The sequence below is a fragment of the Topomyia yanbarensis genome, chromosome 2 (genome assembly GCF_030247195.1).
Source record: "Topomyia yanbarensis strain Yona2022 chromosome 2, ASM3024719v1, whole genome shotgun sequence".
In the NCBI taxonomy this organism is placed as follows: domain Eukaryota; kingdom Metazoa; phylum Arthropoda; class Insecta; order Diptera; family Culicidae; genus Topomyia; species Topomyia yanbarensis.
The window spans coordinates 317,350,538-317,422,626 of NC_080671.1; the positions used below are offsets into that span (position 1 = coordinate 317,350,538).

The 72,089-nt window shown below is 37.7% G+C and overlaps 1 pseudogene; it reads right to left on the reverse strand.

Moving 5' to 3' along the window:
- Positions 1-25,384: 25,384 nt before the first annotated feature.
- On the reverse strand, positions 25,385-26,312 carry LOC131680547 (uncharacterized; annotated as a pseudogene).
- Positions 26,313-72,089: the final 45,777 nt, after the last annotated feature.

Here is a 72,089-nt window from a genome sequence, read left to right on the forward strand (position 1 = left end):
CTCGCAAGGAACGAAAAAGGTGAGCACAAAAGTCAGCCTGGAGTGGAGTGTTAGAGAGTGAATCAAGGTGTGACAGAGAGAGCACCCAAGTAAGCTTCATACATGACGTATGAACGCGTGAGCGAGAGTGAATGAGTACATCAAGTACAGCCATCCCCCCAGAAGTAATACCGAGAGGTAGTCCCTGAGGGGAACGATGACGGAGCCCAATGGAGTCGGTATTAATGGCTGCGTCAACATTCGAGCCCGACACACCCCAAGTACACCCCTTGTGGTAGCTTGGCATCTACTAATAGCACGTGTACTGGGCTAGTACGTAAATGTATTCTCCATTGTAAAAAAAATGCGGAAGCTGAAACCTCTCCCACTCTTTCTCCCCCACTATACAATTTCCAATTCCCAATTCCCTACTCTCAACGCACACCATAAAAGTTCATATGTGTCGCTTCAAGGTCCTCCAAAAATAATAGCTGGAGGAAGCACTGGTGCATAACCGAAACAAGCAGCTCTTGGTTTGAGAAAGCTGATGTCCGGAAAGGGGTTCGCAGCACTTCCAGAAACATATAGCTAGCTTCAAATTTTTTTCCAAAATTGTGGACCGTATTTTCACAGCTTTGAATGTTTCTCACCCCCTTAAAAGCATCTTGATGTCTTAAAAAATCCCCCTTAAAAGCGTCTCATCTTTAAATGGCCCCTCTTAAACTCTAAACCTTGAAGTCTAGAATCTGCACTCGGGATTCTGGATTATGAATTCTTCACTCACATCGGTGGATAATGGACTCTTGACGCTGGCCTCGAATTTCTGTACTATGCGCTGTGGACCCTGAACCATGGACTCTGGTATCTGGGGTCTTGATCCTTCACTCTGGAATCTGAACTCTAGACCCTGGACTCTGAATTTTAGGCTCTGCACTCGGGTCTCTGGATTCTGGACTGTGGGCTCTCTCCTCGGGATTCTGGGCTCTGTGCTCTGTGCTCAGAACTCTGGGCTCTGTACTCTGGGCTCTGAACTTGGGACGCTGGGCTCAGTATCATTGGTTGAGAACTCTGGTCTCTGGACTCTAAACTCTGGTCTCAGGATTCTCGTCTCTGGACTCTGAGCTCTGGATTATGGACTTTTAACTCTGGAAGCTGCACTCTTCACGCTGGGTTCTGGACTCTCGCCTCGAGATTCTGTGTTATGGACTCTGGATTCTGGGCTCTGTGCTCTGGAGTCTGAACTCTTGCCTCAGTATTTTGGGTTAAGTACTTCGGGCTCTGGATTCTGGTCCCAGAGCTCTGGGCTCTGGCCACAGCAATTTGGGTTGAGGACTCTGGGCTCTGGATCCAGGATTCCCGACTCTGTTCTCTGCACTCTGCATTCTTAACTCTGAATTCTGCATTCTAGACACCGAACTCTGGATTCTGGACTCTAGACTCGCCTCAGTATTTTGGTTTAAGTGCTCGCGACTCTGGATTCTGGTCTCTCTTCTCGGGACTCTAGACTCTATGCTATGGAATCTGGAGTCTGGGTTCTCTCCCCAGGAGACTGGGTTCTGGTCTCTGGGCTATGGACCCTGAATAAAAATGCACTGAAAAAAAGCAGTTTGGATAAGAAAAAGTTTTTCAAAAAACTTTTTCCTTGAAAGTGCCCTAAAAACTAAAATTTTTGACGGTAGGTATGAACATAATTACCTATCTGGGAACAAAATTTCATCCAAATGAAAGATGAGTTTTTTTGTAAATCGACTTTAAATTTTTAAAATCGATTTTTTCAGTGTTTGAGTCGAAAAAGAATTTTTTCAATATTTTTATTCAAGAATTTGACTAATTTTATGAAAATCACTCCTACAACATTTTTTGTAAGATTTGTCATTTTAAAGAAAAATTGGTAAAAAATAGTTTGACCCTTTTCAAAAGACAGTCTTATTCATTTTTGGAAAAAAAAATAGTATGCAAAGTATGTGATAAAGTCTTCATGTACAGAAAGTTTCAATAAAATCTGAGAGGGTGCTGCCAACTCTGAATACGATTTAGTAAGAAATTCGTCCATCGTTTTCTGTTTGTCGCTACGCTTCGGTCTGTTTCGAACTTTGCATGCTTGCAGTCCAAAATACGTAATTGGTTTTCCTTAGAATAAATGAAAACTTGAACCGAAATGTTTGTGAAACGCTTGAATTAGTTTAATACCATCCTTACCTTGCTGTGGTGCGTTGTCATTATTAACAATATCATTATTAACTTTAAGCTATTATCAACTTTCAATTCAAATTTCTGCCATTTTGAAAACGCTCTACGAATATTCGAGTGAACCTTTTTACGAACACAAGTTAGTATAGATTTATATCCATCGTCAGTGCGGGACCCCCAAAATCACGGGGCCCCTGGCCCAGCCCCGGTGTGACCATGCATAAAGGCGGTACTGATCTATCTGATCTAAAATTATAAAATGTTTAAAAACAACCCATCGGTAAGCGCCAGTCGGTATTTAAACCAGACCCCAGCAGAAGTGTGAATATCCCAAACTTGTAACCGGCTGAGATGAATTAACAAAGATTATTTCAATATAAAAACCACACCCCGGGCGACCTAAAAAAGCAAAACACAATGCATTAAATTACCAGCGGAAGTGCGGAAACAGACAAAAAAAGCTTGAAAGCAAAAGTTCATCCAATACACGACCCCCCAGCGGCGGTAGGGTGGTAAAAGTAGCTTCCACTGTTCGACAAAACCGCATAAGACAATGGAGATACCGGGAAGGATGCCACAAAACAATATTGTAAAAAGATTAAGGAAAACTTTTGTGGAAAATACAACGGATTCGATGTGTTCTTCGTTTATTTCCTACTTTTTGCCACGAGTGGCACCGGAAGAGATGCAAAATGTATGAAAACATCTCGGAAAGGATTGATGCATTGCTGCTTTGTTTGGAAAGTGCAGCCCGTAGGGTTGCATCCAGGGTGAATACATATTCCAAATGCGGATCAGAGAGCTAGGTAAAGACGCAAATAAGTGGAAAGTTTTTTTTAATTGAAATTTGTAAATCTTGCTCCTCTAAACCCTGAGGCTGTTCGAATAGTAATTTTGAAAATATTGTCATATCCATATCGCCCCATCAACCTGTGACTTTTCTTCTGTGGAACGGTAGAAAGCAATTCAAGTCGTAAAAATAACGACTAGAAACTCGTTGCTCTATTTTCGCTTCTACGGAAGAATCGTTCATAATCCGCTCCAGACAAAAAGGGGAAATTGCAGCGGAAATGTGTTGCCAGAGGGATAATGGCGTAGAAATAGATGGATTCGATATGCAGCAGAAACTCAACGCGGAGTAAAAGTTTAACGAATCGCTTTTTTTCTGCTTGCCGGAAAAGATTCCGTTTATAGTCCTTACAGAGTGCCGCATAGACACCAGGAGGATTGTAGTTCGCATTTGTCTGCGTGGATGGGAAATGCATCTCTTATAGTGTAGTATTTTCGGAATTTGAATGGATGCTACTGTTTGATTTTTTTTATAATTTATCCACCGATTTAGTTGTTACCTTATCTAATGGGGTACACTGCATACGTTAACTTCATCTACTTTCGTTCTTTCGTAGCGCACCCAACCAGTTTTATTTGTACCGATAGCCTCTTGACGAATTCTTTTAGCAGAGTCCTACCACACAGATGCTCCATTCTATCACAAGCTTGTGTCATGGCGTAAAGGGTTTGCACATCCAGAACGTAATCAACTAACTTGTCCATTGCCTTCGATGTTATGGGCGATATCGTTTTAATCTTCTCCTGCAATTACTCGATGATCGTTTTCGGCCGAATAAATCGCAACTTCAGCGCACAAATCGCTTTTCCGACGGTTCAGATCGCATCAGAAAACTACGAACTGCATTATACATCTTTCAAGCAATTTCTCTAACGAATTATGTGCTCGGCTACTTTTGCTCACCTCACGGCTACTGAATTACCCACACACAGCCCAAGAAAAAATCCAAATTTTGATTAGTTTTATTCAAGTTTTGTGGCATTTTTATCGAAGTATAACTTGGTAAATTTGGCTTTATCATTGCATATGATAAGGACGTATAGTTTTATATGATTCTTAGTCTTTCGTAAAACCATGAATTTTCAGAAAACAGGGAAAGCAGTAATAATGAGATTTTTGTGATTGTCATTATGTTTGAGGTGTATTTATTCCTTGACTAGGGCAATTTTACACATGACGATTTTGGATAAAGGATTTGACTCGGAAAGGATATAATAATTAGAAACCTGATAGTGCAAGGAAGTGTAGATTCAATCGCGAAAAAGTGAAAATAATTCGGCTTTATTGATAATTATGGGTCATTCCATGCGAAGTGATCAAGGCACGTGTAATCGACCTCCACGGATTTGAACAAAATTTGGAGGAATTGTTCATCTAGAGCCAATATATAAAAACCCAATTTTTTGTGTCAATTGAACCACCTAGGGTTCGTCGCGGTGTGGATGTGGGCGGTAAATGGATAGTTCGCACCGCAACCGCAAAAAAATAATAAAACCGCACCGCTTACCGCAACCGCATTGCATTTACCGCACCGCACCGCGCGGTAATGCGGTAAATGCGGTAAAAATTATGCATTATAAAAATTGTGTTGAAAAATTAATCATTTGTTTTGTGTAGCCATATTAAGTAAAATGTTATTCGTATTTACACGAAAATTACCTTTGACGGACTCCTCAGAATGTAACATTTATGAAAATATTCAACTTTACAAGTTTTATTAAGAGTGGTAAGGGTTTTGGCGTGATAAAAAAACACTTTTTCTCGATTTTTTTGAAACTTTGCGTGAAGCAAACTGATCAAAACTTTTGTACATTATAGTGTATCATTTCAATAACATGCTGTAATTTTTCCATGCAAAAATCTGGTATCTGGAAAAATATGCATTGCGGTGTTACCTTCCATTCAAAAACTACTTAACCGATTTCTTTCAAACTTTGTATACAGATTCTATGTAAAAATACCTAACCCCCACGTTAAAGTTTCGAGATAAATTTTCATTTAAGGCAAAAACTGTCCAAACCATGCAAAATTTGGCATCTGGGATAACTTTGACATGTGTCAGCAAACCTTGAGGCAGACTTTGAGAAACACAACAAAAATCGCAATGCCCTACACTAACTTCGAAAGCTTTACTTTCAAAAAGTTACAAAATACCACTAACTGAAAAAAATTATTCGTTAATTTGGTAGAAAATATTCCCAGTTGGACGAACGATGGACGCACGCGAAAAAAAATTCCTCCAAATTCGTTTGGTTTGATGATGATAATTACATTCTTTGGATTGTTTTTAAGTCGTAGTATCATTAGTTCATTTCTAAGTTCTCCAAATTAATCAAAATTCACTGTCGAGAAAATGCCATTGAAAAGGATTCATAATTCCACGGTTACCAAGAGGAATCAGGAGAAATGATGAATTTTGTAATTGTATTTGACAGAAAAATTCAATTGTTTTTCAATGATTGGATTTTGCGTTTTATGTATTTGAAAAGGTTCGTTTGTAAATTTTTTCTTTGAAGTATAAAACAAATAGTTTTCAAAATATGTCGTAAAAATAATGGTGCCAAATTATATTGGACACAGCTTATAGATTTTATTTCTTAGTAACAGTATGTTTTATCATATTTGAATGACCAAAATGTAAAAAATCAAGTAGCGATAGGTCGAATACAGATTATATTCGGATTTCTTTTCAAATCATTGTCAAGTCTATTGAAATTAGAACAATTAAATGTTTATCATGTTTCTCTATTGTAGGGTAATACATAAAAATTGAACGTTCTGAGAGAGAGAGAGATGTTCCTAATAATGAGATTGCTAAGCATTCGTTCAGAAAATAAATCTAGTTGCGTCCTTCTCAAATGGTAAAAGTCATAGTTTTAATTCACTTTTTAATGCAGACTGCATACTTTATCAATTATTTTTTGAAGCGCGGTTGCGGTAATACCGTGCGGTAAATGCTCATTTCCCGCACCGCATCCGCGGGAAAAGTTTTTGCGGTGCGGGGGCGGTAAATACCGCGCGGTTGCGGTAATTACCGCAACCGCGACGAACCCTAGAACCACCCCTCGGATCATGGGAGCACCCCTCATTTTGGAAAATTGCCAAAACCCTTGATTTTCTTTTGATCATATCTCCGGTTCTATTTACTCTAGAATCAAACCACAAGATGGATTTTGAAGAAAATTGTTCAAGGGGTCTATAACAAATATAATTTTTTGCCGACAGTGTTGCCAACTATGCAATTTTTTCAGCTATATATTAAAAGTTATTTTTTTTTAATTGGCCGGAAATACAAGTCGAACAAATGGCTTTTGATTGTTTTGAAATTTTTACAGCATATACGAAATTGATTTCTCCAGCAACGTATGTAGGATTTTAATTTCTTATTGCTTAATTTTTTTTAAAATTACAATTTGTTTCGATTTTAATGGTATTTTTGGCGTTTTTTTTACTTAATAGTGCACCATTTCGCGGAAAAGCAAAAAATCGAGAAAAAAAATCCTACGTATGTCGCTTGCTACTGTCATAAGGAATCAGAAAAACTATTTTTTTGGACGGATTCTTTGGCTCCAAGTTGCATGGTAGGGGCACCAGACGTCGCTCGCGAATTCGGACTGTCTGCGCAACAGTGAACAGTATAACGCTTTGAAACATAAAGGATCCCGGAATTATTTGGATATTTTGAACCTGAAACCTAGTAGACGATTTGCTTTGTCAATGATCACTGAGAAGTGATGGGTGTACGTTAGCCTTTCATCTAGGATGACGCCCAAATCTTTTACAGGGTCAACGCGTTACAATATTGTAGTTGAAAGTAAATATGTTCCTCGTTCGATAAAAGCTGATAACAAAGCATTTAGAAACACTAAGAACTATCATATTTCTTTTACACCAACTGTAAGTTATCAACGAGATACTGTAGCTCACGCCAATCGGCTTCTTTCCGTCTAACTAGCAATATTTTGAAGTCGTCGGCGAAGAACAGTTTTCCTTCACGCATTAAGATAAAAACCACATCATTCACTACAGAATGGTTGGAAAAGGATTGAGATACATTGTCACCAATTTGGACAACAAGGTATGATCGAAGCCAACGGCAGAATCGGGCAGTACATCCAAGTATATCAAGCTTCGTTAACAGTATCTGATGGTTAATAGTGTCAAACGCAGCCTTAAGATCTGTGTGCATCGTGTCCACCTTCAATTGTTTGGACATTTGTTCTATGCAGAAGGACGTGAAAGAGACCAGGATCTACCGGGGGAAAAACCATGCTGACAAGTGCTAATGTAGTGTCGGTAAGCTGAGCGCCTCGTTGAATAGCGATTCGAAAGCCTTCAACTCGACTTGCAATGGAGTTCTTCGTTTCTAGAGTGTAGTAGTGTATCCAGGTTTCGTCCACAGTGACATATCGATGAAGGAATTCGGTTGGATTGCGATAAAAGAGCGTCAACATAACCACTACACGATTGACCTTGTTCTCCTCTGAGAGCAAACGCGGCATCCATCTTGCCAAAAAAAAAAATTTCACGGGCAATTATTCAAGCAAAATTGAAGCGACAGTACCTTGTGATATGCCTGCGTCCCCAACTAATTCCCGCAATTTGATTCGCCGATCGCTCGAAATCAGATCGTGGATTTCATCGACTGGGCGTCCTGAACGATTGTCATCTTTTGTGGATGAACACCACGTTCAAACTCATTCACCTAATGGTAAATTGTCACAAACACAGGTGCAGATGTGTCATGAACTGCATCCAACTCGGCTTTGATTTTTTTCCGGGCTTAAGCCTTTCAAATGAAGATGTTTATTGACTGCCCTGAACTCGGTTTTTCTATTGTTCTGAACAAACAAATGTTGTTGACTTTAATCGACAATATAAATTGACTAACGCTATGGATCGAGCTGAAATTTTGACAGCTTTCCTATTAAAAAGAGATATTTACAAAAAAAATCTTTACCAACACTACGAGCGCCACCTCTCGGATTTTCTAAGGACTTATTGAACGACCCTCGTAGTACACTCCAGTCGATCAACAGCAGGGAGCGGCTCAATGTAGCTTAGGGCATTGCAAAATTTTTTTTTTGGATTCTCATAATAAATCAATCATGCCATGTCGTCGCTGTTGTGCTATCTTATGACAAGCACCATTTAGCACATTTCGAGAAAAACGATTTTTAAAGTTTCTCGCTATATCCCAGTAACCAAGCAGATTGTCAAAATTCTGTAAACGCCACTTTGTAAAGACTTTCACATTAACATTAATAAATAAATCTAATCAATCGTGAATGTTATACTGGTTATAGCATCATTAAAGTGGTTCTTATTCGAAAAAGTTGTTGATCATGCACAATTCCATAAATGTCTCAATAACTAACAATATGGAAAAAATTTGAAAGATGGAGAGAAATCCTTTTTATTTGACACCTAAAATGCCTACACTGGTCAAGTTAAGGTTGAGATATTGATCAATTTAAAAAATGTGAAAAGGTTTAATGGTTTGAAAGCATTTACTAAAAATGCTACATCTCAGCCTCCCGACCGAATTTTCACTATATTTATTCACGAGAAGTTTTGTAATGCATAGAACTTTCCAACATATGCCCTTGGTTTAATGAAAAAAATATATTTATTTGTGTTGATTTTATGCAAAATTGACTAAAAAATATTGTTTTCGCATTGTTTAATCATTGATCGTTTTGTCCTATCAATGATATAAGCACTTTTTATGAAAAATTTTTAAATGGAATTTATTCTCGAAGGTCCACAGAAAAATAAAAATATATTTAAAAAATAAACGGACTCTGAAAAAATTACGAAACCCGCTTATATACGACAATTTGACTCAAAATGGCTATTTTTCATAAATCGTATTTACGGAACCTCTAGATGATTTTTCAGAAACTTGATTTGTTCTACAAAAGTGCTAAAAATATTCTCATATTTCATTATAGGGTTAAACACCATGACTTTTCGAACATCGATTTTTTTGGGACAGCCTAATATAGTATGTTTCATAAATCATGATATTTAGATTTGGACTGGAAAAAAATTTGTTTTGGATCCCTCGATGGATTATTTTCCGATTAGTTTTAAATCAAAGGTAAAAGTTTCTTTCATCCAATAATGAACAATTTAGCAATGCTTATTTATTGTCATAATATTGCTCTATTATACACACCGTGTCTTATTCACGAATTGCACTGAAGACTTCTGTGTCTGTGCATCTTTAACTCCATTATGGAAAAATGAAGTATTTCACACAGCTATCGAATATTCAATTTTTATTCATCAAAACCCTTCCCCGAACGACTTGGAGTATGAGGAAGTGCCGGAATACCATAAAACTGACTTCGAAGAAGTCAAACGTAGACTATGTAGAATATAATGGCAAACTGTATTGAGTATAGAAGGAAATGTCAACGAAGCAGTGACTAAATTCTATTTAATTGTAACGAATTTAATCTCTGGAACAGTACCTGTAAAAAGAAGAAGAAGAACTCATGGCGGTCAACAGCCTGTGTGGTTCAACCAACATCTGAAAAACCTAAAAAAATAGAAAACAAAAGGCACATAAAATTTACAAGAAAGAAAATAGCATAGAAAATCGACAAATAATTTTGTCGATTTTCTATGCTATTTTCTTTCTTGTAAATTTGAAAATGACATTTGATCGGTGTTAAGTCACACCGGACTAAGTGACAAAATATTGATATCGAGAAAAACGAGTTTAAAGTTTCAATCGCAGCATCCTTTACATTATGATTGGAAATTTATTTTTGCCATAATTCTTGTTTATTGTTACATATTTTAAAATTGGCAAAAGTAGAATGTAGCTGACGATATTCTTTATCCAGAGCTATCATTATCTCATTTTTTTATGTTTTGCGACTTAGTCCGGTCTGACTTAACACCGACCATTTGTTCCCAACTCGACATAGCCATTAACACTGCACATGAAGAATATAATCATAAAATCGAGAATGAAATCAAGACTTGTCCAAAAAAATTCTTCAATTACGTGAAAACGAAATTAAAAAGTAGCAACTTTCCATCCCAAATGCATTTTGACGGACATGTAGGAAATAACAGTACAGCAATTTGCAATTTATTTGGAAAATTCTTTCAAGAAGTGTATACTTCACATTCCGAAACAGACCACGACCGCGACTACTTTTCATTTATACCTGAATTTTCAAATGACATTTCCGTCCATCTGAATTCTCTATCTGAACACGAAATTACCACAGCACAAAAAAACCTAGACGCATCAAAAGGACCTGGACCTGAAGGAATTGCCCCAATATTCTTTAAAAAATCTAGTAGAAGAACTTACTCTACCAGTACACCGTTTTTTCAACATGTCACTGAAAGATGGAACATTCCCAGAAATATGGAAATCATCCTTTTTAGTGCCAATTTTTAAATCAGGCACTAAATCAGACATTCGAAACCATCGAGGGATTGCCATTATCTCATGCATTCCTAAATTATTTGAAAAACTAGTAAATGACAAAATATTCCAGCAAATCAAAAATCAAATAACAAGCAAACAGCATGGCTTTTATAAAGGCCGCTCAACAACATCAAACCTTTTAGAATTTGCAACATTTACTATAAATGCAATGGACAATGGCAACCATGTGGAAACTCTCTACACAGACTTTAGTAAAGCATTCGACCGTATTGACATACCTTTATTACTCTTCAAACTGCAAAAATATGGCATGGAAAATAAACTCTTGAAATGGCTCGAATCATATTTAACGAAACGCGAACAAACAGTTCGCTTTCAGAATATACTTTCTGAACCAATTGGTGTCACCTCTGGCGTACCCCAGGGTTCCCACTTATGCCCTCTTCTTTTTATATTGTACGTAAATGACATTACCTTTATACTTAACTTAAATATCTAAAAGTGCTTATATATGCAGACAACATGAAACTTTTCATGGAAATAAGAAATGTCAAAGACGCTGAAGTATTCCAAAACGAAATTATTCCAAGAACAATCTTTTAGGGCAAACTATGCTAAAAATAGCCCCATCAATAGAATGATGCGTCATTATAATGAAAATTGTGCAATAATCGACCTTTTTCCTGTGCAGAAAACAAATTAAATTTGAACTTAATCGTAGAAATAATGTATAGTATATAAGCAAATATTGTAATACCATTCTATGTAGTCTACATATGCTTGACGCCTCTACTAAGGTTATTTTCTTTAAAAAGGCGTATAAATTGTAATTTTCTGATGGCTACTTCAAAAGTTATGATATTTAATAGTACCAATTTCAAAAATTTCAAGCGAAGTTGGCGGGAGTCTAGTATTGTCCAAATGATGTGAAATTTGGCATCTGAGCTGACTTTGACATTTGTCACAATATGAGAGGGGGGCCTTTGAGAATCCAAAAAAAAAAAAAATTCAGTGCCCTAATGTAGCTAGATCAGTTTTGCGAAAATTACGACGATCCGAAACTAAAGCTTCTTCGTATTGCAGGGTGTTGCTGGTAGAAATTGTTATTTCTAAAGCGGGATGATAACTCGTCGCTGTTGTGCTATCTTATGACAAGCGCCATTTAGCACATTTCGAGAAAAACGATTTTTTAAGTTTGAGATTGAATGTCTTGAAACTTATAAATGGTATAAATAATCCAAAGAAGACAATTGATGCTTCTAGCTATTCTGCATTAATCTCTCAAATATTACGAAGATCGGTTGACTATGTTACGAGTTTTTACTATGAATGTAAACAAAAGTCACACTCACACGTGTCATAGGCGTGTATTGATGACAAAATTTGTATGACGTGTCATAATCGTGCATGGAAAATTTTCCATAGAAAAAAATCATCAATTTTTAACTTTTATTCATATCTTTGCGTTTATATAGTCTATAAACAATCGGTGAAATGCATTTTGAAGGAAATGAGTCAGGGAATCTAGAAAAAATTGTTATTTTTGGTTACAGTGTTGCCAAATATCTTTTATTGCCAGTTTAAAACAAAAACTGTGTTTTTCTAACAACTCGTGTAATTTTCCTTTGAAAATGTTTATGCTATTGTGTTCCTCAGACATTTTCACACATAAAAATATCTAAAACTTCATACTATGTTGCGTTTCGGCTTCGCCTCATCAGAAACCGACACTAACGTATTGTCGGAATAGATTAGCGCCGGCTTGACGCAAATCCCTTAAAACTAAAACACACTATGTGTTTCAAACAAACGACTGATCAAACGTGATGTCCCGTTCGAGCATAGATCTAAAACTTCGATATAACTTGTGCAAATCCCTAGATACAGTGGTTTGAAGCAAAAAACTCAAAATTTCTCATCATGTTTCTCACTATATCTAAGTAACCAAGTAGAATTTCAAAATTCTGAAAACGCCACTTTGTAGAGATTTTTCAAACAAGTAATATGGCATATCTAACTCAGTTTACTCCAAAATGGCGTTTGTCATAAGATAGCACAACAGCGACGAACTATCGAAAGGAACGATCACACTAGGAGCTTCACGCACAGAACACTCAAGCACAATCCCATTCACGAAGACGAGGTCCAGAAAACGAGATTGGTGGTTGAGGATCGTGCTTACTTGATTTAGTCCGTGGAAAGCCATCCCTTCCAGTAGTAAACAGCTGGCAGGATTAGTTGTCGAGGATGACGGGCTAGAGTAAGCGTACCCATGCCCAGAAGCTACCCACATAAGTCCTGGTTGGTTGAAATCATCAAGTACTATCATCGCATCGTTTGCCTGAGAAGAAATGCATTCTATAGAGTCTAGAGCTGCATAATGTTGCAGTCAAGATGTTTTCTAGAGGAATGTAAACGTAAACTTCGACGTGGTAATCTTCATTCAAACAGCTTCGATGCATGATGAACTATCCTGGAATTATGTATGGGGCCGTACACTGCCGTGATCTGCATAACAGTCCCATTTCCTATGGGTTTCCTAAGCAGGTGGGACTGTTATGCATATCACGGCAGTACACTAATTACGTAAGGCTTTCTTATAGCTTTTCAACCTCCCCCTCCCCCTCAGATAAGAGTTCGTAAGATTTTGGTGAACTCCCCCTCCCCCTACATAAGATCTTATCATGATTATAGTAATTAAAAAATCGAATTGTTAATTCATCAAATACTTATTATTATAGCGAAAACGATATGCATAGAATTATTACAAGAAAACTCATGACAAAATTTAACTGTAATCATCTGCAGAACTTTAATTGCATGCCAATCTCGCCCAGTAGAAAGAATAACTGTTGTCAGATATTCATTAACTCCAATTTGGTCCACATGATCTGCTTTGCTATATTCCACTTTTTTGTTGGAGACGAACCACTGCGACCAGTATTTTGATCTATGTGCTATATTCTTCTTCCTTTGAATATATTTTCTTGAGATGTAGAATTTAAAAGAGTTTATAACCTCTTCTAGCATGAATTTATTCTGAGTTCCAGCTGTGACGCTTATCGTACGCATAGCTCCGAGTTAACCATCTTCGAATTTTCTGGAATTAAAATACAGTTCACACTCTGGAAATATTCGACATTCAAGATCTTTGACAATCGCATGTTTGAACATTTTCCAGATACCTTGCGGGTTTAAATCGAACGTTTGAAAAGGACAAAGTCGGTCTAACAACACGAAGGGTATCAACACTTCTTAACTTGTAAGGTATATAGTGACTCCAGTTCCCGAACAGAACAATGTACAACCAAGAGCCAAAAAATTACTCATATTGTTTGATATACAAGGATTATATGGTACAAATGAAAATAGTTCCCTTTTCTTATTAAAAAGAATATTTTCCCTGTGGATTTAATTTTTTAAACTTGTTTTATGATATTACGTAAGAAAAAAACCCTCCCTCCCCCTCAGATAAGAATTTGTAAGATATTTTAAAACTCCCCCTCCCCCCATATGCACTCCTCCGCCGCGACCGTGAATGCTGTTGCTATCGCATCGATCCCCACGATAAACCGTGTAACCATCCCCGAAGAACTACACAGATGTAATACGATCATCAAGCTAAGTTTCTGTCAGAACGTAAATATCGTAGTCGTCGTCAGCTGCAGCCAAGTACACTTCCTCGACTTTCGTCTTTAGCCCTTTGACGTTTTGTGCTAGTACAACCGTCAACGCCAGACAGGTGTCCCGGCATATTATCCGAACGTAATGTACTCGATGGTAAGCTAGAAACCAAAAGGTTTTCAGGAAGCGGATCGTCATATACAGCAAAATACTCGCCTAAGAAGGGAGTTCGAAAGACCCCCTCACGACCTCCGAACGCAGGGCAGGGACGAGTAAGCTGGTCGCTGAAGCCCCTGCATAAGCCATCTTTTTCCAACCTCCATAAAACTAAAAGATAATAAGACCAGGTGTTTGCGTTTCGATTTCGTCTCAAGGTTCGATTTCAGTATGTCTCATCAGCAAACAGAATCTCTTCACTTACGGGACATCGTATATTTGAAGTCGTTTAGAGTGTTCACAAGTAGAGTTTCCAATTTTGGTCATAGCATCAGCCCGCTGCATTGGTCAAGTGCCGTAGTTCTGAAGAGACGAAGTCGAAACGCAAACATCCAATTTTCTCCTTATGGAGTAATATAACACCAAGATATAGTTTTATATTCTTGTTGACGTTGAATTTATCTCGAGAAAGCTACCATAAAACCTTACCTTTTTGTGTTACATACCTTTTTGTGAGAAAAATGTCACGGAAGTTTGAATTTACGTAAAGGCATAAAGCAATGATTTCGTTACATATAACTTATAGTATTTTGGTAGTACATTTTTCAGTGAAAATAAATAAGCCTAAGTTTATTAAAATATATATAATTGGAGGAGTTATGGTTTTTCCCCGAAAATCTTTTTTATTTAAGTGGTGATCATGATTGACCAAACCTAAAAAAAAATGGGAAAATATTCTCAAGGAGTTGTACTTTCAGATGAAGTAGCAAAAAAAATGATTTTTTTGAAAAATAAGGTAAGACCGTATAGCAATAACGAAGAGAAAACCCTTACCGTTAAACGGGGTATCTTTTATCACCGGGGTAAGTTTGATCAAATGAGACTTTTTTAGTAAGATTCCCTTTAACAAAAGCATCGAAACTAAATACAAACCATATTTTAAACAAAATGTATTAATACAATACAATACAAACAGCTATCTTAAGGGAGTTATTACAATAGTAGCAATTGAATAAAAGGAGATATTTAAATACAAAATACGTGTCGAATATTTTTGATTGGGGAACCGATAAAAAATGCATATTGAGAAAATACAGGTGACAATGCATGGAATACCCCATATACATTTAAAAGATGTAGAAAATGCTTTTCTTACCGATACTAGATCTTTTTTCAAGTTTTTTAGTGCATGGTTTACACAGTCTGCCTTCTCTAATTCCTCTCCGTACAATCATTTATTTTACAGCTCGTCGAAAACTAATGAATCCATGCCATTTATTATCGTTCTGAACATCAAAACTTTCTCAAATATTTTATTTATTCCTTCGGTAACGATAGCGGCTTCAATGGATCCTGCTGATCTTATAACACGTATGCTATTGTGTGTTGCCATCTCGTTCATGTATTTTGCATTGAATATAATGTGTATTCTTTGAATCGCCGTTCAAAATCTTACCACTTGATTGTCCAATCATTATAGCTAGGTATAAAACAGAACCAATTATATCAATAACATGTCTGTTATACTCTTTGCGGTATCTGCATCCCAACGGGATTTGTATGTGTTTGAATAGGATCGTATGGGCCATCCGCCGTCCAACATCAAGTTTGATTATGGCAACCCATTGCGATCATATTCTGTACACATGGCCTTCTCCTTCGCTATTGCCATGCTGATAATCGCTGCTTTTTTACGACTTCCTCCATTTCTTCTATGGCTTTGTTGTATGTAGTATGGCTGATGAAAGATACGTCCAGGTAAGCCAGGAACTCTTGTGCGTGAGCATAGGTCTGCCCTGATAGCACACTCCCCCAGACGGTAAATCGTGACATCATAGATCTATTCTAATCAGAGATAGATCTGACAGTTGACATTTTGCTGAATGTTGCGTGGTTAGTCGCAAAGCCCAGCTCAACAAGTAGTTCAAATCGACGATTCGATTACCCTCGATGAACACGGCTTACAGAAACGAGGCTTGTTACTCCATGAATTGACAGTTTTTGGTGACGCCAGCGAAATCGTTGAGATAAACAAACGGATTACTCGAAAATTGATAATTAACAATATTTAAGCTCTTACGGTGGAAAAAAAATAATGTTTAGTGGAATTTGGCTGCAGTCATAGAAAACATATCTAACCGTTATTTTCTGCTCCCAGCAAACGCTTTGGACATTGGGATAGCTTCCTTGTGATCTACCAGGTGCCGATCATCCGTTAGCAGCAAAGAATATATGAATTCAATCTAATTGTTTTAGCCGACGATTTCTATGACGCCCGCTCGTCAAATGTTTACACTCTAACGAGCTAGCCATTCTCGATGACAAAACACTCTGGATCGTGCACACTAGCCAACACGTACGTACCAATGGCTGGATCAGGCTTACTGCATTACGAGGGATTGCTTTTGATTCATTTCATGGTAAGTAAGATCTTGTGCGGCCTATTGTTTTTTCATGAATGAAGCAAACATTGGTCATGGAAAAATAACTTCTATGATCACCAGCTTTAGATGACGTTTTTTTTCCTGAAGCATGAAAATCATCTAAATCAGTTTGTGCCTTTACTTTTCTCAAAGTGGTATCTCATTTTTGATGATCTTTTTGTTTCTATTCAATATTTAACCTTCGTTATATTGTAGTATTCTCAATATTCAGTATAAAAATTCGTTTATTTCCAAACTGACAATCAAAATAAATTTATGTGTTCAACGAAATGATGTAATTTGCTACTGTCTGCCACTTTGTAGAATATATCTGGACGATTGAAATTCTTTGTAAAGATAAAATGTCACAAAACTAATTTTACGGTACTTCTGTTTTAAATTTTCAGCAAAGTTACTTCTAATTATCCGCTATACGAGGTTAAAAAAAAATGTTCATTAAGAAAAATGTCTCCTACTCTCTCAAGAAAAATTAAGATACCAGTGATCATCGAAAGTCAGAAAATACTTTTAACCATCTTTTCTCATATGCATTGCAATCATGCCATGCCTTTCTCATATGCAATGCAATCACTCTGAAAATCGTCAACCTATTTTTTTTGACTTATGTTTTCTGTTTGTAAACAGAGGCGTAGTTTAGAATAAGCGGAGAGGGGATGCCCCGCAACGTTACACACCATCCTTCCCTTAACCCCCTCCCCTATCAAGCCACTCCTCTCTACCAAGCCGCCTTCCCTCAAAGCCCCTCAACAGATCCCCCTCAAACTATCACCTCATACACCCTCTTCAGACCCACCCATCTCTCATCCCAATCACCTTCATTTAGTAGGCATACTAAGATAGGCTGAACCACCCGTTCAGATGTAGGTTATTCATCTCCTTCATACACACCCCTCCCGCATGATAAAATAAGTTAGCCGAAATACAACATTGAGCTAATGCTAATTAAGCCAATTAAATATTATACGGACCCTCTTCCTGAATCCGCCGCTGGTTTCAAGTGTTTCAGCGTCAACACATAGCATCTCAAGTTCGTGGCTATACAATGGATCGACATGTTTGTGCAAATCATACTGAATATGTAATATACATTTCCACCATTATATTGAACATAGCCAGCCATGGAATCGTAAGTTGGGCAAAGCAGAAAGGCACAATTGAACCACAAGGTGGATTAAAACAGGTTTTTACTGTTTGGAACCATCGTGCGTAGCTTATAACTCTATATCGACACCAAAACTAGTCAGAGTGTTCATGAAAATGATGCATTATTGGTATCTGAAACATTCTAAAGTAAAACTATGTGCTAAAAATGCATTGTATGAAGAAAGTGTCGAATAACTGATATCGCAAAATGGGGGAACATTGTTCACTTTTTCAAAAAGTTTTCGAATAACTATTTTCAATTCAAGTAGATGTAACTGTATGCATTTTTAAAACAAGTATTGGTGCCGATAGATGGAAAATGTTGAAATTGTTGGGTATTTCATTTCGTTTTACTATAAAAATAAAATTACTTAGTTGTAAATTTTCATTCGTTGTTTTTGAGGTAGAGGAATTGTGGATAAAACCGACACTCCAAAACTTTCCCTAGAAATCAAATTTTTATTCATTTCATAATGACACTTTATTATTAGGACAATTATGTAGAGCAAATGAAGACAAATTGGATGTTAGATTTTGTTGGTAAATTTTAAGGATTTAACCGAACAAAAGCTTTTCAAATCACCACATTTTCAGTGCCTACTATTATCGGCCTTTCCTATGATCAAAAGGGTGCATTGAAGACGAGTTTGAGAAATTCAATATTTTTAATTGCTTTTTAAAAAGATGTGCACTGTTGGGGTAAAACCGACACCCTTTGATTTGGGTAAAACCGACACACTGTTAAGATGGTTGTGTTTACTTGCGATTCATTACAAAAGGCTGGAGATCTTTGAGATACTTCAATTACACACCGTAGTAATAGCTGAAATACACAGAAATACTTTTATTGTGTTTATTTCTTATAAGTCTCTTTAAAAATCAAAAATTGGAATATTTGCTTATCAGATTCTATTGAAGCTTTTGCTATTTCTGCAAAAAGCTCATAAAACCAAATTTCTAGTGTTCTCTTGGTTTGTGATAGATGAACTTTATCACAGTGAGACAATTATCTTTTGTATACCCCGATAGATCGTTGATGATAAGAGTCCCGAAAAATCAAAGTCTGAGCCAGGCAGTTTTACTGCGAAGTGTGTGTCACTTATAAGTGAATGAATCCTATTAGCAGAATGTAGAACCCTTGCAAATTTTCTCCTACGAAATAAAATGACACTGAAGGTTGCAATGATGTGCGTCAGGATTATTTGGAAATACCCATATCAAGAAATAACCCTATAGCATAAAATACTCTTGTTTATAACACGCTTTCGAACTCTCTTCCCCTCACTAAATGATGAAGCTACAAAAAGCACATGTTTGAATAACACATATTCACACTTTATTACTCACGTATATATCACATTTTTAATAAAAAGGAAAGAAAATAAGTTAAAGGGGGTTTCGATATTACCCCTACGGTGTCGGTTTTACCCGCAGTGCCTACAAAAGGTCACTATGTTTTCCAAGTTTTTTAACCAATAATTTTTAATGAAATTAGTTTTTTGAAGCGTTGACAAATTAAGACTTTTTAAGAATTTTCTGAAGAAGAATTCTACGCAGAAATTATAATTTTATTGGTTTTGTGGCAACCCAGAAAAAGTGTTAAGCTTAAGGTGTCGGTTTTAACATAATTCCCCTAAATTTTGATCAGTAAAATATGTGTATCGCAGGCATTGCATTTATCGCTCATATGAGTAAATGCGCCCGGATAGTTTGCTACACTGTATCGAAATGAAAGATAACGCTCGAAATGTTGTGTAAATTGCATATCCGTAGGCAATTTCATGGCCCGATATTGTGGCGTGTCATAACAAAACAAAATTGGCTGGAAGACTTTTATCTAATTTTTTCAAAAAAAAAAAAAATACAAAAAACAAAAATCTCGGATTTTTAAAATAAATTATTGGACAAAAATATTGGTTTCTAAAAAAGTGATCAGTTCAGATGAAGCTGATTGATTTCATTAATATACAAGGAATTGTTGGAACAGATTGAAACGATGCATAAGAGTTGTATCATTTTCAATTTGAATGTGTGTTATAAAAGGTACATTAATTGCCAAAATATTCATTGCCGATAGAAGCTGAATATGTTTAGAATATAGTTTGTATTTTGATTCAATGGTTTTGTTAGAGTCTTATCGTACGTTACTGAAAATAGTCTCATTTGATCAAACGTACCCCGGCATTCAAAGATACCCCGTTTTACGGTACTAAGGTAACCCTACTAAAAGCCAACAAGTGAATGAAGTCTCGTAAAATAACAGTAGATTATAATCTTTTGGATAGGTGGATGAATATGTTGGATTTCTACCGTCAGGGGGTGCAAGTGAGCTATAATTTTTTTGACCTGCAAAATTTCAGAATTTTAAGCAGATCTGTGTTCTTGGTAATGTTGTTCGGGAGATCACAATTTTTGACGTTGCATGCTAAAATAGTTCGGGATTCTTCCACCAGGCGGGGCTTATCATTTGTTTATCCTACTTCATATACACCCAAAACAATTTCCCAATGCAAAAAAGGCATTACATCCTTTCGTGCATATTCCGAATTAGAATCATGCTTTCTTCGCATTGTAGACCAAGCATAGTTACTGCATTATACCAACACAGCTTGATTCATGATGAAATAAATTGATTGAGAATACACGCTACCATATTATCTGCCCGCATGTAAAAGTATTAGTTGGTTTTGCTTGCTGAGTTTCCAAAAAAGGTGGTGTATTCTATACATCAATACCTCTGTGGTGTTTGTAAGAACTTCTGTCTTCATACACAGTTACGCTTTTTTGTCTGCGAACAGCTCAATTCCAACCACACTAAACGCGTGAACAGTTTACGTTTACGAGAGTGTGTGATATACGCGTTATTTTCCCATAGCGAATGGCTTTTGCCGTAAAATCATCGCTCTCTCATTCTATGCTTCAGAGAAGAGTGGAAGAAAATGATTTGTGCTCAGATTGATTTGCGATGATCGTTGACCAGGGCGATGATGTGCGCTCAAGAGGATGACATGGCGTCATATTGGCGTAGTCGACATAAAAAACTTTGTAACAAAATTATCGAAATTTGGCTAAATACAAACGAGAAGCACTTTAGTTTCGATCAAATCAGCGAAAGTGTGCAAAGTTCATCCGGCTTGTTTTATGAGGTTATGTCGGTTGATGTAAAACCTAATTGTCAAGCTCTGTATGTAGAGATAGGGATGCCAGTTACCTGTGTGCGCTGAATTCGCATGTTCGGGAAATAATACAAACTGAAATGATTAATTGCCACTGCTGCTCAAAAAGGCAAAACCATATCATCACTGCCCTTATAGTTTATGATACTTTCAACTTAAATACTTTTACTGCGAAATGCTGATATGATATCACCTGAAAGTACTGTTGATATGGGAATGCCATAAATGATTGGCGGACGGCTTCTATCAGACAAATGTTGAAATTTGTTAGCCTAATGTTCCCATATAGGTTACTTTCTCCTGCGCATAGTGCGCTTAAATAATCATTAATCATTATTAACATTTATGAACCTATCTAGTGGCTAGAACTCGCATATCGCTGGTAAATTTAGGGTCGAGAGAACGCCGAAAGCTCAATATAAAATCAACACATGATCATCACCACACCCCATCAATTTGATGATGCTATAAACTGTTCTCTCCAATATGCAGCATGGCGAAATGGAAACAGGCCCTTGAGCGTGTATTACTATTTTCAGAGCGCACATGTATCCGAGTGGAGATGTCCTTTACATGTGTATTAGTGAGGAGTCATTTCAATACTAATACTCCGATATCGTTAAATTCACTAATACATTCCCAACTGTGGGTTTGTGTAAGTTTCTGTGGTGTAATCGCCATTTAATGCATTTTTGTCCCGGACCAATATCGCTTTCTACGCATTATACCAGTTACAATGCAAAATTCTCATTAGAATCATGCTTATTCGCATGTAATTCATACGGCTCGCGTTTTAGGTGTAAGGTTCCTGATTTTTTAGCATCAGATTTAGATATTTAGATATTTTAGTCTTTGACAAGGTTGTTCAAAAGATCTAAATTTACTAAGAGGTACAACCAGAGTTGTTAAAAGTATTTTTCGCTTGCAAAAAACAGACGAAAATGACAACAAATTGCTTCGATTTTCAACGACGTATACCAATACTAAATTGAAATTGATCTTTCTTCTACCGACCAGGAGTGCTACAACAATTTCTCGCGAGCTTAATTTTTCATTTCCCCATTCATTCATTTTCGCTTTGAGACCGAATCGGGTATCTCAGTATGTACTCAAATATACACTATTTTGCCCATTCAAGTTTTCTTCTTCTTAAAGTGGAAAGATGTGACGAGACGGCGCCGGTGGTTGAGTGGTGAGCGTGACCGCCATTCATTCCAATTTGCCTGGGTTCAATTCCAGCCGAGGTCGTTGAGATTTTTCTGAGGTGAAAAAATCTGTAAAGCCCGTTGGTCCGCGGTCAATGAGTTTGGTGGATCTATATCTTGTCCAGATAGTGATGTCATCTCTCTGGCGTCGGTACAGAAGAAGTGATCCAACTTCTATACTCTTACTAACAAAAATATCCTCCTCCTGTGATACTTGTGGAGTGCGCAGTAATATATACGGCCTCTAGCAAAAGCAAGTATAGAACTAACCATTCTTTCCCTTTCTTTCCGCGATCCTACGTATGGGCCTGGCTGGCGCCGGTATTGATCAATAATTTAGGATTGCAGGGAGTTGCACATTGAAAGATGTTTCGCTACTCCCAAGCATAATTATCTACTGCTTCTCTGTGCAACTTCAGCTAGTCCAGATCGATAACGGAGTAGCAGCAGCCAGGGGTGGTCGCACAAGCTCAAGCTCTTAAAGTGGAAAGATGTGATGATTTTGCGGTACTCACCTACCACTCACTTCGCTCCCTCTGATGTCTATCAGTTTTGACAGTTTGTTTTTTCCTCTTCCACAATTAAGTTTTGCGCATATTTTTTATGGTTTTGTCATTTGCAAGTGTCCGCATACGCATTTAAAACTGCTGCGCCCGTACCCGAAACGATTACCGTATTATTTCATCCAGGAATTCCTCCATACCTGCAAACGTATTTTCGCTCATTAAGTGTGAATCTAGGATCGAACCGGCTCTTCCAATCACGATAAAAGGCCTTCGTGATGTTTTTTCCGGTTACCGCAGAACTGTTAGGAACAACGTTGACAACAATTTTAGGCAAATTCGATATGTATATTTTGAAATGTAAGTGTACCATTGGCGCTGCTAACATAGTTAATTGTAGGAAAGCAGTCATTACGAAAGAATCGAGAAAGACGCAGTTGAATGAAAAGATAAGAGCGATTATGGAATTGGCACAGAGCTCTAGAAACACTCCTAACAATTAGTCTTCACGATAAATCTATGCTGGTGCATTTGACAAACCGTAATATCTTATGCAAGACTCGAGAAGTTGGAGTTTCAATTTCCAACCAACGGACTTGTTGGTAATAGATAAAGTTGTACTTCAAGCAGTTCCAGGTGGACTTGTTTAGTCTAAAGATTTGCAGGCCCAGCAGCTGCACCATCCAGGTGCAGCTGAGTACGAACACCACAGTGACTATGAATATACAATCCGAGCATAAACAATAAGGTGTCATACGCACTTTTAACAATAGATTTCCAACCAATTATTTTCCATCATAGGCACATGACGAAAGAGAATAGAAATCTTGCTAGTTTCGGATATGTAATTTAGTCACTGCATGCACTGCCGTGATACGCATAACAGTCACACCCGCATAGGAAACCCATAGCAAATGGGACTGTTATGCTGATCACGGCAGTGCAGGATCGTATAATTTCGAAGATTAACCTATATTACACTGTCAAGGAAACGAGGATGAGGAGAATGATAAGGATTCGGCGGCGGATATGATCTTTAACAAAAGAACGAAAAAAACAATCCGAATCAAAATAGCAGTAGGGTGGGTGCTCCTATAGTTGAGGTGTACCAATAGTTGCAGTAGTGGATTATACGCCTAACTAAGGTACCAACCATCAACAAATATTTTTTTTTATCGATTCATCGCACTAAAATTATGCGACAATAAAACTGTTATCCTTGAAATTTGCTCAAATAACTATTGAAAAAAATGATTTTCTTAGAATTTTGAGCTCCCTTGCACCTATAGTTGATGTAGTGTACCTATAGTTGCAAGTCCCATAAGAAAGCAATGGGATTTGCAACAATAGGAACCGAAATTAGCGATTGCACCACTATTGGTACATGTGTTCCTATAGTGGTACAAGCGGTTTTGAATACATAAATTGGTTATTAAGCCATCTTTATATTTTTCCTATGAAGTAGGGACTGAATGCTTTCGTTTAATGTATTAACATTGCCCATAGGTCTATTAATCGATTTTTAATCAAAAATTTTCCTTAAGCATGCGACTATTGGTACATCCACCCTAATACATTGAGACATTCATCAAAACGTACACGCCGCACCAACTGCTTACTAAACGTCGCTCTAAGGTTGCCAGCAAGTTTTTTGTGTAACTAGTACATGTAATTGTATTTGCTATTTTCATTAGTAATAAGCCTCCCATTTTGGTTTAAATACAAAGATAACTTTTTATAACAGTATACGATTGATAAGTATAGCTCATTAAACCTATTTTATCAATTCTGTAATCTAAAAAGAATTTTTTGATTTTACTGAACGTGATGAATTTGGCACCACTTGCATCTGGTGTGCTCAACCTTCACAAAACGATACATAACGCAGGGCTGATTTTTGGAAGAACTTGTTTACTCATTCAGCCCTTTGTTATGCAAATTTGTAACATTATGACAGATTGGCTATGCGCGGTGTTTCATGAAGCGCGGCCGTTCCTTTCGATCAGGAAAGGCCGCGTGGAATTTTGGGGAAATGCGCTAATATTTAACTCTTAAATGCGCAATGTTGTTTTAAAACAACATTGCGAAAACCATCTCAAAATTATCATAGTAACGTATTAAAGCTGTGAGATAATTTTCAGAAAATTTGAAAAAAATTGGTTTGCGCCTTTGGGTTAACGTTCATGCAAATACTTATACGCTACTGAGCTAGCTATTGTGTATCAGAGAGTGTCAAGTGTAAATTATTACGTGTAACCTTAATAACGTAATTGAGATTCTATTTTTGTTATATTGCCGTTATACGCATATCTGTCTCATGTGCATAGAGAATCCCATAGTACATGGAACAGCTATGCCTATAGCGGTCGGTAGTATTTGAAAATGAAAATCCTTATATGCACGTGCTGTATAATATCTAGTTATAACGATGCACGCAATCAGATTAGGAGAAAATAATCGCAAAAAGGCTACTATTTCCTTTTTCAAACGCAACAATACTTTCAAGCTGAGTCTCATGTTTCTGGCAAATTCCATGTGTGTGGATGATCAATAAGATTTAATAAATCAACATAGTTTATACTTTTATAAAATGTTTTTATTTGGATTCGTCGATTCTGCTGAGTGCAGTAAATGTGTGATGAAATTAGATCCATATGTTCTGAAAACTTGTCGAGCAGTTGACTAGTCAAACCGATTCTAATGAAGATTGGATACAATTGTGTTCCAGTTATACAATGTCGGAATAGTTTGCTCGAACAAGTCCTTGTTTAATTTAATCATAAGTATATTAGCTAGTGTGTCATCTCCTAGGCTAGTGCGAAGATTGGTGAGAATTAGTCCCAATGCGCTGAATGCTCATTCGACACTCACTTGGTTAGACGGTATAGCACAACCATTGCTATCGAATATAATTCTGGGTGTGAATCCTTCCGGTCGATCCCGTGTTGCCAAACATTATAACCATGATTTTTGCGTGGTTGGATTTCTAACGCTTTTATCTGCTGAATAAACGAGTCTGTATCTGAAGTACCATGCGTTACCGTGCCCCCAAACATTACTGTTAGGAAAAAACGAAGTCATCGGTATCGGAACCAATTATCTTGTCTACTGCATCATTCTTTTGAGTGATCGGTATAGATAACTTATTCGTTGCCGGTTGCTAATTAAATAGTTCTGAAAGCAATTAATAAATTGAATTACATTGTGTTACGTAATATGGTCGGTGTTAAGTCAGGCCGGACTAAGTGACAAAATATTGATATCGATTGATGCGATTGAAACTTTAAACGAGTTTAAAGTTTCAATCGCAGCATCCTTTATATTATGATGGGGAATTTATTTTTGCCATAATTCTTGTTTATTGCTACATATTTTAAATCTGGCAAAAGTCGAATGTAGCTGACGATATTCTTTATCCAGAGCAATCATCATCTCATTTTTTGATGTTTTGCGACTTAGTCCGGTCTGACTTAACATCGACCATATGAAGTCAAAAAACGAAATAATAAAATACATATAATCAAATAATACATACCTGAATTTGTTGTTTTTCTTCTGGATTGAACAATGTTGAGTTCAAATAATTGAAACGGGGATCTATGTATAAGGAAATTTTAAACGCCATAGATGTTCGTAAATTGGATAACCTAGCTGTTAAAGCTTCGGTTAACATCGGAGTTAACGGATTTCTGCTCAATATTCCAACTTCGTTTATAGTCATCAGCCATTCGATATATAAATCAGGAAGTGATACATGTACTGCCTGCATTTTTTGGTACAAGCATATAGTAGTTTAAAAGCTTCAGCATAGTTGAAATTGATGAATTCCCAACTTGTTGATAGATCTGAAAGGGACAGTATGTGTTTAAAATCAATACATCTTGGTTAAACTTCCCACGGTGATAAGATGAATACCTAATTCCGGAAATTGATCAACAATTTGCTTAAAAAATTGTTCTTGTTTGTGGAGCTCTCCATCATAATGAAAATCCCGCACCATCATCTGGAGGGTAGGTGGCATTGGGGAAATCGAAGTAAGTTTTGAATTTAATTTTCGCTATCTCTGTAACACGTTTTACCGATTCGTCGGCTTTGTTCACAACGTCGAGAATTGTCAACTGCAATGTATGTACTGCACATCGCACAAAGTTCAGGTGCTCTTGAAGCTGAAATTCGTTTGTCAATCCTTCTGTGAGCGAGATTTGTTCCGAATAACTTATAACTTACTTTTGTTTATTTTGTGTAATGTGTTTACCGTTAATACTCAACCACTCATTTAATGTAGTTGGCGTGTATTGGAAAGTTTGTGGCCACGATATAAATAAAGCAAATTGTATTATCCCTAACGGTACTGTTTCGATAGTAATGGACACTGTTTCAACTCTCCTCTGTTTCAAATCTTCTCGGTTTCCCCTACCAATTTCAAAAATTTCAAGCGAGTTAACGGGAGTCTAGAATAGTCCAAATGATGTGAAATTTGGTATCTGAACTTACTTTGACATTTGTTACAATATGAGACGGAGGGCCTCTGATAATTAATTTTTTTTTTTTTTTGCAATTCTCTAGCACTCATAGATTGAAAATGTTCAAATTATTGGGTATTTTATTTTGTTTTACTGTAAAATTACTTTGTTTTACATGTTCATTCGTTGTTTTCGGGGCAACTTTGATCAGCAAAATATTTGTATCTAAATGAGGGAAAACGCACGAAATGTTGTGTAAATTGCATATCCGTAGGTAATTTCTTGACCGGAAATTGTGTCGTCTCGTAAGAAAACAAAATTGCCTAGAAGACTACAGCCAACTTTTATCGAACTTTTTCAGGAAAATAGTCGAATTTAAATAGTTAACAATGAAAATCTCAGATTTTCAAAATTTTGGATACAATTGGATAAAAACATTTTCGCCTTCTAAAACAGTGATCAGTTCAAATGAAGTCTATTGATTTCATTAATATACAAGGAATTGTTTGAGCAGTTTGAATCGGTGCATGAGAGTTGTATCATTTTCAATTTAAATTTGTGTTCATGAAAGGTACATTAAATGACGAAATAATCGTTGCCGATAGATGCTGAACATGTTTAGAATATGGTTTGTATATTAATTTGTTAGTGGGAATCATCTAATAGTACGTTACTGGAGTTTGATCAAATTTACCCCGGTGATCAAAGATACCCCGTTTTACGGCATTTGAAATACTGCTGAAAAAATGATGAAAATGAAAAATGTTTTCCCACTTTACGGTATTTGAGAGCGTTCTATACTAAACAAACAAATAGTTACAATTGACGGGATATGTGAAGTGTCCAAACGAAGACGTGATATTAATAATTAACCCTTAAAAAGGGGTCTCAGAGGCCCGGCTAGTTACTAGTTTCAAAAAAACCTTGTAATTTGACATACAAATCATCGAAAGTTTTCGACCTTTCGATTCTCTCACTGGTAAAACGACAAAAAGAGGCTTTTGATTTAATTCTGTCTTTGGAGGGACGCTTCTTGAAGTCACAATTTTAGCTTGTCTTTTTGAGGGTTAATAAACACCACACTCGATGATAGAGATTAAATCATTTAAGTCAATTTAACTGTTTGAAAATGTCTAAACGGAAAACGAATACATATTCCGTTACGGGTTTACCAGTAGTAAAGCTAACGGGAGTGAAATTACCGTCAAACACAGATGTGTTGGGTAGATAAGGTGCAGGGTTGTTAATCGATAATTAATCGTCATCGTCGATAACGTTAACCACCAGTCAACGTTATCGGAAACTCCGTTAACGATAATGTATCGTCGGATTCATCGTCATCGTCGATAATTCATCGGTGGTTATCGCGATACATTTTGCGTTACTTTCCCGTTTATTGGAGTTGAAGTTGATACGGTTAACTTTCAATTGTTTAGAAATAAGTAACTATTAAAGGACATGTTGTTGGCAGTTGAAAATCAATAGTATTGGACATTTTCTATGCACGGGGGGGTTAGACGATGTGTCAAAATGAAATTTTTTGTCAACTTTTCGGGAGTGTTTTATATTGAAGGGAATGTTATTAGCAGTTGACAATCAATAGTTTTGGGCATTTTCAATACACGGGGGGTTCGACGGTGTGTCGAAATGGATTTTTTTTTCAACTTTTAGGGAAAGTTTATTATATTGAAGAAGTTATTAATAAGTGAAAATCAATAGTTTTGGGCATGTACCGTCGGTGCGTCAAAATAGATTTTTTCCCAACTTTTCGCAAACTTTTTATATTGAAGGGCAGGTTGTTGGCAGTTGAAAATGGATAGTTTTGGACATTTTCAATTCACAGGAGAATCCACCAGTGCACAGTGTTTCCAAAATGGCAAAAAGGTGAAAGAAGTTCTTTGAACCACGAAAAACATTTTTAGCTATAGTGTCTTCAGCAAAGTTTATTTATATTTTTTTGCATTTAAAAAGTACTAACTAGTGTGATTAATCCCTCTAAAGCTGAGAAGCAAGTTTTTGTTTGGTCATTTAAATGAAAATAAAAAAAAAACTTTTTTTGGCAAAGTTGTTGAGAATATCTTTAATATTAATTTCGCTGAAGAGACTATGTGTCTATCTGTCGATTTAATTATACGTTTGTGAAGATTTATTTGATATACCCCACAAAATTGCTTATTTCAAAATACTTTTCCTGGTAATTTTGTAGAATTTCAAAATGTTCCAAGATTTCGTTCAACATAAGAAAATACAAAATTTTTGTAATGTTAGTTTATTTGTATCTCTTACAACTTAGAAGTTATCGAATGATTTAGTGTCCAAAAAGAAATGTTTTGGTATGGAAGCCACAAATTTCCGCAGGTATAGCTTCACCAAGACGAATCTGTAAAACAAACACTATATATACTGCAAAATATACAATAATAATACTACTGTACTGTAAGACCTCCTAAGGGAAATTTTTACTAAATAATAAGAACGGGTTATGAGGCTTTGTCGAGGGACTAAAGAAGATTATTGTAACCACTGCGGTTTATTAAAAAGAATGGAAAAAATATATTAGTCTTGGTGTTTGCGTTTCGACATCTCAGAACTCTTCAGAACCAGAAAAAAATATGTGCCGATTTTGTCAATGTCAATTCACCTAGGGGCTGATAAAAACGGGTTTTCACTGCATTCAAAAACGACTAAAACTGTATTATGAGGTCATTCATAAATTACACTACATATTTGAGGGTAAAAGAAGGAAGCATGAAGCATCTTGTTACATAGTGGAGAGAAGAAACGGTGGAGGGGGCTAAAAGCTTCCCAACTAGAAAAAAATATACATTGGAAATATGTATATTCTTCTTTTTAAAATTCAAAATCTAGTTTAAATTAAAATTATAATAAAATCTGTTAATCACCACACGACTTAAATGTGTAGTATAATTTGTGAATGGCCTAATAATAGTGGTTTAGTAGTTTTTTCAATATATGTCTTTGCGTGATAAAAATTACTAACTACACAATAGCTCAAAATTTGTTTTCTTCGTGGTCAAAACAATTTTGATCACCTTTTTGCCGAACAGTGCACCTGGGACTCTTCTGTGCACCAACTTACTCGAAAAATTAAAAAAAAAATCCATTTTGACACATGGTCGGACCCTTCTGCGTATTGAAAATGTCCAAAATTATTGATTTTCAACTGCCAACAACTTTCCCTTCAGTATAATACACTTTCCCGAAAAGTTGAAAAAAAAATTCTCTTTGACGCATCATCGGACTCCGCTGTGCATAGAAAATGTCCAAAACTATTGCTTTTCAACTGCCAACAATATGTCCTTCAATAGGTATTTATTTCTAAACAACTGAAAGTTAACCGCATCAACTTCAACTCCAATAAACGGGAAAGTAACGCAAAATGTATCGCGATAACCGATGAACCGACGATGACGATGAATACGACGATACAATTATCGACGATGACGATGAAGGCGACGATACATTATCGTTAACGGAGTTTTCGATGACGATACATTATCGTTAACGAGTAATGCCGATAAATTATCGCGAAAAATGTATCGTATTAACAACCCTGATAAGGTCACTTTATCATCAACCAACATGAAAGCGTTTATCAAGCCGCAAAAATGGTTATGGAAGAAGTGAAAGAGCTCTGGAGTAAGTATAATATAGCGACGAAACAGGACTACAACACAGTTGTACAACTGGAGAGACTGCGTAGGGAAATGCATTTTTATTTCTAAAGCTTTCCAGCTGAAAACTGAGCTATGTTTGAGCAAAAGAAAATATAATTCAATTGCACGTTTTCCAAAATTTGAGTTTAATCAAGATTTATTATAACCATGGAAAAAGGTTGAGAACCTATTTCTTTGTATATATTGTCATTTATTAATTACTTTATTCGAAGATTGTCAAGTATCGCGATATAATTATTCCTTTATTTGGAAAACCAAATCGGGAACTTGGATAGTCGGCGATGAAAGGTACGTTACGCAATTTAATACAAGAACAAATAAGCCGTACTGTTCCTTGTTATCCATCAGCCCAATCTACATTGGACAACGTACAAATAACCGTTTTACAGACGTCCATCATTGGACCCGCGTTGAACGATTTTGAAACAATTTGTTGGGATTCTTAGTGGATCTGAGGGGTCACTTTTTGTCCACTATGCAGTGTGGTGATGCAGGCGTGATCGATAGCAGGGGACTATTCATAAATTACGTAACGCAAAAATTGCCCAAAATTGACTCCGCCTCCCCCTATGTAACAAATTGACACAAATTTTTCCATCCCCCCCTCCCCTGTTACGTAACAAATTCCAAGAAAAAAAAATTTTTCTTCTACGAAAACATGTTACGTAACGATCTAGTTAATACCCCCTCCCCCCTATGTCACAACTTGTCGTACCCCCTCCCCCCTTAAAGCGTTACGTAATTTATGAATGGTCCCCAGCATGTTCAGCATTTCGAATTCCTTTGCGCCTGCCTCACCTGAAATAATATCATTATATCATTAGGCTCAACGTGATGTCCGTAAAGAAAACGAAAGATGTGGTGCACTTATCACCGAGCTGTAAAATTAATAGGATTTATTTCATCATTCTCAGGATATTTTTGTTTTATTTTACGGTTTCAATCTATGCGATCATGATGAATTGAATGCGGAAATTTCACGTGTCAATTGGGCTGAGATATTAGCGACGGGCAGTTTGGATGAATCTGTGAACAGTTTTTATCGCGAACTAAATTCAATTTTCCAACAACTTGTGCCTAGGAGGAAACGTATGCGCCGCCCGAATAATAAACGACCTTGATGGACTGGAGAGTTACGGAATCTTCGGAAATGACTGAGAAAAGCTCGAAAACGTTTCTTCAGAACAAGAAGCGAAGCCGACAAATTGTTCGTGCGGGATTTGGAACGCGAATTTGAACTTATGAACGCCGCTCACTTTCACTCGTATGCCTCCCGAATTGAGTGCAGCATGAAGGATGACCCTAAGCAATTTTGGTCTTACCTGCGGAACAAAACGTCCTCCGGAGGAATCCCTGCAAGCGTCAACTATCGAGACAGGACATCTACGACACCTGCAGAATCAGCAAATCTATTCTCGTCATTCTTTCAAAGCGTGCTAAGTAATAACTCACCACCTTTGTCTGAATCATACTTGAGTAGTTTTCCGTTGAATTTGCCTGCAACATAATTCTCCGAACAAGAGGTATGTATCAAGCTATGCGGTATTGATAGTTCGAAAGGACCGGGGTCGGACGGATTTAAACCAACGCTTATCAAGGAATGCCCTTCATCGCTTGCTCTACCGGCATCTATACTTTTCAATCGTTCCCTCGCTGAAAATAGTTTTCCCACTAAGTAGAAAGAGGCTGTGATTAGCCCTATCCATAAAACCGGTAATGTACACGATGTCAAAAACTACAGAGGGATTTCAATTCTAAGCTGCCTCCCAAAAATCTTCGAGAGCATGTTGTTAGATGTTATCTATCCCGCCGTAAAACATATCATCAGTTCCAATGCAGTGTTCTGGAATACGGAATTACCGTTTGGGCCCCATATCACATCGTCCACATTAATCGTCTCGAACGGGTACAGAAGAATTTCATCAGGTTTGCCCTTCGTCGGCTGCCCTGGCAAAATCGATTACTGCTACCTCCATACGAAGATCGCTGCGCTCTCATCAATCTCCCTACACTGCGAAATAGGCGAATTTTTCTGCAACGACTCTTCATCTTCGACTTGCTTACTGACAACATAGATTCCCCTCAGCTGCTAGCAAAGCTTGATTTCAACGTTCCGGGAAGGTCTTTCCAGAGAAACGATTTTTTCCTGCGCTCAACACATCGCACGCTATACGGCCAGAATAATCCGCTAGATGTTTGCTGCCAGCTTTTCAACAATGTTTATCATCTCTTTGATTTTAGTATAAGCAAAAAAACATTCAAATTAAAAATAGTTAGTTTATAGTTATTTAGTCTGTGCGATGTAATATTTTTAGTCGAAGACAATATACAATACAATACAATTATCACATTAGTTCTTGGGAACGAAGCAAGGATACTGATGCCAATTTATGAGCATTTAATCAATTGCAGGCTGCGTAATTAATAGAATAGTGTGGCACTCTCCCTAATAGGGCCAAAATTAGGTCTTTACCCTATCTAAACACATCTACAAACTTTGGGTTATCAATGGCTGTCGAAATTTTTAGGATCTGTTGGAGTAAGGTGATGATATAGCAATTTGAAGTTTCTCACTCATTCTGAAGTATGATTGATGTGATCTTGAATCAACCTCGTTTTCATACAGCATTTTGTAAGATAAATTTGGCTTAAATTTAAACCTTTATATTTGATCAAACTTGTTGAGATATTTAGTCATTTGACTTGATTTCGACTGAGATTTCTATATTAATATACAGATGATGGATAGAAAAATAGTACGATGAGGCTTAGGTTCAAGTTTGTTAACTTTTGGAATAAATTCGAGCTCTTCTATTCATCGAACGATTTAGCTGCAAGGATTTTCTTGTACTCAAATAATACTTTGTTTTCATAAGGAATCAGATTCTGGACTGAACTGGCAACTCTGTATTCTTGATATGTGGTTCAGGGTTGTCACATTGAAATTTGTGTTTCGGCCAAAAAATAGTTTTACCGTTTGTGATGTGACTAAAACAGAAAAAAAATCTGCGTTAAATTTTCAAAACATCTGTGAAAAATAAAAATATTTGAAAAAATCTCTGGAAATCTATGAAATTTTCATAACAAGCCAAAAATCTGTCATCTGTAAAAAAGAATCTGTGATCATTACAGAAATATCTATGAATATGGTAACCATGAGGTTGTATTCTCTCTTATCCCATCTTATGAGAGAAATCTTCAATGAACAGACTTAAATTACTCATTTACTGTTGTGATCCGTGTTCAGAGAGTAACGACTTCTTCTTAAGGAAATTATGAAAGTTAATTTTGATCCTTTTTCTTAAGACTTTGTGACATGTTTTCCTTTTGTAAATGAAATGCGATTGAAGTACAAGCAATACTCGGTATCAATACTTTCTATTGAATTGAACATAACCCAAAAGAAAACAAGCATGGACCTAACACGCTACGAGATTTTCTCTTTCAATCATCTTTCTTTTAGTGTTGATAAGGACACACAAAAGTTGCAATTTGCTACTTAGTGACATCTTAGAATCTCACCATTAGGGCATCGCAAAAAATTTTTTTTTTGAATTCTCAAAGGCCCCCCTCTCATATTGTGACAAATATCAAAGTAAGCTCAGATGCCAAATTTCACATCATTTGAACAATTTTAGACCCCCGCCCACTTCGCTTGAAATTTTTTGAAATTGGTAGTATGGGAAAATATGGAGGAAAAATACATTAAATGCTATAATTTTTGAAATAGCAATCAGAAAATTACAATTTATACATCCTTTGAAAGGAAATAATCTTAGTATTTGAATGGAGATATTTTTGTTTCTAGGAAAATACGGAAAAGTGGGATACTGGGTCATTTTGGCCCCAAAATCCCATATTTTTAATGATTTTTCTGCTCCGTGATTTATTTATTTATTTATTTATTTAATATAATTATATCCATCGGGCTTTGCAGTCTAAATGGACAGATAGAGTTATAAATAGTTATAAATAACAATACATCTGATAAACTAAAGTAAAACAATATCACATCAAATAAAAACATCAAAGCACAGTAGAGCGGCTAATCTTATTGATGAAGCGACTGGACAACTCATTAAACTCAAAAAACTCTTCCACTGCGGTGAATGTCCGAGTGCATGCGGTAATCGGTTCGTTGGATCCAAACAAGGTACGATGAAATCTTTGCTGAAGCAGTGTTGTATTACGTAGTGTTCTATTTAGAATCCGAAAGTTTACTTCCGAACGAAGCTCTGGAGCATCCATCTCACCGTTAATCAGTTTTGCGATTACCAGCGCTTGCTGTATTTTTCGCCGGCGTTGCAACGTATCGATTCCCAGAAGTTGACACCTATCCGGATATGCTGGCAAATTAGCTGGATCATTCCACGGTAGATTTCTTAAAGCCATGCGCACAAATCGTTTCTGCACACGTTCGATTCTAATGCACCACGTTACTTGATGCGGACACCAGATCACTGATGCGTTTTCGAGAATAGGGCGGACGAGTGAACAGTACAGTGCCTTCAGACAATGTGGGTCGTTGAAGTCCTTAGCAATCTTGGAAATAAATCCCAACTGACGTGTTGCTTTTGAAATAATCTGCGAGCGTTGCAAATCGAATGTCAGTTTCGCGTCCAATTGCACTCCTAAATCACATACCTGCTCAACTCTTGTCAGAATTGTACCGTTAATCCTATAATCGAACTGTACCGGGCATAAAATACGATGGAATGTAATCACTTGACATTTCGCCACGTTAATGACAAGCTTATTTCTGCCACACCAATCTACGAAAAGTTGTAGTAAACCTTGTAGGCGCCAACAGTCTTCTACAAAACGAACAACAAGGTACAACTTCAAGTCGTCAGCATAAACTAGTTTGCAGCCGGCTCCCAGCAGCAATGCGATGTCGTTGAAATATAGTACGGACAGCAGAGGTCCCAAGTTATTCCTTGTGGAACACCAGACTTGTTGGAAAATTGTGACGATGTGCAGTTATCTAATTTTACTCGCAGAAATCTTCCGGAAAGATATGAATCTAACCAAGACACCAATTGTGAAGAAATGCCGAGACGAGACAGCTTGCATAAAAGTAATCTATGATCAATTTTGTCGAATGCTGCTTTCAAATCAGTGTAAATGACGTCCATCTGCGCTTTTTCCTCCATGCTAGCGACACACTTGGACGTGAAACTCAACAAATTTGTCGTCACTGATCTCCCTGGCATGAATCCGTGCTGATCAAACGATATGTAGTTCTTTGCGCAGTCTAAAATAGCACCACTCACAATAATCTCAAATAGCTTCGAGGAGGCTGAGAGACTAGCAATTCCACGATAGTGATGCAAATCATACAGATTTTGTAGTTTTTCTAATGTGAAAAAATCTCAGAAATCGATCGGAGCCTTTTTGACCTTAGTCCAAATACGAGAAGTTGGGGTTAAATAGCCTTTTGTCATTCATATTAAACTTCATCATTTTCTCGTACATATATCTCTATTATTCTTCACTCAATTTTCATAAACTATACCTTGTTGAACGTAGAAAATCCTTAGGATTATAACAAAAATAGATTCGTTACCGGTAAAATTCAGCAACATCAAATTATCTGACATATAGTGTCGATTTCACATTTTATCATAAAATCGCACATATTAACTCAATTTAACAACAACCATCTTATTTGATTTACTACTTTTAGTGTAAAATATGCTTAGGGATCACATGAGAAAACTTTCATTCCTGGAAAAATAGGAGAAGTTGAGGTACTAGGACAAATAATGAAAAAATGAGATTTGTAGAGTAAATATCAAAAAGTTTGATGTTTCTGAATTTTAACTCTAACGTTTTTATTTTTGTTTTATTCCTCAGAATTTTACACGTTCAACAAGTTACATTTTATGAAAATTGATTGAAGAATAATAGAGAAATATGTTTGAGAAAATGATAAAATTAAATATGAATGACAAAAAGCCATTTAACCCCAACTTCTCGTATTCGGACTAAGGTCAAAAGATTTCGTTCGATTTCTGAGATTTTTTCACATTAGAAAAACTACAAAATATGTATGATTTGCGTCACGGAGCAGTAAAATCATTAAAAATACGGGATTTTGGGGACAAAATGACCCAGTACCCCACTTTCCCGTATTTTTAGAAACAAAAATATCTCCATTCAAATACTAAGATTATTTCCTTTCAAAAGAGGTATAAATTGTAATTTTCTGATTGCTACTTCAAAAGTTATAGCATTTAATGTATTTTTCCTCCATATTTTCCCATACTACCAATTTCAAAAAATTTCAAGCGAAGTGGGCGGGGGTCTAGAATTGTCCAAATGATGTGAAATTTGGCATCTCAACTTACTTTGAAATTTGTAACAATATAAGGGGGCCTTTGAGAATTCGAAAAAAAATTTTTGCAATGCCCTACTCACCATGCATACTGCCCATATATGCATAAGAGTCCCATATTGAAAAACAGCAAGCCGAGAAAAATGCTGTTCAAGATTTACATTTTTCATTGAGGCTTATGGATGGGACAACCATGTTTTGGTATTTTTTCGATATTTTCTGAACAAACCTGGTAAACTGATTTGTGCATTATGATTCAGTGGTGATACAGAATACAATCAGAATCATTTTCGACAAAAATCCATATGGGACTCTTATGCTTATATGGGCAGCATAGCTTTGGGAGAAATAAAACTCATAATACAGTAATCGGGGCTTGAGGAAGGGCTTTTGGAATTCTTTTACCTCGTAACAGACTGGCAGGATACCCGGGTACTCCCAAAACCGAAATACTCATAATTACGACATTTTTATCCGATCTGGACACATTTGGATATTTTGAATTTAGAATCTCAACCACTTTAAAAATCTTTAAAAATTCATCTGGTTCCTGGTAGTTCGGATTTCCGGAAATATGTTGCAATACTGGGAATACTAGCAATACAGGTGTCAAAATTTCTGGAATTGACCCAGAAGACTTGGTTATAGGAACATTTGACGAATTGACCCCGTCACGCTCTTTCCGGAGCAGATAGCTGCAAGGCCGTGAGTGACCGTTCCGAGGTCAAATTGTCATATGTCAAATTTGGATACCTATATGATTTTATTAGTATTTACAAATTGTTTACCAGTGCTGGAATATCTCTCCAGAAATCTGGATTAGAGGAAACCAGCTGCATTCGTCGGGCTTCACAGATTCTATAAATGGATGATTTTCTGAATTCAAAACATTTAAAAAAGTTCTTAATCGGTAGTTAAGAAGTTTTAAATTTACAGGTACCCAGGTACTCTGCGGGCCTGTTTTCTTTTTGTTGGACACACAACGATTAATATGTGGGCTGCCGACGCATTCTGTAGCGAAATGAGAAGTTTTCGATCAAATTGGAGTTTCGTGCAGGTCTAACAAGGCTCCGGAAATAAAGTTTGGCGCAATCAAGTCATGCGACGAAAACATAGTGCTATTGGAAATGAGGAACTGTAAGTACCTTGGCTTCCAAGGGATCGTCCGAATTCTGCACAACGAGCTGCAAACTCGCAACTTCGGGGTCGTAGCGTTGCAGGAAGTTTGCTTGACGGCACAGAAGGTGTGAAAAGCGGGCATCTACAGACACATTCTACAAGAGCGGCGGCACAATTAACGAGCTGGTTTTTATAGTGCTGGACAAGATTCGCCGACGCTTGATCAAGTAACAGCGAGAGAATGTGTGTAGTGAGCAGCAAAAGCCCGTTTCTTCAACTACCGTATCATCAACGTTCACTGCCCACACAAAGGGAGACCAGCGAACGAGAAAGATGCATTTTAGGCGGAGCTGGAGCATTTCTATGACAGCTGCTCACGGTGGGATGTTAAGCTACCTAGGATGGCTAAAGCAACTTATGAACAAATATAGGTAGTACTACAAAGTTGAAGAGAAAAATAAGGTTAGAATGCTGCAGCACCGTACGAGGGTGAACGAGAAACGATACAAACAAGCGTGGATCAGAAAAAAACTCGTATTCGTTCGAAAAAGGCGGTAGATCATGATAATGGGGCGATGGAACTGTACGACGATAATAAGACACGGAAGTTCTACGACTCGTACTCGCGAAGGCTATGTGCCACAAGTCGATATGTTTGAAATGATCGATAGGTGAAACCAGTATTATGACGAACATCTAAATGGCGAAGATGTTGCGGACGATCCATGGTCAGATGCAGTTGGAAGACGGCATGTGGAGATGGCATGCGAACCACGATTTGCAACAGTTGTTTGAAGAACTATCCATCTTTCACATTGAAAAATATACGCAGCTGCGGTGAGTTGGGCACGTTGTGAAACTGGCGGACGGCAACCCGGTAAATGGCTCCGCAAACTAGTCCGGCTGGCACAAGTAGGAACAGCGAGCAAGTCTGCGTGCTCTGCGAAGCTGGCAATAAACGGCAATGAACCAAAAGAGCTAGAGACGACTTATTGGAACAGTAAATGGCATCGCAGCATTAGACCGATTGGTACGGTAGGTAACAAGAAAGTAAAGGGGGTTACTGCCTAGATCTCGGCGTTGTTTAAAACCCACTGCCACAATTTGGAAATAATCTAATGTTTGTTTCAGGGCCAACCTAAGTTGTGGTCCTACCTCAATATAGTTAGACGAAAAAAAAGAAAGTCGGTTTTTTGTGAAATAACAAATAAGTGGTGATAATGAAAGGGCTTGCAAAGAATTTTTTACAAAAAAATTGTTTAAACAACGATAGAGAGTAAACAGTGGTATCAAAGATGAAAATAATGTTTACATTTTTATCATTTTAAGTGTTGGAAAATCCCGCAAGTTTGGAAGGTTCATTGAAAACAAATAAAACGCCGTATAACGTAGATTTTTTTTTTCTGAAAAATAGTTAAGTCATTAATAAACGAAGATACACTCTAGAATTTTTTAGAACAATTTCTGTTTGCATTTGCTAAGATCGTCAAGTTTGATGTTCAGGTTCAGATATATATTGTTTTGTTCCATCACATCCGTCGTTCTCAGGGGCGGATCAAGAAAAAAAAATTCGGGAGGGGTCTAAATGAGTTGAAAGTGAAAAATTTGGCATGAAAATGAAGAATTCAAAATAGAAAAAAATGTACTGTGTAAACTGTGTTTCAGTTTAAGAGAACGACATGCATTTAAAATTTCTGCAAAATTTTAATTTTTCGGAGGGGGTCCGGACCCCTCCCCTGGATCCGCCACTGGTCGTTATAATCGTTAAAACTCTTAATCTTCTACAGGCTCCAAATCAATATAAATTCAATCGTTTCATACGCATTTAACGTTTATCGTAATTAATGATATAAATTAATTACACACCAAAAAAATCTGAATTTTATCGTTGACGTAATTGCAAACATGACACAATTCAACAAACCGTAATTTACGAAATGACGGAACATTACCGTGGTCCGCTTAATTTTACATGAAACATATACTTTACATGCGCAATGACATAAAACTACACTTCCTACCATTCAGAACAAACGCTGTATGTGGAGTAAAATTACATGATTTACGAAATTAAACGTCATGTAAAATTAAAATCAAACGTGAAACTAAGTCATTTATGATGCTCGTATATGTCAGGGTCAGGAGACGTAAATTTACACTAGTTTTTCTAGGTGTGTAGAATTAATATTAAGTTAATATATTAATAAAATAATTAATAATAATTGGTACTCTCAAATAAATAATTAAAATTTGTTGAGCAGCATATGCCGCCCCCAAAATTTGGCGCCAAGGGCGACCGCCCCCCCCCCCCCCTCCCTAGCGCCGCTACTGTCAACGATTAACCTGAACAGGCCTCTACAGAGCAGATGACAAATTTGGTTGGTAAACGTACGGTTTAGTTATGAAAATCCCGCCACCTTAAAGTGAATGATTAAGGGAGGATTTGAATTTGAATCCTGGTTGGGTTTTATTGAACTGAAAGTTTGCATTTGAAAATGAAAATTTGCACCACTGAATTGGACGTAGCATAAAGTTTAGAAAATTACAAGCAACATCATAAATCACTACTGATAAGGATAACGGATACTCGTGGTTTTTCAAATTACTACCTGCTTCATTTATGCTGAACATAATCCGCTAAACAAAACGGAAAAATGAATTTTCTGTATTTCTCACCAGGAAGGGTTTAAGAGATTGGATGTGGGTCTTGATTTCATTCGTGTGATGTCCCGGATCATGTCAAATCATTACACGTTGGATGCGTAGCTTCGGTGTATTGGGTTTGTGGAAAGCGGTCTCTGCCTTTGTAAGAATTTTATCACGACAACGAGCATGTTGTCTGGACGTACGCCGAATATTATGGAACCGGGTCTCAGTTATTGGATTCCATGGGTTTCTTCAAGCTTCACGATTCCATGCCTTTTCAAATAAACAGATTGAAAAAAAAAATACAAGTAATAAAGTTATGACTAAATATTCACGGATAGTTTTTCCTTACCCTGATAATAATTGCCAACTGCTTTTAAGTTGACACTATTTCAAGGCAGCAAAGCTAGAGTAAACGGATTCTGATGCGGTTTAATACGATGATAAAGTTTTCTTAGCGTGGAAAAGGAGTTACTATTTCAATGCACAACTACAATTACAAATAAACAAAATAAGACGCTTGGTTCAGTAGAGACGTGTTAAGCAAAGAAAAAAATCAATTTAAAATAATTTAATTAAATTATACGCACGCGAAAAATAATCTACTTGCAAAAGAACCAAACTAAAGTATTCAGTACACAGTTTAAAGTCTACATAATGCTGATCAAATGCATTTCCACCATTCTTTCTGCTAATGCACTTCACAACTATCGATCTGGTTAAAATTTTATCTGTTATCCGTGAGTAAAAGTTTTCAAAGCTAATCAATAGGTGAAGTTGGGTCGCTTAACAGCTTCTAGTGTTCCATTTACAAGTCTCGGTACACCAATTTACAAACACATCTCCTCTGCCTAGCAGTATTTCAATTAGTTTCAGCAATCAAATGCATTTCGACAAGAGCGTTGCTGGTATCATACTCGAATGCATCTGGAAGGAATTAGCTCTTATCGACAGCTGGCACGAAACAGTATTGTATCCATAGAGTAAAGCTATTCGCCTGTAGGGAAGTAGAAATTTCATCTCCAATGCTCCAAGGCATTGGAACTGAACACCAAGGAGATCCGTTTGCGAGGAATAGGACATGTTTACCCCGTATTACATTCGCTTAAGGATGTTCGACACACTTTAATCCCTATATCTACTTACATCAGCAAACAAACGAAAGCAGGAAAATGCTTTTCTCTCCGATCGGTTTATGTTTGAATGTGGGGCCCTGTTGTGGCTTTTTCGCTACATTTTATATATTTTGACTGCAGTGGGTGTACAGGGACGATAGTTTAGTGCTACGGGGTACAGAAAAGTTCATATTTGGATTTGATTTTAGAAATTTCATCGCACTGAGCAGCTTTGAAAAATATTCTTCATTCGCGAAAGGTTACTGTAATGCACCATATTGAAATTGTATTTATCTCTTCTTTGACAGACCTAGCAATAAATATGACTTCAAAACGATTCACCCTGCAGAAAAATATCTTGCCTACGTGTTGCACTTTAAAACAAACAACCATTTTTAATATACAAAAATCTATAAAAAAATCGTCATGTTAACACGTAAATAAAATTTATTTACCGATCGACGAAGAAGGGCTACTGAAATCGATACGAAGAAAATGTTTACGGTTCAATAATTTCTATTAGCAGCTTCATGAAACGAGACAGGTTTATTGCCTGCTGACGTTCACTGCACTAACTAACTACACTTACTTCCGATCTAATGCATACTGAATAATAAAAAACTCCATGGCCCGATTATCCATAAAAGTGCACGAATAGCCCCAAACCCGAGTAAAGCGGATTACTACTTCAGTTGGCTCATCCATAAATAAATTTGTTATTTTTCCCAGCTCTTTCCAAGCCACTCAGTGTTTGGTCCGTGTGGTGACTGCCACTATAAACTCTCAAGTGACTTGACATCAAACATAAAAGGATATTGGAGAAATTGCGATCGGAAGTTCGCTATTACACAGTTATTCTTCTTTCTCGATTTCCGTCGTCCGGTTTTGCGATTGAACTTTTTTCGATAGGTTATAGGCAAGGGGTAAAAGAAGTAACCGAAAAGGGCTCCACCTTTCGCACCGAGTCATACAACCACCGACCGACCGACCGCCCAGAGGCAAACGCTTTACTCTGATAGTTTTCCACAAAATCTATCTGGTGCATTGTTCCAAAAGATAGGGTGATGAGCCTATTTTGGCACCATTAGGGAGAAGGTTGCACTATTTTTTGAACAACTTTAAAAGAAGCCATATTATCTATAACCTTTCTCAGAATAAAGTATCAGTGTACTGTTTCTTAAACATCTATATAATGCTTATTTAGCAGAATTGCCTCAATTTTCAGCATAAATGAAAATAAATGTTCCATTCTGTGCATCTATTCCCACCTCAACGATCCAATTATCGCCTCATGGTTGTGCCAATTTCCACCTCATCGAAAAACAATCTAGTTGAAACGCAATGCCTCATATTCCATTTGCGTCGATTCTAACTAGGTATCCAAATCATGGACGCCAACGTGTGATTTGTAAAACGAATCATTCTGCTTTTTTCAGCCGATCAAAACAAACGTAAACATCACGCACATCAATGAAACTCATCAGCTGTTAGTAGAAGAGCGCCCAGAATTGCGCACGCAGAAAAAAACCATTCGAAGGTTAACAACTGGAATGACAAGTTTCACATCACACATTCACAATCAATCCGAATTGTATGTGCAGATGAAAATAAAATATCTGCAATCAACAATTAGTTGAATAACTTGAAGTAATTGATTACTTATACCTGAAATTGCATTACATTATATTTACAAGTTCATGTTTTGGTTTGGCCGCACTGGTGATTCTTTTCTGTATGATGGATACAAAAAGTTGGTTTTGATTGTGGTAGTGTATCAGCAAAACATGCCAATAATAGGAACCCCCGTATTTAGTTTTATCCTATTATAACACTAGGCCTATTCTAGTGTTTGACGAGTGATTTTAAAGTGAAATTATCGTAAAAAGGTTCTCCTGCTAAAATAAAGGTATGTATCAGTGCAATGTTTAGTATATTTGTGCTGGAATAACGAGATATGAGGCGGTAAATGCTGGCTCGTAAGTGTTTATTTTGCTAAGCGCCGTTGCATCCAGTTTCGGTTCACTACGTGAGCGAGGCGGATTAGTAGATATTTCAATAAGGTGATTTTGTTTTAATTAAAAGTTGGATTTAGAGGATAGTTCTAAATACATATGTGCACAACAAATAAATAATAAAACTTGAGCTTATTTTTTCTCACCTGTTTTAGCCAAATCGATAGTGTCATTATCGCATATGCTTGGTTCGAAACCAAGGGGTACGAAATAGGGTCACAATAGGCTCTACTGCCATAATAGGCACATCACCCTATGTGTGTTTTCTTTCGGCAAAGCCAGGCAACTGCAACTTATAAGCCAAGCTAAACCATACCAGACCAAGTCGAACTCCGGAAGACAAAAAGACGAACAAGCATAAAGAGATAGCATATTGAGAATGGGAGGAAAGTTTTCCGCGCAACAAACCAAAACGGACGATTGTTTTCTTTCATAAAATTTATTTCTATAGCCCAAGTTTTCCCTGTGTCTGTCACCGCACTTCCAGGCATGATATGGATTGTGTGCAAACTAAAAATTGATATTTTGCCATCGGTCGGGGAGAAGATCTATCAGTTTGTCGAGCTGTGATACAAACAAGTTTAGTCTGAAGAGTTTTTTCTTTCTTCTATGAACGATGAAACCATCAAAACAACAAGTTTTCTCACACGCATGGACAAGTTTACTTTTTCTTGGAATAGGTTAACGAGAGATGTTGTGGGCGTCTTCTTTACATAATGAATGCAAACCTACACAAAGACGCCCACATAAGCTTTAGCGATTTGGTGGAGGACTGGAGAATTCACAAAATTAAATTATGCTGGGTACAAAATAAATATTTAAAAGCAAAAACAGTTCGAATATAAGTCTATGGGAATCCTAAAATTATGAAGCGTTCACCTAGAACAATACCTAAGTGCACCAAAGAACATCGTGACAAAGAAAGTGCAGGGAATCTTTTCACTCTGTTAATCGTATTACTTGGGTCAATGACGTCTTCGGAAGAATTTGGGAAATTTATGATTCCCTTATGGTTGTGAGGTATAGATTTACCTCAGTTTCTTACCCCTCAGTCTCTTACTCAGCAGTGTCTTACCCCGCCAATAATGCCTACTTGTGCTGACACCCCTGTCATTGCCACGATGGTCCTTTGCCAGCGTCATTGTGCAGAGAGTCTTGTAGAGCTGTGGATGCCAGAGTGAACGCGATTCGCGACGCGACGCGATGCGAAGCGATTTTTAACACATCGCGCGACAACGCGCGACGACGCGCGAACGAGCTCCGTTCATTTGATTCCTGCAAAATAATACAGTAGGGTAGAAGTATCATTCTTCGCCCCCTCCCCAATTTTCGCCCCCCTTGTAGAACAATTACAAATAATTCTCTCTGCTTTACGATCTGAACTTTTGTTTTGCACTATTATTGAAATACAAACTAAGACGATTAAAATGTGATAACTACCCTAATTTAAACAATAGTATTTCATAACGTATTTTTAATCGTACATAGAGTAATACCTATAGAGCACTTATTTTCCTGAAAACTAAAAATGGTGAGGACTTTTTCTCGCAGGGAAAATTATATAAATATTATGATTAGGTATTAGAATGCTCGATAGTAATGTTTTTGAGAATTGTAGGAACATATGTCATCGAACATCCGCGATTATTTCCTTTATTTCCTTAAGTTTGAACAATTTTAAAATGTGGCGAAAATTAACGCAAATTGAAACTCAATTCTAATCTTCGCCCCTGGCGAAAACCCATATAACGTTCTTTTCCTCGTATAGGTTTCTATCTTCGCCCCGTTCCATGGTGGTCCCACAGTGGACTATTGATTTTAGCTATGTGAGGAAGTTTCTTAGAATTAAACGCTCCTTCTTTCGATCAAATCGAATCGATGACTAATCCCCCTAATAGTGAGTTACGAAATATATCTTCAAAATGCAGATTTAAAACTACTTACTTCAGTAAAGTTGTAGAAAAATTTATTACGAAATTTTCTTTCGAAGACTTTTGGTTTTCGAGATATAGGGCGTTGTTTGTGAAAGACCCCCGAAAACATTTTTTTTCACCTCAATTTCTTGTATGGAGCATTAAGCAATTCCTGATGTTCTAGAAAGTAATATAGACGGCTGAAACAAACAATTTTGTAAAATACCTGTTATCGCTTGTATTTACAGAGCTATTCACGTTTTTTCGATTGAAATTAGCTCACGTTCTAAGGTCAACATCTCTAAACCCAGTAAAAACGGATATAATACTTGGTGTATATTTTTTTAAACTGAAAAAAATCAGAGCGTCCAAAAACTGCTCTCTACCTAATCAGTTGCAGTGAAGATAGTCAGATTATGTCAGATTATCTATCAATTCAATTAAACTACTTCAATAATAATATTCATGATATGAGGATTCTAAACAGCACCGAGCAGGTTTATAGGTTTTCTCTGCAAGGAAAACAAAATTTATCAAAACACAACCTCTCCATTCATCCTTTTATTAGTTTAGATCCAATTTTAAAAATTAATTCGCTTGGAAAATCTTATTGAAAACAAATACAACGGAGTTTCTGTCTGTGATTAAGGGATATTAAATGTTGAGGTGCATATTTATGTCAAGTACATATTATACGGCTAGCATAGTACAATGTCTAATGTGCAAAACCCACTTGTGAACATGAATAAATATTAATAATTGTCGAAGTTGTAACCATTTACGCAAGAGCGCGTTTTTCTGAAGGAGATTTGCCGTGACTACAATTCCTGTACAACAGCTCAATTGAAAACATAAAAAGCACTGCAGTTAAATAACGAACGATTCCAAAAAAATTGAGATCGATTGAAAACTTTTTCGGCAATCGTAGTCACAGCAAAGACATGATTTCGAGATAATCGCGCAAAGCTTCAAGTATATACCAGGACCCACGTAAGGGAACAGTGAAATATGTTATAACTTTGCTTCTACTGATTGGATCTAAATAATATTTTGGAAAAACATTCTCAAGAACCTATACTGCCACTCTTCGCATAATTGTCTCATACGTATAGGGAACTCCATTGCACATGGAGCAGTTATGCGTATAATGATAAGAAAGATAAAAGAATAAATATTTTTTCGTGTTTTTTTGACCAACCTCTACATATAGGGGAATTATGGTTAAAACCGACACCTTAAGCTTAACACTTTTTCTGGATTGCTACAAAACCAATAAAATTATAATTTTTACGCAGAATTCTTCGGGTAAAACCGACACACCATAGTGGTAAAATCGACACCCCCTTTAATTTATCCTCTTTTTTTTAAATGTGATATATGCGTGAGTAATAAAGTGTGAATATGTGTTATGCAAACATGTGCTTTTTGTAGCTTCGTCATTTAGTGAGGGGAAGCGAGTTCGAAAGCGTAGTGTTATAAACAAGAGTATTTTATGCTATAGGGTTATTTTTTGATATGGGTATTTCCAAATAATCCTTAAGCACATCATTGCAACCTTCAGTGTCATTTTATTTCGCAAGAGAAAATTTGCAAGGGTTCTACATTCTGCTAATAGGATTCATTCACTTATAAGTGACACACACTTCGCAGCAAAATTGCTTGGCTCAGACTTTGATTTTTCGGGACGCTTATCATCAACGATCTACCGGGGTATACAAAAGATCATTGTCACTATGATAAAGTTTATCTATGACAAACCAAGAGAACACTAGAAATTTGGTTTTATGAGCTTTTTGCAGAAATAGCAAAAGCTTCAATAGAATCTGATAAGCAAATATTCCAGTTTTTGATTTTTAGAGAGACTTATAAGAAATAAACACAATAAAAGTATTTCTGTGTATTTCAGCTATTACTATAGTGTGCTAATAGTGTAATTGAAGTGTCTGAAAGATCTCCAGCCTTTTGTAATGAATCGCAAGTAAACACAACCATCTAACAGTGTGTCGGTTTTACCCTAACCAAAGGGTGTCGGTTTTACCCCAACAGAGCACATTTTTTTAAAAAGCAATTAAAATATTGTATTTCTCAAACCCGTCTTCAATGCACCCATTTGATCATAGCAAAGGCCGATAATAATAGACACTGAAATAGGCATAGGCACTGTGGTGATTTGAAAAGCTTTTGTTCGGCTAAAACCTTAAAATCTACCAACAAAATCTAACATCCAGACGAGCATGAACGCTGCTGTCGTATGTTTTGTTTATTTGTATGACGTTCAGCGTACTAATGTAAATCCAATTTGTCTTCTAATGTTCTACATAATCGTCCTAATAATAAAGCGTCATTATGAAATTAATAAAAATTTGATTTCTAGGGAAAGTTGTGGGGTGTCGGTTTTACCCACAGTGTCGGTTTTTCCCACAATTCCCCTATAACCCTTAATATAAGTGAGCAAAAAAAATCTAATTGTTTCATACATGATTTACAAAAATAATATCGATGATACTTCGAAAATGACTTTTAAAACGTATGCTTCACATATTAATTGATGTATCCGTTGCATCTGCTGCAAAACCGAAAGCGAATAAATTTTTAATCCTGTGCAAATACGAAAAAAGAGAGTTTCCAAATGTAGTGAGAATCCTTGGGGGTCCTGATTTTTCTAGCATTTAAAGCATTTTTCTAGTAATGTTATTTAGTAAAACAATATAACGGATGGTTTGTTCGTTTTTGCACGTTTTAGAGTTGTTGACCTTGGAAAATAGACTATTTTCAATCGAAAATCGTGAATAGATCTATAAATACAAGCGCTTTGTTTAATACTTGGTCATTGAAAATATAACCTGGATTAGTCGAATCTTTTCTCTATTGCCAATTCTGTGATATTGTAGCATGATAGAAGTCGTGAGATTGCGCGTGGACGCACGGGGGCGAAATCATAGAGCAAGAGGGGGGGGGGCGAAGATTAAATTCAGGGGGACGAAAATTCAAACACATCTTGATTCAGAATATTGTTATTTTTTCGTTAATTTAATGTTTTAAATAACTTTTATTCAGGATTATTGGATGTTATATGATACGTGATGAGAATGATAAAATCAAATTAGTTATAGCAGTTCAACATTGTTCAAATTTCACGTTTTTCTGCAAACAAATGTTTTAGGGGGGCGAACTATAGTACATTTCAATATTAATTCTTCAAAAGGGCTAATGAGATTTTTGTAAACAAACTTATTTCGCTCATTATTCCGCTGCCGAGTTGAATTTCACGAAAAATACACATGAATCAACAACCTTACCCGTGATAGAATCAATTTCAAATGTTTTCTGTGTTAAAATTATAAGAATTAATTAAGAGAAATCAGCAAAACAAAAGTTTGTTTACAAATCTTATTAGCCCTATTCAAAAGTTGATACGGATTTACTCTATATGCCAGAGTGGAAGCGACGCGATGCGTGCGCCAAGCGATTTTTTGCGCGATGCGCGACCAACCAGTACATACACAGGTTTTTCGCGCGAAATGAGGCGATCAATTTCAAAATTTGATTTCGCTATGACGGATGTTTTTGTCGATGTCGCAGCACTCATTGGACCTGTTGTAATACATCTAATCACCTATCTCTAGCTCATTCAAATTAACTACCTCGGCTCGGTACACGCCTTAGCGAAACCGTCCATATGGTTCGCATGTGTCGTGAACGCCGAGAAACACCCAGCTAAAGCAAAATATATTCAATTGTTTATTGATAGAACCTTTCGCTTTACAAGCATTTTTCCCTACGTCCAGTGCTATCTATGGGCACACACCCTCCGCCCGAGTAGCGACCAATTCTAGGTAGCCTTTCTGTCTCTCTCCAATTGGCTTTACTCAGAATAACCAAAAATACAAACATGTCGCGCAACATGCCAGCGCATATAAAATAAGCCTTGGGAATTAATAAAAAAACATTCTTAGTCTTACCTTATACACAGCGAGCAATCCTTACCTTCGAAAAACCAAAGGTAGCCAAAAGCTACCAGATGGCGACCGTGGAAAAGAAAAAGTGAAAACGGTGCAAACCAACAAACGAAAAACTCAGTTGCATGAAATCGAGCAAGGGTGCCACAGAAAAATAGCCTCTAACTGAATAATATACTTGGAAATGTGAATGTATCAATTTTGAACAGGAGTGATAAAAGTTCGTTATAAGGATGTTTACGAGAAGTTAAAGTTGATCCTGAACGTGATCGGTTTGTTGATGTCATTCTTTTTGAACTATGAATCGAGAAAAGTTCGATTCCGAACAAGTGACGTTTTGAAATAACTGGTTATACCTGGATAAGGACATTCAAGTGTTTGACAGTGGCAACAAATTCAGACTACTGATTGGTGATCGATAAGCATGCAAGTTTGCTTTTGGCAATGAAACAAACGTGTGAAATCATCCACACCGAAGAAGAATTAGTGCCACACAGAGAACTAGTGCCACGTAGAGATTTACTAATCATGACCCAAGGAAACGGAGACACCCGCATAACACCATGAGGAAGTGAAGCAGCTGTACGGCAACAGTTTGGTAACGATGCCTACACACCCGCCACAGGCCCACGAGTTGTTACAAATTAATTCGACACGTAGCAGTACCTCTCCCTACTCGGACGGTTTGGGTGCATGACTGTCGGAGAGTAACGGTGATACTAGCAACAGCAGCAGAATCCGGAGGTAAGAGTTCGATGAACAGAAAACGCTGTTTTATTTCCAATGCATGAAATACAGATGTCACCGGAGAAGATGCAAATCAAGATTCATTTTAACAGCATTATTGAACTTACGTCAAAAACCAAACAAAAATGAATAATTTGTATATTTTTATTTCGTGTAGTTTTCAAACGGTTCAGAATATCGCCCTGACGTTAACAGAAAAGTGACAGAAAATTTTTGCGCATTTTGAAAAAAAAAAACTGTTGTTCTTGATCAAAAAACACGAATAACTTAGAAAAAGGAAATACCTTAACGATTTTTTTTTCCTTTAAACAAAACTTAAGTCATCTTGAAAACAATCATATTTTGGAAGATTTTAGTTAAAATTATTTTGATTTGACAAAACATTTACACTATGTTGTTCTGTTGAGGAATAGTGCAATAATCCGACGAAAATAAAGTCAGGATTCTATTTTAGCTTTTGTTCTTATTCAGTGTAATTTATACCAAAATCAGATAGTCTATCAAAATTGATACACTACAAAGCAGATCTATTAAAGATACATTACAATCCAAATAATGTATTTTGATCCTTCCATTTTCCAAATTGCTCTTAAGACATGAGATATAGTCGGGATTGCAAAAACAAATTCCTCCCAAAAATGTTTCACCACAACCTGTTCACCGAATGTATGGATATTAAATTATTATATACTGTATGTTAAATTTTATAAATAGATCAAATTTAGAATGCACATAAATTAGAGATAAAACAGACTAACAGATAGACAAGTTAACATACGCATTTGTTTTTGCGTATTCATGCAAAGGTTACGAGAAATAGACTCGCACCTTTGCAGGATACAGCTAAATTTAAATAAGAGCAAGGGCAGGGCTAGAACCCTACAAGGAATTCTAGAGAAAAAGGAAGAAATTTCCGATCTCTATAATGAATACAAAAGCAAATTAAATAAATTAAAACATCGGATATCGCACGAAGAGTGGAACATCGAATGCGATAAGTTTCTAAATTTAAAAACAAAGTACCAAGCATCATTAGAGATCTTGGATACAACAACAATATTAAAGAAAACTACTTTAAAAACTCTAGCTAAAACAGCCATATTTTGCAGACGGCTATCGGCAGGTAAACCAAAAATGCCTGACTTTGATATCAAAACTGCGACAGCCATCGTACAAAAGTACGATGGAACTGCTGACGAGTTGGAGGCATTTATCGACTCGGCTCAGTTACTAAAAGAAATGACATCGGCAGAACATATGCCGATGGCAATAAAATTTCTTAGAACTAGATTAACGGGTAAGGCAAGACTTGGCCTACCCATTAACTTAGTATCAATTGATGCACTTACAGCGGATGTAAAAGCCCGCTGTGCATCAATCAAAACCCCAGATGAAGTTCTCGCTAAATTGAAATTTTCACAACAGCGAGGACCTCTCAACAAATTTTGTGATGAAGTAGAAGAATTAACACTTCAACTGCAAAACACTTATATAGAAAGGCAAATTCCAGGTGATGTAGCAGCTTCAATGGCTACAAAAGCTGGAGTTAATGCCCTAATTCACGGTTTAAAAAACCATGAAACACGTACTATACTTAAAGCAGGAAATTTTTCCTCAATAAAAATAGCCACACAAAAAGTATTGGAGAACTCGGAGCACGAAAGCCACAGCGTACCAAATGCACAAATTATGCATTTCCGGCACCGTCAACACTACGATCGTGTTGACAACACACGAAATTATCGTGGCAATACACGTGTTAGAGATTTTGATAGGCGACGTCCCAATGCACAAACTAACCGATATAACACATATGGTAACATGCAGCACTATACTCCTAATAATACACAAGCTAACCGATTTAGCACAAACGGGAACACGCAGCAATTTTACCAAAACAATAACAGAGGACGAGGAAGAAATAATTCGACTCCTCAGCATAACAATTACCGCAGTAAGCAAGGTCAGGGACGATATATATATGTCACTGACTCAGCACCAAGCAGCCTACCTGATCAACCAACAGCGGACCTGATCCAACCACCGCCCAACCATCTTTTTTTAGGAAACGGGCAGTCTACACATTAAACGTAGCTGCCTCGAATTTCATAAAGCTCAAATTGAACAATTCGAGCAAGATGTGCACTTTCCTGGTCGACTCAGGAGCTGACATATCACTCATTAAAAGCGAATGTATCTTGCCAGGTACAAGCATAGATACAACTCGCAAATACAAACTAAAAGGGATTATTCCTGGTGAACTGCAGAGCCATGGAATTACCAAATGCATCTTTTACATGCAAGACACACCTATTGAGGGTACTCTGCATATAATTAACGATGATTTTCCTATACCAACCGATGGTATTATTGGAAGAGATTTTTTGGCAACATACCGATGCTCGATAAATTATGATGCATGGTTGCTGTCAATGCATGTACATAACATAAATATAGATATACCTATACACAATAATCTAGGTGGCTCAACCTGGTTACCAGCTAGAGCAGAAACATATAGAATAATTAATAATTTTAATCCAGAAGGAGACGTTGTGTTAATTGCCTCAGAGATCGCCCCTGGAGTATTTAGCAGCAACGCAATTGTAAATAAAGAATCTCCTTATATAAAGATTGTAAATACCAATAACGAACCCGTTTTAATCAAACATTTGTTACCACAATATGAACATTTAACCAATTTTCAATTGGCGACGATCAGCGAAACTGATTCTCGGAATATTAAACGAAATGATGCTCTCCAAGAGGAGCTCAATTTAAAAAATTTTTCGGCATCTGCAAAAGATAGCCTTATTAAATTATGCAATAAGTATAACGATATCTTCCACCTAAAGGACGACACACTATCTGCAAACAATTTCTATAAACAAAAAATACACCTGAGTGACAAATCACCAGTATATATAAAAAATTATAGAAACGCGCATAGCCAGCGTGAAGAAATGTGCCGTCAAGTGGACGACTTAATCAAAAATGATGTGATAGAACCATCTGTTTCTAATTATAATTCACCCATTATGCTTGTTCCAAAGAAAACAACTAGCACAGAAAAGAAATGGAGACTAGTTGTAGATTTTCGGCAACTAAATAAAAAATTACTAGCCGACAAATTTCCTCTACCAAGAATTGACGACATTCTTGACCAACTTGGCAGAGCAAAGTATTTCTCTACTCTAGATCTACAGTCCGGTTTCCACCAAATAGAAATCGAGAAAAAATCTAGAGAATTCACCGCATTCTCCTTACAGGAACGCGGACATTTTCAATTTAAACGATTGCCATTCGGACTCAATATTAGCCCGAATAGCTTTCAACGCATGATGTCAATCGCACTTAGCGGACTAGGTCCCGAGTGCGCATTTCTCTATATTGACGACATCATAGTCATCGGTTGTTCAATCAACCATCATCTTGCAAACTTGGAAAAAGTTTTTCAGAAATTAAGAAACCACAATTTAAAATTAAATCCATCCAAATGTAATTTTTTTCGAGCTGACGTAACTTATTTAGGTCACCACATTTCTGAAAAAGGAATTCAGCCAGATAAATCCAAATTTGATACGATCTGCAACTACCCTATACCTAAAAATGCAGATGACGTACGACGATTCGTCGCGTTCTGTAATTATTACAGGCGTTTTATAAAAAAATTTGCTCAGATAGCAAACCCTTTGAACAAATTATTAAGGAAAAACACTACCTTCGTTTGGAATATTGAATGCCAAAATGCATTTGATATGCTTAAAAATCAACTAATTTCCCCAACAATTTTACAATTTCCTGATTTTAACAAAGAATTTGTTCTAATAACAGATGCTTCCAAAATTGCATGTGGTGCTATCCTAGCACAAACATATGACAATATTGAATTACCAGTAGCATTTGCCAGCAGAACCTTCACGAGAGGCGAAGCAAATAAATCTACTGTAGAACAAGAGTTAACAGCCATACATTGGGCTATTAACTATTTCCGACCATATTTATACGGACGAAAATTCACTGTTAAAACTGATCATCGACCGTTGGTCTATCTTTTTTCAATGAAAGAACCATCATCTAAATTAACTAGAATGAGACTAGACCTAGAGGAATTCAGTTTTACGGTACAATATGTACAAGGTAAAATGAATGTAGGTGCTGATGCTCTTTCTAGAATAAATATCGACTCTGAAAAATTAAAACAATTAAATTTATACGTGGTGCAAACTAGAGCAAATACTCGCAAACAAACAAATTCAAATATAGACGCGATATCGAATGATGCTGAGCCCGATCAACTCAAAATCTACGAGTCGCTAAACAATGAAGAGGCATATAACCTCCCAAAATTAATGTTAACACAAGAAAACAACAAAATCCATATACAAATCATGGATAAAAGCTACAAGAGGGAATTGACTCCAGCGTTAACAGTCCCTAGCAAGCTATCAAAAAACCTAGGTCACATTTTACAAAATGTGGAATTACTGGCAAACAATAAAAAATTACCACTTTAGCTCTAGCGCTAAATAGTGAGATTCTTAAGGATATGAATATTCAAGAATTTAAAGATAAAGGCCAACAAATATTGAAGAATGTATCAATAATTCTATATACTCGCCAGCAAATAATAGAAAATCTGCAAAAGATCTGATAAACAAAAAGCAATTATCAAAGCCAACCATGACACACCGATAGGCGGTCATGTTGGATCATATCGATTATATAAAAAACTTCGTTGCCAATACTATTGGCCAAAAATGAAAATACACATAAGAGAATATGTAAAAAATTGCCTAAAATGTAAACAGAATAAACATACTTACAAAACTAAAGAAAACCTCATACATACTCCTACACCTACTAAAGCACTAGATAGTATCTCAGTAGACACAATCGGTCCATTTTCAAAATCAAACAGTGGTAACCGATATGCCATAACAATACAATGCGATCTGTCAAAATATGTAATAATCCAAGCGATTACTGATAAACAAGCAAATACGCTAGCAAAGGCACTTGTCGAAAATTGTATCCTTGTATATGGCGCACCCAAATTAATTAGAACAGATCAGGGAACAGAGTACAAAAATGAAGTATTCTTACACATGAATAAATTGTTAAATCTCAACCATCAGTTTTCTACAGCATACCATCCAGAAACAATTGGAGGTTTAGAGAGGAATCACTGTTGTCTGAATGAATACGTAAGACAGTTTATCAATCACGCCCAAACGGACTGGGATGATTGGCTGCCTTACTATGCGTTCTGTTATAACACGACACCTCACACAAACCACCAATACACACCATTTGAATTAGTATTTGGTAAACAGGCAAACATCCCACAAAATCTCATGTATTCCGAAAACACTCACACACAACCCATATACAATTTTGACCAATACCACGCAGAACTAAAATACAAACTACACTTAGCAGCACAAAAAACAAAAGCAATATTAGATAATACAAAGCAAATACGAAACTTAAGTCAAGAGAAAATAAGTAACCCAATTGATGTAAAACCTCTAGATAAGGTAATGTTGCAGAACGAAAATAGAAGAAAGTTAGATAAAGTATACCAAGGCCCGTACACAGTTATTTCAATTCAGCATCCAAATATTACCATACAAGAAGATACCACAGGTTTAAAACAAATTGTTCATAAAAACAGGATAATCAGATTATAAAAAAAAAAAAAAACCACATACCACAAATGTACATCCAAAATATCCAAAATTGTTCATAAAAACAGGATAATCAGATTATAAAAAAAAAACCACATACCACAAATGTACATCCAAAATATAAAAGCTATCTGGAGAGAAGCAAAAGCTACAAGTTTTTTTCGAATAATTTCACTTAGTTACATTATTCTTCCAAAAGGAGGGTGGTGTAATACATCTAATCACCTATCTCTAGCTCATTCAAATTAACTACCTCGGCTCGGTACACGCCTTAGCGAAACCGTCCATATGGTTCGCATGTGTCGTGAACGCCGAGAAACACCCAGCTAAAGCAAAATATATTCAATTGTTTATTGATAGAACCTTTCGCTTTACAAGCATTTTTCCCTACGTCCAGTGCTATCTATGGGCACACACCCTCCGCCCGAGTAGCGACCAATTCTAGGTAGCCTTTCTGTCTCTCTCCAATTGGCTTTACTCAGAATAACCAAAAATACAAACATGTCGCGCAACATGCCAGCGCATATAAAATAAGCCTTGGGAATTAATAAAAAAACATTCTTAGTCTTACCTTATACACAGCGAGCAATCCTTACCTTCGAAAAACCAAAGGTAGCTAAAAGCTACCAGACTGTCTTCCAAAGGTGCGCTGTGGGACCAACAATCCCGCCATTACCGGAACCTTGTGAACCAATGTTGGAAAGATGTTTCGGATGAATTGGGAATACTTGGTAAGTAAAATTTATGATTTTTTTTAAATTGCTTTTAATGGGTACTGTGAGTGATCGAGTTGATTTTTCTCAAAGCCTATATTTTTTTAAATTTCAGGCGATGTTTCAAAGAAAAGGTGTACAAACTTGCGTAACACTTTTGGTCACGAACTGCGTAAGCTGCCGGTGTTGAGATCCGGAGATGCTGCCCACTAAATCGTTTCCTCTAGCTGACCGCATTTCAAAAGTCTACCTTTTGCGTCAACAAATGAAGCCCCGGCAAACAAGTGGCATTCTCAAGCCGCAAAGCAAAGTGTTTGAGGACGTCGAGGCATTGGAAATCCCAACTAGTCAACTAGAAGCAGTCGAGGCAGCTGATAGCTCCACTGGGCGATCACCAAGTGCTCCTGTCCCGCTTCCCACCAAACGATATAAGGGGTCATGCATAAATGACGTAGCATTTTAGGGGGTAGGGGGGGTTAACCAAATTTGTGACGAAGTGTGACGAGGGGGAGGGTAGGGTCAGAAGTTGTGCGACGTAGCATTAAGTTAAAAAAAATTTGACGGGCATCAAAACCCATTAATTAGAGAAAACAAATTAATGTTCCTCCATTCCCAAGTTGCTTTTCATGCGGTCTTTCATTTTGTAAATTTTACTGTTTGCGGAATGGCAGGCTCGCAAAGAAATGGAAAGATTTAAAATTTCCACATTACTTAGCTAATATTGCTAACTAGTAGACTTATTTTGGTACCTGAATTATATTTTCTTTCGGATTCAATCAAAGAAAATTTAGTAATTTAGTTGAACTTATGCTTCCTAAAGTCGTTGACAGCTGCAGGATTGTGAACTTCTCTTCATGCTTTATGACATGTAAAATGTTAAACAAAACTATCCACACTATATTTGTCATGAAATGGGCTTGTTTTGTAGGCAATTTGCTGTTATAATGAAAATGTTGATAAAAGTCGTCAAACATTTTGTAAGGACATATATTTAAAAGAATTGAAAAACATATGTAATTTTTTCATCTCCCTGTCGCGTTGCATGGGGGGGTTAGGGAAATGCTACGTCATTTACAAGGGGGAGGTTAGAATTTTGTGACCAAATGCTACGAGGGGGGAGGGAGGGGTCGAAAATCGCCAGAAAAAAGCTACGTCATATGTGTACGGCCCCTAAAAAGAACAACGAAAAGAGCGCTCAAGCAGAACAACTTTTAGAGTTTGAGCAGAGAAAGCTAGAACTGCTCGAGGAAAGCTTCATCTCGCGACAAGGATGAAGATGAAGCTTTTTTGATAGTCTGCTACCCATGTAAAGAAATAAGATACCCCAGAGAAGCTTCGGTTTCGAATTGTGCTACAATAGACAGGATTATGTGTAGGCATTTGAATGTTTTGTAAGAAATCTTCCCCCTCGCTAATAACATCTCTATATCTTTCCCTATCAATGATAACATTGTGCAACATACATATAGCTATGATAATATCTACGGTCATTTCTTTCAATTGTTTTCATAGCAGTCTTTATTGCCCCGAAAGCAGACCCGATCGATTTCTTTGCTCTTGAATGTCTTGAGTTAAAATATTCTTCTGAAACAGTGATATCTCGTCTAGCAAATGATCGCAAAACATGTTTTAATAGCAGGTAAGCGTCATCAGCTAGGAAAACATATGGCATGAATATGTTTGTTCCGGGGAGATTACTACCTGGTGGAATACCTAGTTGTCCCGGTTCCATCAAGTACTACAAAAAAACCTTTTTGTAGTTGTGGAACATTATCCCAGAGTGTGGTGGACATTGTACCCGATTATGCTTGCTACAACAATGGGGGAAGTTCCACAAAATCCAGAAATCTTGCGCTTTTTGGTTAAATCAATGTTGGGTTGGCTATGGCATATGAATTTGCTAAAGCTTTATCCATAATGCAAGACAGGTCTCCTTAACGATTTCAGCGGCTGTAGATCTTCCACGTGTAGGATAGTGCGTTGAACGAAAAACCTAGAAATATTACACTGTAGTGATATTTAAATAAAAATATTTAATAATTCAATCCAAAAATAGTTTATGATATTTTGCTAATATGTTGTCACGATAGAACGTAGGGATTGTAGAATTAATTTGTGGTATTATTCGACATCATTTTTGAGGGCAGATTGTTCCGAAATTCGTGAAGATATACTACGACGGGGAACGTAGGGGTATAGAATTACCTTAGCGTGATTACAAGCTTATCTTGTGGTTCTTTTGGAGCTGTAATAACGTTGGCCCACTCTTAAGTAAGAACAACTTCAATATAGCTTAAATTGTAATCGAATGTTTCGATGCTCATACGGGTACAGTTGCGACATTTGTTTGGATCATTTAGCACATATTGGTACAGGGTGATACTCCCCGTATCCTCCTCTTTTCCTATGGATCGGAATTTAAAAATCTTTATTTCTAAAATAAAAATCGCGTACGCCTTCGAACATGAAATATTTTTGGTCTGAGCCTATTTTCATAGAAACTTTTCAACTCGCAATCTTTTCGACACGTCAAAACAACTTTTGTTTACGTATAACGCATATGGCCATCGCTACCAGTCGCGTTCACTCTGGCTATCATTTCGCGTTGGAAATCGCGCGCAGTTCGCATCGCATCGCGTCGCGTTACGCATCGCGCCCACTCTGGCTTCGCCCTAAGTCATATACAAGGGAGGCATAATTATCCCGCGCGAAACAGGACTTTTTCACAATGGTTAAACAGAGAATGGTGCATAAATTGAGCATGGAAAAAGCTGAAAGATTTTTTGAAGATCTATTGTACCTGTTTAAACTTTGAAATGTATGAACGTTGGAAATCAGTGCTTTACTATCGCCGTCTACGCAACTATTTGCTACACTCGTTTGACATTCCAATTTTATAGTATCGATCACTACGCCACCTACAAACGATTACCAAACGTTTTTCAGACATCTGATTGGTTTACTATTGCAGTTGCGAATATTCACACATATTTCACATACATTCACACACATATTTCATTTCATACACATTTATTATCTCTGAGCATACCTTAGTCAACTTATTGCCTTTATCTCTTATGCTTTAAATGTTATGGCTCGTTGTTTGTAGATGATCCCTTCATTTTCTTTACTGCAGCATTAAAACGCGACTTTGTCCAATAGTTGATAGGAGGCACAACACGATTATATAAAATGTGAACCCTTGATATAAAAATATTAGGGGAATCGATTGCACGTATTTTAAAATTATCGTTAGGTACGCTAATTCCTCTTTTTTGTGTTTACTGGCTGGCTGTTTAATACTAGCTGTTTAACCCCTTCATGTCCAAGTTTTAAAACAGCTATAACTCTTGATTGAAACAAGATTTGTTCATAAAAACAAGTAAAGCTAATAAATGTGACTATTGTTTTTCATTGTTAACAGTTACAAGGAACTAGAACTGAAGTTATTGCAATTAGTCTGATTGAATTTCTATGGAGCAGTGCTTCCAGGGACAGTTTATGTTGACGACGGAAAATGAATTTTTCATATATCTTCGCTATGTTACAATATTATTGAAAACTGATTAAACTTATCAATTTAGACTGTTTTTGGCTACGTTTTACACGCAATTGGACTATTGTAAATATCCTAGGAGAATTGTATTGAGCATTGGAAGGTAAAAATTGTACAGCTTCTAGCACTGCGAGGGAAGCACCTATCTTTATGATAAAAGGCTTTTCGTGTTCCTTGACCCCACAGTTTTCAAAGAACAATAGTTTTGAAACCTTACATGCACTAGAAAAAAATGGGCATAAAAGGGCTAAGTGGAGGGGGAAGTTGTAAGGTTAATGCACTAAAAAACACGGCAAAGCCTACTCACGAGCTATCCGGTAGTCCGATTCCGATGGAGCCTGGCATCCGGTTCGCTGGCGTCACAATTAGTAAGCACCTCGGGCGATATCGTAACGTACGCGCTCGGGGCACGAACAGCCATTAGATGAAATGTGTTTGTCAACTTCGTCCGTTGTTTGAGTTCAGTACAGCAGCCCAGGCCGGGACAACATACCTCAGTATTGATGAAGAGACACCCGTTAGCAGACGTTTCGTGCTGCATCTTGCTCTTCCAATTGTAATCTGGGGGAGTCGGGACCGGAACCTTCATTTAACTAGTGAATGATTTTCGCGCCACTCCCTTAGGAGACCATTCACCTTGGTGGCTTGTCTAGCTAGAGACCCTATCCAAAGGCGGGTTTTGGTTGTTTCTGAAACGGTTCCAAAACAATCCGACTTTCCCCAAACAACTTCAGAAGGCCACCAATACATTCAAAAAAGTCGCCAGAAACTTCATATCCAGAATTTCAAGACAACATCGGTTGGCAAGAAGAGCATTCCGCTAAATTATCATCACGGGCACAATTCTGTGTGTATCCTTCGCGCTGTTCGCTTCAGAGGTGGGAGAAGAGGCTGAAACATAAGGGTCAACCCAACCCGCAAAAAAAAGAAGGAAAAACTATCGACCCGAACAGCGTGAGAAAACCTTCACCAGAACCACTAAAAAGATACACCTTTGCTAGGATATTCAAATCGACTTCATCTCACTTCAGTTTATTCCAACAAAAAAAATAATTCAAACACTTTCCACACCTGGATTCGAACCCATACTCTCTCAACCTAGCTAACTCTCATCACCGCCTTTGCGGTCTCGGCTAATTTCCTGCTCGGTTCGCCGCTTTCATTTAGTGCTCTACCCTGTGCAGCTAATCGGTACCGTGTTCATTGAGTGGCTTTTGTGTGCGTATTCCCTTTTCACATTTCGTGGCCCTAGGGTCTTAGCGTGTGTTGTGTACTGTTCCCTAACATGCGCATGTAATAAAAATATGGAACGTACTTACAACATCGATTTACGTGAGGCGTGGTGGATGGCGGTTTCCGGGGACCGGAACTGATGCTGACCGGAACGTTGACGATGCTGACTAGAATGCTGACGATATTCTGCGAAACGTAAGCGATGCTCACGGTCGGTTGGCGATTTGGAACCGAAGATGGCAATGCTTCAGTTGGCTATCCTCCCGTCGTTATATTGGTGACGGCTCGTTGATGGCTTCCCTGCCTAGCAGCCTCGCTGCTCTTCCGGCACGTGGATCGAAGTACCGGGTTCTTTGAAGCTGGATGGTGGGGTCAGAAGCGTCTCTGGCTACGAATGCGGTGTGTCGGGATCTTAATCACAAATTGCCTATATGTGAAAATAATGCCAACATTCGGTTGGTATGAGAATACGCACTTGCACACAAAAAGCCAAAAATACGGGAATTTACCTTACTTCGTCGATCTACCTTTAGCACTCCGGAACCGTGCGAATGAACTTGCGCACTCACTTTTCGACCTAGCTAATTCTGCACAGGAAAAGGGAAATTTCTTAGTGAAACTAATTAAAAGAATCTCACGCTGTTTTTAAAAAAACTACCTTAAGTCCTACACCGCGGCACAACTATTTGAACAACTCCTGCCTCTTCCACGATCCAGAACAAAGTGAACGCAAGAAACTGTGATTTCCTCAGAATAAGCGTTTATTCGAAACTTCGTTACCGGAAATGGTTAACTATTTCACGAAGTGCAATAGGGCATTGACTTTCAACCTCAGAAGTTCAGGTCAAATCGGGTTGTCTTTTTCCCGAAGTCAGAAACAACCTTTGCCCTCAGTTCGCTGTCTCTTTTTGTTCCCCGCGACAAAGTACTTGCAATGTACATACACTGTACGTACTCAAATCAAAGGGCGCGACGCCGACGTCGCAACCACCCGCTAAATGAGATTCCAACCATCGACGAGATTACTAGGCGCGTGCACGCATGAGCTCTGGAAGCGCAGAGCCCCAGCTTCTAGGTTCACCCCCACTCACTCTCTGGAAGAGAACGAGAGAAAAGAGCAGTATTTTATGTTGTACTGCCTGAATGGCCGAGGGGCTATTCTCTAATATTTTTGGTACATCATGGTAATGCTTATTTTAATTCCTAAATATTATATGTACAACGCTACACAATCTTCTGCATGATTCTTTCCAATACGTTAGTTGTCATCGCTGCCTTCTTGTGGTGAGTCAGCTGCAATTTGACGTCAACCATTCAGGTTTCCATGATACATATTGTCTCTGGCGTCAACATTTCCGCCTCCTCAAGGATGTTACCGCCGGCTATCGTCAGGACAACGTCATCTACAAAGCCGACGTTTTCAACTGCCCTGGGCTGTGGTTCCAGTGTTTGTTACTTGACGGATCAGAAGGACCCGCTATTACGTTGCCCCTAGTCCCTGGTCAGAGCCACGGGAACCGTCTGGGGTGGACTCCAAAGGTCTCTTTTGCTGGCTAGCACGAGCTTGAGGTTCGGAGGCTCAAGGTCGGCTCACGGACATAGACATCAATCAAAGGATCAAAATGCACGGTCTTATCTTTTACACTTTTTTTATTTTAATCTACTTACAATCGTGTGTATGGGTGGGTGTGTAGAATGGTAAGCTGCTGGCCGGCCGGCGAATGCGGGATCGCGGTTGGAAACGGTAGACTCGTGGGTGGGAAACTCGCGGACAGTAACTCGTAACGGACTCGTCGTTGCTGCACCTTAAGGTGGGTTACTCGGGCCTGGCTGGTCCCGCGTGCTGGGCGACTTCTCGCTTTCTGGGGTTGCACCTCGCGGTGCTACCGTGCGTTCGTGGGGTTTTCGCAAACCGTCGAGGTATCTCTCGGTTTCTCGTTGAGATGATCGCCTCGTACAAGGGATTTTCGCTGATTGAGACTACGCCGAGGACTCTGTGGAAAATCGCTGATCCCGGACAATAAGCCTCTCCAATGGCTGCTGGGCAAAACTGGCTGGGTCTTGATCCTGGGAATGAACGAGAGAACTTGCTACGGACTACTGGGCGTACTTAGATTGTCTTCCTTTACCTTTCCTATGGTGTAGTAGTTTCTACCAATGCTACTTCTTGCTTTTAAAACTTAAAATTTTTATCTATAACTTTTCCGTAATCTAATTTTTATCCATAACTTTTTCCGGTTTGTCTATGTGAACTCGTTGATGGTATAATCGAAAGTGATTTTAATATTTGCTGTAGAGGCCTAGTAGTCTCTCTCTCTCTCTCTCTCTCTCTCTCTCTCTCTCTCTTTCATTTTCCCAACCCTTTCACCTTCCAGTGCTCTTTTTCCGCGGTTTTCCCATCCGTTTCCTGTTTCCGCGATTTGTAGAATTTGTGTGTTTTGTTTATGTGTTGATACAATATTTATTTATTTTATAATATCAGACCGCTTAGTTTTATTTTTAGTGCTTCCTATTTTAATATATTTTAAATACAAACAATATAATATATACAATTTAACATTTAATCAAGAAAGAGACAATTGACGGGATTTTAGACGATAACTACACATACATATATTTATTACTATTAGCTAGCCATAATATTGGTAACCACGATATAAATAAATAAGTTCTATCTCCCACCACTCTTGCTTGCTCGTGATCGGTTTATAGGGCAAAAGTACCAGAACGGTGACATGTTAGCACTCCGTTGCACATTATATTCCAGAGCATTGGGTTTAGTATGGAGCCCTGAGGTACTCCCACCGTGACTCAAATCGACTTCTACTCCATGTTCCTTTCGTAGACCAACACTCGGTTCTTACTTAACTTTTCAAAATCTTGTACAAATAGTCCGGGACCCGCATTACGTGCAGCACCACGGCTATCGCTACACAGCTGTTGAACGCATTACCCGAGCAAATACTCATGGGTTAAAACACCACACAGCCCCTGGAACACCTTAAACATGGTCCGTGCCCAAAATTCCCAACCATGAAGACACCATAAAATGGTCTCAATAACCCATAAATACACCAACATATGGTGTTTTATGTGGGATTTACCGGACCATGGTAATGGTGTTTTCATGGGTTGAACCCATTTTAAACACCCATGTCAAGCCTCATGGCCATGGGGGTATTATGGACTTTCCGTTTGCTCGGGTATTCACGTCGATCGTTATCACGGAACGGTGGCCATTACCCCTATTCCTTTGCTTCGATACTTTCTCCGCACTCACGATGACTGTGCGTATGGCCTTCACCTTTGAGATGCCTTTGCCGGAACTCGAACAGGCACTGCAATAGAACGTTTTCACCAAGTTTAGGATCTCTCATCTATCCGGGAAGTTGCTTTCATCCAGGCATTGCTATAGAACTATCCTGAATCTGTCCGGAAATATCAAGATCGCGCCCTTTTGCCACTATAAGGAGCTAATCGCTAAAGACTCGATTGCCACCAGCATTTCCATCGCCTGCATCGAAGTACGGTGTAGGGGGTGATGCAGTTGGGTCGTGCTTCGAGAAAAAACACGCCACGATAATTTTCAATTTGTCAGCGCACATTTCAGCTGTCGTTGTTGGACGTTTGCTCTTGGCTATCATGACACGGTAAGCATTGCGCCAGGGGTTTGCGTCTACTGTAGCAGGTGAATTTGCTTAGCGGAATGTTACCTTACAATCTTTTCTGACTGTCTCAGATCTTGCTCTTTGAACGCGTCTTCTGGCTTTTAGGCAGCACAAAGGATGCTGAGGCTTTCTTTCCTCAAATACGCCGGACGCCGGTATTTCCTTAACTCTATTTTCCTCGGCATTATCCCACGCCCTCGCTAATGTTTCCGATGGCTCATCGGCATTCGGAATTGGAGCGGGCTCTCAACACGCAGTGCTTCCACAAAAAGTACTTGTCGAAGTCTTTATTTCTCAGTTTTGCTCACCAGTACTCACACTCCGCGTTACAGTGCGATTCCGCCTACCAATACTGTAGTGGATCGCCTGGAGGTCACTATGTGTGTAGTGCTCATTAACTCGCCAATTCATGTTATTCATCAGCGACGGACTGTAGAATGTTACGTCGATGATGGATTCCCGACCGTCTTTACGTAATGTACTAGCGGAACCTTCATTTCACAGCCTTACATCCAGCTTCTGCAGGGCTTTCAACAAGCTGAAACCTCTTGCGTTTATCAGTCTTCTACCCCACTCCACAGCCCAAATTTTAAAATCTCCTATAAAACCGGTATTCGTCCGACTAATGAGTCGGTTAGTGCGTCCAGCATCCGATTATACTGCTGTGGTGTCCACCGTTGGGCAACATAAAGAGTGTCTCTCATAAAATTGCATCATGGAAAAAAGCTGTAGAATATAATTCAATGAATATTTACTATTGTAAAATTGGGTAGAAGTAGTGTATTGTTTACACTGTATTTTTATCACAGTCAGTTTTTTGTAAATTGGAAAAAATGGCGTCACCCGAAAAGCAAAGTCGCAAATTATTTTTACGCAAGCACTAGGAAAATCCTCAATTCTCTCATCGGAATATCATAAAACAACTCGGAATCATGTAGTCAACGGCGAGACGTATGATTAAAAATTAATACTAAACTCTAGGCATCGAACGGAAGGAGAAATGCGGTTAGAATGGATGATCGATTAGTCATCAAGATCACAAGCGTGTAGTGAAAGCATTTAAGAGGAATCCCAATGCTACGGTCAGAGAAGTGGCCAAAAAGTTGAATTTTTCTAAGTCTTTCGTTCAGATAGCGGAGCGGGAGGACCGGGAGACACTACATACGTACAAAGTGCAGAAGGCTCCAAATCGTGACGAACAACAAAATACGGTGGGAAAGTCACGGGCCCGGAAACTGTACACTCAGATGCTGACGCAGCCTCATTGTCTCATCATGTATGCCGAGACTTCTGTCAAGGCGGACTTTCGGCAACTTCCTGGGCTACTGTTCTTCACCGCCAAGCACCAGTTTGATGTTCTGGCGGAAGCAAGGAAGCAGAAACTTTCCAAGTTTTCCAATAAATGCATGATTTGGCAAGCGATCTGCGTATATAACATACGGAGTGTGCCATTCGTGACTCGCGAAACTGTAATTGTAAACGGGGAGATCTACCTCAAGTAGCGTCTACAGAAGCGTCTGCTTCCTCTGTTGCGTCACGAGAGCCCTACGATCTTGTGGTTGGATCTAGTTTCGTGCCACTATTCAATTGTTGTCCTGGAGTGGTAAGCCAATGGAGTCACTTTCGTACCCAGGGACATGAACCCCGCAAGGCACCGGAACTAAGGCCCATCGAAAAATAATGGGCAATTATGAAGCAGGCATTACGGAAGCAGTTCAAGGAGGTCAAATTTGAGGAAGATATGAAGAAAAAGTGGGTTTCCGCACAGAAGAAGATGCAACCAGATGTCGTACAGAACCTAATGAGTGGAGTTAAGCGCAAGGTGCGAGCGTACGGTTATGGCATTGAAGTTGAATGAAATAAATATGCCAAAAGCTTACGCATAAGTTACATTTTATTGTCTGAAAGTTTGAAAGGGATCGGTCCGCTAAGTAATTTTCACAGCGTTTTTTTCGTGATGCAGTTTGATGTGAAACAGCTACATAAGGATATGCTGTTGATCCTAGCGATTACGAAGCCTTCGTGTGTGCTATCCACCAGCTCTTGGACAGCGAAACCACCCATCACTTGTATTACCGCCATCTTTGTACTATCCACCGCTCAGTTACCGCCTGGAACTGGAGTAACACGGTACGGGTGTGCAATAATTGCACTTCGTTTCTGTTGTCGACTGCGACAACAGTTGCTGTGCAATGTCGCAATTATTTAGATTAAGGGGGGTTATCTCCATCATAGTTGGCCTGTCTTTTGTACGCAGGGCATTTAAAGCCGCCCGTCATGTGGTCCGTTTCGCCCTCCTTTATGCAGAGCATGCACTTCGGTTGCTTTGTGCAGTTTCTGGCAATATGTCCGTTATGTCATTCCAAATTTTCTGCACAGATCAGATCTGTTCGGACCACTACAGTTTCTTGCCCGATGGCCGAAAGCCAGCCACCTGAAACATCTTTGTTTAGTGGCTCTAGGGATCAATCGTACCAAGCACACCGACCATCCGATTGCTGCTGGCGATAAACGTATCGATGCTGTCTGTGTGCCACTGTAAGTTTTCCTCGACCTCATTGACATCTGCGCTTTTCTCTTCGTCTTCCATTGTGATCTCGTCTAAATACCTGCACTTGAACACCGTTTCTTGAACTAAAGCTCGTGTTCACTTCTCCTTCCATCGCTTCTGTCACAAGTTTCCGATAGGTTGAGGTCTTGATCAATGGTCGCCACAGTTCTGTAACCGGACTTCAGCGACTTTCCAATAGAGTTGCCACAGGATTCGACTTCCACTGGACTAAAAACACGATTAAAAATAAGTTTTTGTCTATCCTTAAGTGTAGCTAGGCTAAGAACCACCATTCGGGCCAAGGTGTCGATACAACAAATATACAGTGTAAGAAATGTCTCATTTCACTGCTATGTGTATTACGCTGTTTTTTAATTAAAGGGTCAAGTTTGAGGGGTGTTTAAAAGGAAAATGGAAACTCAAATTTAATTTATTCACATTGAATTTACCAAAATTATTGTCGAAGGAAAGCAATGCTAAAATTTTGGAAGTGTTTTGTATTAGCTGAACTTTAAGGTTAATCCTATTTAATGTTCAAGTGAAAGAATTGATCTGAAAATGGAAAAAAAGTGTTTGTTTTCAAAACATAACTCAAAAACAAGGTAAACCATTTAAAAATGCACGATATCCAGTTGGCCAATGAAAGCGATGAAGTCTTTCTCTGGGTAAGTTGCATTTATCCTGCACATATGGTTCTAGTTTTTCTGTATGAAACAAGCTCACCCTTTAAGCACAATTAAATATCCCAAACGTAATGAACAACTACAAACCCATTCAAGGCACATTTAGCCAATATAATGGTTTCTATAATTCCTCCATCTTGATAATCCTAACATAATCCTCTACATATGTTGTTCATATGGAGCCGGCACACACCGATTCACCCGCAAATGTAGAGAACACAGCATTAGAGTAGGAACGATAACAAATCCAGGACCAGCAGGGACTAAATGACTATGGACCAGGCGGCAGCTCTCGACGGCATCAAGTTCGGATGCAGCACAGCTGTTTGTGCTGTTGGTCAATGTTTCTCATTGCTAAATGTATTTTTTCAGACCCTCCAACTCCCCTCATTCTGCTAAACAGAACCAGCAAAAGCATGTATCTCTCCGGCTACATAGAGTCCAGAACTCTGCATTGACCGTTGCCTAACTTTAATGTACTTCGCATCTCCTGGCAATTCGAAATGGGGAGGTGGTCTATTCAAAGGTCACACTAAAGAGAATCATTTATACATTTCACATGTTGGTAGGAATGGGGATGTTTGGAAGGAAGTAAAATGCACTGCTGTTCAGAATGTGTCAGGAGTAAACGGTTAACATATGGCCTAGCGCTGTTGTTTGCTGTACGGCTGACTAAAGGGTGACAAACATTTATTGGTTGTTTGTAAACTAGGTGAGAATGTTCATGTTCATGTTTATGTTGAAGTTTGTATGGCATCCTGCCGCACGCCGTCTTCCGATTTGCGCAAAGACATAGGGAAAAGCTAGGGAAGTAAAACCAATTGAAATATACGCTAGAGCTTCTGATGATATATATTGTATTGTTGTTACTTGGGATATAAAAGCAAGTCGTTAGGGGGATGAGTTGAAATTTTGTCAGAGCAATAATTCTATGAAACCTCAAAAATGGACAAGAGCAGATCAGAGATAAGTTATAAGGGAGTGTGTTTAATGTTGTAAATCGGTGCAGAAGGTGCTGTAAGGAATAAAAAGCAGTAAAACTGGGAGTCGTTAAAAACACTATCATAAAACGGGGTATCTTCGATCGCCGAGATAACTTTGATCAACGAAACAAAAAAACCAAGTCACTTTTAATCTTTTTAAGCATCTCCTGGCAACAATTATTTTGTCATTGAATGTACTGACACAATTTTCATGCATTTTTTAGATTGGCTTGGGTTCGGCTCGGGCATGAGATAAAAGCATATGAACTTTTCGGCTGTGAGGATCAACTTCTGGGCTAGTCTTTTATTATATTTTGTTGGATGCATTAGCTCAAATTTTCTTTGAACTTCTGCACATTCCCAGGTACCAATCTTTTTGAAGACCTTCTTCACAATCGCTCAGTAACGTTCGAGAGGACGAATCTGAGAGCATTTTTGGTGGATTGATGTCTATATCAACGAAATCCTTACTCTTTTCTGTGAGCCAATAGAGTCATTTTAACGTAGTACACCGAAGGAGTACTAGTGTAGACGAGACCTTATTCATCTGATTAGTCAGGAATTAACACTACTTCGTTGATAACTCGACTTAGAGTGACTGGATTGCTCTAAAATAGGTTTCATAACCTTTGCTTCGTTCTTAAGAAACAGTACAGTTAAAATTGTTGCCTGGAAAATGTAAAATTCTCGCATTTGAGCGAAGCGAAAAGTCGCGTATAACGTACCCTTATTCACCCTACTATTAGAGCTATTGCGTTGAATAGAGACTGCAGACACTGCTCTAACTAATGTATTCAAATGGGTGGGATAAATAGAGAAGCTAAGATGAATTAGGGCGCAGTAACCCTATATATCTTATACAGAGGTAGCAACCTCTTCTGCAGACACTCAGATCGATAGATTTCCGCATTTTTATTTTTTTGTTAAAATCTGTAGATTTTAAACTTCTATAATTATATATAATCTATAATTTTAATCCACCCAGCAGTGTGATGACTCATTTCTTATAACTCATATCACTCTCTTCGAATATTATATCGATTGAGAACATTTAGAACTTGATGTGGGTACTACTTTAGATACATCGTCTAAAACTACCAGTACACTGTTTGTCATAACGTAAAATATTTGATGAAGCAAAATTTGATCAAATAAACGTGTTTGACAAACAAATTTGACAAGGCCAGTACACGAGATCAACTGTTTAACAAACTTTTTTCATCAAATATTTGCATTGATGCGTTACCGGACGTTACGCCTAATATTGTTTGACAAACATAATAAAACAAGTTTGATGGATCAGTACACTGTTTGTCAAATATAGTCAAACCGGCGTATACGTCAAACAAATCGCCATGCGAAAAAAATTTCGTGCTGTTTGAACTTCATGAATTTTCAAGAGTGCAAACACATGAAATATTTGTGTTAGCGCAGGGATGCCAAATGATTTTCCAGAAAATTTGTTTTATTTTTATGAATGGTCGAAGCAACTATATCGCACTCCTTTGTTCGTGATTATGCAGAGTGTGATCAAATACAAATTAAATACACCAAGGTCCCATGCAAAAGGGTAATCATTTTATGACTGACCACGCAATTAAATTTGTCTACCCTTAGTGTTGACAGGTCGAATTGTAGAAGAAAAATTAATTTGGAAGCGCTGTTCGATCAAAGCATGCTGTTCATATATGATTGAAATTTTAATTTCATTTGTTTTCATTTTATAGAGTACTTGGCAATCTGTAACTGCGTTTGTGTGTTCAACGATTTGTTTTCTTCCACCAGTCACAGGTGGAGGAAAACAAATCGAAAATAGCTTTTCGGTCGGATTTTTGTTATGATGGAACCTGACCAACCGGTATAGACTTATTCAGCTGCGTTGGTATTGTGCCGTTTTGACGTTTGGATTGGGAGGAAAACAAACCACTCCTGGGCTTAAGAGGAGGGCGGTAGTATAAAATTGCGAGATCTTGGTGTGCGTATTTCAAACGTCAGATATCTATAGAGTACGTCTCCTGAATAAGTTTTACAGCGACACAGAGCATTTGAACACCATTATAAATACTTCAGGCGAGCTATTTCGAAGTTTAAATTGGCTGAGTTTTAGGTATGTCAGCTGGAGGAAAACAAAACCCCAATTAGTGTGTGTGAAAGGAATTGCATAGAACTCTACAGCAACAAGGTCTACCCCTAAAAAGTTTAGGCAGACTGATTAGAACGGGAATTTGAAAGATATTTAATCCTCTTGTATTGTTGGACATACAAAACGGCGGTAAACACGGTATGGATTTTAGTTGCATTTCTTGCTCACTTGTT